The sequence below is a fragment of the Hippopotamus amphibius genome, chromosome 13 (assembly GCF_030028045.1).
Source record: "Hippopotamus amphibius kiboko isolate mHipAmp2 chromosome 13, mHipAmp2.hap2, whole genome shotgun sequence".
NCBI classification, from domain to species: Eukaryota; Metazoa; Chordata; class Mammalia; order Artiodactyla; family Hippopotamidae; genus Hippopotamus; species Hippopotamus amphibius.
Genome location: NC_080198.1, coordinates 79,022,857 through 79,094,945, shown reverse-complemented (window position 1 = coordinate 79,094,945; position 72,089 = coordinate 79,022,857).

The window sequence follows — 72,089 nt, the reverse complement described above, 5'->3', positions numbered from 1 at the left end:
ATGCTCAGTGTATATTGCTTACTGATTGACAACAGTTAGGCCAATTAACTAAACTAGCCACTGTCAAAAGGTGAGAAACATTGGAGATGCTATTTGAAATCAGGCGTTTGATCTCCAGTAACAGATACAATTAACCATGCTCTTTTAAATCTCTCAAAAATATATTATTGGTAAAGAAGGTCATAATTTTTTTAAAGACAATAAGCAAACATAGGGAAAATGTTTATACAACTTTATCAAAATATTGTATTCAGAATATATTAATATTTTCTGCAAATTAGAAAAATAGAAACTTGCCCATACAGATTAGTTCTGCAAAAACTAGTTTCCACAAAGTTGAAAGTATTTGCCCTGTATCTCTTAAAGATTTCTCAAACTTTAGTAACCCTTGATAAACACATCCAAAGTTATACCCCAAACTGAAGTGTCAAGTGTATCTTAGAAATAAGCATGTTCAAAAAATAAAATGTTTGTTGAATAAATTTTGGTTGAGATTCATTAGCAAGTGTTAAAATGGAAAATATTATCTTTATAACACATTAGATGGAATTATCAATACTATCACTATTTCCATTAGTACCATCTATATGAGTAAAGATATATATTTGAGCTCAAGGGTAAATTAATTTATATTTGGCACCATATTTGAGTGATGGCATACTCCATATCACTACCATAGGTGGATGTGAGACACAATATACTTTAAAAAAAGGTTACTGGGCGAGTCAGGCCACTTGAGTCCTGTCCCTCATTTTAACCATGTGAATTTAGGTGATTAATAAGGCACATATTGGCTATTGTTTGTTAACAGTTTACAAATTACTTTAACATATATGAACTTATTGTTTACCATACTGTGAATTAGGTGCCATTATTCTTTCTGTGTCGTTAGTTTGAAATCTTAAGCTTACAGAACTTCAATACTTTTACCAAGATCTTACATATCAAGAAAAGGCAAACCCTGAAATAATTCAGAATTTTGGTCCCAGACACTGTTTTTGTTTTTGTTTTTGTTTTTTGTTTTTTAAGCTCTTTATTGAAATATCATTGCTTTACATTCTTGTACCAGCTTTTGAGGTACACCAAAGTGAATCAGCTGTATTTGTACACATATCCCCATATCCCCTCTCTCCCACGACTCCCTCCTGCTCTCCCTGTCCTGGCCCTCTAAGGCATCACCCATCATCGAATTGATCTCCCTTTGTCATACAGCAACTTCCCACTACCTATCTATTTTACAGTTGGTAGTGTATACATGTCGATGCTACTCTCTCACTTCATCCCAGATTCCCCTTTGCCCCCTGCCCCCCCAACCTCATGTCCTCCAGTCCGTTCTCTGCATCTGCATCTTTATTCTTGCCCTGTCACTGGGTTCATCAGTACCACTTTTTTAGATTCCATATGTATGAGTTAGCATATGATATTTGTTTTCTTCTTTCTGGCTTACTTCACTCTGTATGACAGACTCTAGGTCCATCCACCTCACTACAAATAATTCAATTTCATTCCTTTTTATGGCTGAGTAATATTCCATTGTATATATGTGCCACATCTTCTTTATCCATTCATCTGTTGATGGGCATTTAGGTTGCTTCCATGTCCTGCCTATTGTAAATAGTGCTGCAATGAACATTGGAGTGCATGTGTCTTTTTGAATGACGGTTTTCTCTGGGTATATGTCCCATAGTGCGATGACTGGATCATATGGTAGTTCTGTTTTTAGTTTTTTTAAGAAACCTCCATACTGTTTTCCATAGTGGCTGTACCAACTTACATTCCCACCAACCATGCAGGAGAGTTCCCTTTCCTCCACACCCTCTCCAGCATTTATTGTTTCTATATTTTTTGAAGATGGCCATTCTGACCAGTGTGAGGTGATACCTCATTGTGGCTTTGACTTGCATTTCTCCAGTGATTAGTGATGTTGAGCATCTTTTCATGTGTTTGTTAGCCATCTGCATGTCTTCTTTGGAGAAATGTCTATTTAGGTCTTCTGCCTATTTGTGGATTGGGTTATTTGCTTTTTTGGTATTAAGCTGCATGAGCTGCTTGTATATTTTGGAGGTTAATCCTTTGTCTGTTGCTTCGTTGGCAAATATTTTCTCCCGTTCTGAGGGTTGTCTTCTTGTCTTGTTTATGGTTTCTTTTGCTGTGCAAAAGCTTTTAAGTTTCATGAGGTCCCATTTGTTTATTTTTGAATTTATTTCCATGATTCTAGGAGGTGGTTCAAAAAGGATCTTGCTTTCATGTTTGTCAAAGAGTGTTCTGCCTATGTTTTCCTCTAGGAGTTTTATAGTGTCTGGCCTTCCATTTAGGTCTTTAATCCACCAGACACTGTTTTTTAACACAGCACAGTAGTTCTCATTCTCATGTTAGATTTGAGAATCAAATGAGGTACTAAAACTAGAGCCATATGTAAAACTATTAAGAAGTATGAAAAACGGACTCAATTATTTTCCCAAATTATTTCTAAAACTCCATCTTATTTTTTAAAAAGGGAGATTATATATATATATACACATATATATCCATTATAAATATAAAAGAAGATAATTAATAAAATAATAGGTGAACTAGTACAGTAAAAAAGAAATAGGAAAGTCCTGTTTCCCTATACCCTGCTCCCTCCCCACTCTGCAGAGAAGCTACTGTTCATCTGCAGTCACACACTTATATTGGCTATTGTTTGGTCTATAAGGACCTAGTTATTGAAAATATTAGCTGTAGAAAACTATCTAATAAGTAGCAATTGCACATTAATATGTGTTGGCAGAAAATGAGTCAGGGTCTGAGGGAAATATACATGATAACATATATTGTCCAGCAAAACAAGCAGGGAGCAATTAAAAAAATATTACATATTTTTCGGTAATAGTTACCATACTATTTGAAATGAATTTCTGTGTTAAAAAATCTAAAAATTTACAAAGATCTAAACTGTTTTAAATCCTGGCTTTTCCTTTGAGTTTTCACATCATACTGGCATTTTTATTTTTAGTAGAAGTTTCCCTTTTTTAAGATAGAAGAAAAAAATGAACTATAAAGATTTATAGACTATGTCATAGGATTCTTAGAGATTTCTGTTTCCTTTAGATTGCTCTTTTATGAAAACATTTTTCTTCCATGCACCAATAAAGTTATTTTTCCTCACTATGAGTACATTTTTTTTTCTTTTTTGTATGGTATTTTGAATTACTTTTTTAACCTTGACTTTAAACCTAGGAATAATACTGCAATGCTACACACACACACACACACACACACACACACACACACACACACACACATAATATTTCCTAGCTTTATAAGCCTGGCAACAATTTTGACCATCTTCTCCTGGAGATAGACATAGTTAAAATAAAAATTTTGAAACTTATCAGATGTAATAAACTTAATACAAATAGTTTTACTTCTTGAATTTTATTATTCTTTATTGATTGTACTGATTTTTAAGAACTGAATTCTACTATGGCAAAACAATTGTAAAATAACTCATTTTAAGTTTTTGATAATATACCAATCTATTTATGTGAAATGCACATTGGTGATGTGCTATACAAATATATTTATTAGAAAAAATATATATATTATATAATAAATATATATTTTATAGCAGACATGCTATAAAAGTATATATGGAATGTACATTGCAAAGAACCTATACATATAGTAACATTATTATATTCAATTATACATGCATGTTTTCTAGAATTACAATTATCATAAGGGAACAAAAATATTTGTCATGATAATGGGGACAAAAATATATATTTGTGTTCTTGTTATTTTTTCTTTTTAGGTGACAGGCCTGAATCTTTTCTGCTAAAGTTGCCCTTTTCTCTTCTTTTCTTCTAAAGACTAAATCTGTGCTGGTTTCACATATAATTCTGGGCATATAAGATATTACAGCCAGTTGCAAATGAGAAGCATTTAGTTCAGTAGTATGTAAACTTGTATGTGATAACTTTGGCTGCTTCTTTAGATATCATGTACTTAATAAGTAACAAGACTAGTCAGGGCAAGTTTTATTTCTACTCAACATTAAGTCCCATGTCTTATCCAGTTTGGTAAACTGCCTATCATCTTGCAACCACTTAGCAAACTCTAATTGACTTGAATGGCAGAGTCAGAATAAGTTAAACTTTTGAAGCTGGATTTCATTGCCATAACATGAATGTATAATTTAATAACCTTAATCAGTAACAGACTATATTAGATATCTATTAGATTCAGTACAGCATCCTAATGCCCTAACACATTTTCATAACATTATTTTAAATAGAAACTTCTTAGTGACATGAATCTATATATTAACTGTTGGAAAATCATTTTTTTTTCTTATCTGGATAGTTATTTATTCACTATCCATTCTATGTGTGCTACTCTGGTAAACCAACATACATGATCTGGTCAGAACTGGAGAAGAATGAGCAGAGACTTTGCAATCGGATGGCATTAATGACACTCTAGCTTTACCACTACCAACCTCATGTTCTCTGACAGGTTATTTCTATGTGCTTCATTTTATTTTCAATTTTTAAAAATAGAATAAGTGTTATTTTGTGTAGAAAAGTAAAACAATATGAAATTAAAATTGTTAGAACTGAAAGGAGAATAAATAAACCCATAATTATATAACCAAAGATTTCAACATCCCTTACTCAAAAACTGATAAAAATTAGAAAATTAGCAAGGATATAGAGAACTGAACAATACCATCAACCAATAAGATCCAGTTGACATTTACAAGAACAATCACCCAACAATAGCAGAATACTCATTCTTTCCAAATAATCATGGAACATATACAAAGATACACCATATCCTGGGTCATAAAGCAACCTCAACAAATGTAACAAATTTGAAATCATATTTTGTTCTCCAGCTGCAGTGATGGAAAGTAGGAATCAGTAACAACAGCAACGACAAAAACAAAAACAGGAAAATAACCAACACATGGAAACTGAACAACATGCTTCTACATAATTTATGGACCATAAAGGAAGTCTCAGAGAAAATAAAAAGAGAAAAGTTGAACTAAGTTAAGATGCTGTGCAACATATAAAACTTTGATACAGCTAAGAGTGCTAAGGGCGAAATTTATAACATTAAATATTAATGTTAGAAAAGAGGAAATATCTCATGTCAACAATCTAAGCTCTCACCTAATAAACAGAAAAACAGCAAAATAAATTTAAAGAAAGTAGAAGGAAAATATGGGCAAAAGTTGATGAAATTGAAAAGGAAAAGTAAATAGAAAAAAAATCAGTAACACAGAAGTTGTTCCTTTGAAACTATCAATAAAATTGACAGACCTCTAGAAAAATTGACAAAGAGAAGACACAAATGAAATGAGCTAATGCTGTGAGCCTTGAAGATATCAAAGGACAATTATGAAGAACTCTAGGCACATAAATTTCAAAATTTGTATGAAATTGACTAATTTTGAAAATCATAAGATGCCACAACTTAGCCATTTCAATATAAAAGAGATAATTGGAATAGCCTTGTAACTATTAAGGAAATTAACTGTATATATCTTAAATAAATTACCCCAAAGGAAATCTTTAATCCCAGGTGGTTTTGAAAGATAATTTTACCAAATGTTTAAAGAAATAATACCAATTATACATAGTCTCTTCCAGAAAATACACGTAGTGGCAATGCTTCCAAATTCATTTTATGAAGCTATTGTTAACTTGATACCAAAAACAGGCAATGATAATGAAAGAAACAAAAAGAAAGAAAATAAAAGAAAGGATGGGAAAGGAAGGGTAAGGAAAGGAAAGGAAATACAGAAACCATGTACCAATATCTCTCATGAATATCAATTCAAAATTCTGTGACTAAAATATTAGCAAATAGAATTCAGTACTATAAAGCATGACTAGCTGGGATTTCTTCCAAGAATGTAAATTAGGTAGTTCAACATTTGAAAATTTAGTCAATATAACCCACAACTTAAACAGGCTAAATAAGAAAAATCATATGGTCGTATAGATTGATACAGTAAAAATGCATGGAAAATCCCCATACAAATTAGCTTTTGCTATGTAGCGAAGGAACTGAATAGAGGAGATGGGATAAAAGCTAGGTTCTCTAAATACAACTTGTGTTTTAGGATACAAACATAGTAATATGTTTTTTATAAATATAAAATTAAATTAAAAAATCAATTCCTAGGGACTTCCCTGGTGGTGCAGTGGTTAAGAATCTTCCTGCCAATGCAGGGGACACAGGTTCGATCCCTGGTCCAGGAAGATCTGACATGCCACAGAGCAACTAAGCCCATGTGCCACAACTACTGAGCCTGCACTCTAGAGCCTGTGAACCACAACTATTGAGCCCACATGCCACAGCTACTGAAGCCCATGTGCCTAGAGCCTATGCTCTGCAACAAGAGAAACCGCCACAAGAAGCCCAAGCACCGCAATGAAGAGCAGCCCCTGCTCACTGCAACTAGAGAAAGCCCGTGTGCAGCAATGAAGACCCAATGCAGCCAATAAATATTAAAAAATAAATAAATAAATATGTTAAAAAAAATTGGAACTATAGATGACTTAAAAAACATCAATTCCTACATGTAAAAAGCAGAATGATACAAATTAATCTACCTGAATTTACTCTGTTAAAATTACAGAGGTATTAAAACAAAGCAATTTGACTTTATATCTTAGTGAAACAAAGATTTCTTTTAAAGAAGTATAATAATTTTTTAGTAATCTTATTGGTATTGTTCTGATGAATTACACTTAAATGATATGCTAATATTAAGAACCAATATTTTCAGCATTAGAAAAAAATGTATGTATAATTTCAGAGACTGTAACAATCTTAGTTCAAAATTATGGTGAATTAAATATTTGTTTGATCTTATGATTGATTACAATGTCAATATGTCTCCCTACTAAAAGTCCTTTAAAAAATGACCAATGTAGTTTCAATCAGCATCAGAATTTTCTTAAACTAATTCAGTGAAGGGCACAAGACAGTGTATAGGGGTATAAATTCAAAGGATTGGCCAAGATTAAATGCAATTTAAAATTTAATAATGAGTGTTTTTTTTTAACTAGCCACTCAACTTCTGTGTATTTGCATTTTTCTGCATTGGAAACCTAAATGCAACTTGCAAAATCCTGAGAAAGGAAGGAATGATATGCTTGACTCTGGACACACATTAGAGATACATTAATTAGAGGCACATTGTACATGTACATGTACACATGTTAGAGGAACATTGCCAAAGTATCCATATTATGATATTAATTACCCATCATCTGGATTATAGAAAATATATTTCAATTATTTAAATGAAAAATAACAATTTCCATAAAAGCTCCGAAGGTGATCATGCTACCACAAATCGTAAATTCAGTGTTGAGCTGCTCGCATCAAATATGGAAGTTTAGATAAGTAAGTAGGGCTTAAGAAAGAATAATAATGCAAAAGCATCACTATGTTGGGCTGAATTTTATGTTTTTTAAATAAATATATTTTTCATACTCATTTCTAAATCCCGGGTGGAAAAAATAGATATCATTAAGAAGAATAAAAATATTTATAAATGTATATAAGTTTAAAATTATCAATTCTGTTTTGAAAATAAGTTGCATTATATTAGGAAACACAAAATATTATTTTTACAAATGACTACATTGTGCTAATATATAAAACAATAATTCTCAGCCAAGGATAAACTTTTTTGAAATGCTATGCTTGAAATATATGAACTTTATTTTTGCGTGATTTGGCTTCTGTACTTTATTTTTAAAGTGCATAGGTGTTTGTGGATGTTCACTTTGAGGATAATATGATTTCTGAGATTTTTTAAAGCAATTTGTTATTAAAATGTGAACTTTTTACTCAAGCTACTTATCAAGAAGTAATTATTTTATATAATAAAAGTTTATAAAATTTTTTGCATTATTCACAGAATATCAGTTTATTCAGTTTGAAAATTTTGCATCATATATATGCAGCATATAAATCTAAGCATATTCTAAATGCACACCAGAAGAATATATTTTCACATTATTATGAGTAGTCTTATTGACAGAGTAAACGTTTCTAACATGATGCAAAAATTGCATTGGCCACATCATTTTCACACTTCCAGTAACTTTATACTTCTTTTTGAAATAAGACTGCCCTCACATTCTACTGAATTGCCTGCAGAACTATATTAAATTTTTCTCTTGAAACTTATAGTTTCCAGTATTACCATCAATTTTTTCATAATAGCATGAACATCCTTATTTTATCATATTTCTTATTGAAAGTGTCATACGATGAAAAAAATGTTATACTGTACCTTTGACAGTATACCAAATCTTCATTTCATAGTAAAGATTTTTATAGATTAAATTTGGAGAAAACATTAACAGAAAGTAGCTTCAATTTTATGTGCAAATGTACAGATATTAAAGAGTACATATTCCTATTTCATTTATATATTATGTATTTTCATTTTAATAAGACAATATTCTTAAATACAGTATTTTTTCAATCAGTAGGTGGCACATGTAAGGCTGTAATGTGAACAAGAAATAGACATTTTGTTTTGCTAAGCCCCTGAGATTCAAGGTTGTTAGAGCATCTAACCCCATATATCTTAATACATTAGGTATTATGAATGTGGTAAAAATTTTGTGTTTGTTTTAAGCATGTGCAATCTTTTACTATCAATATTAATTTTCCTACATAAATGTAATATCTTTTTCCAACAACAGGCTTTCAAAGTGTAAAATATAAAACTTAGAAATGAAAGTGTTCACTAAAGAAGGAGATATAGAACAACCTGAATTCGTGAAGGTCCATAGCAAGACATGATTACCCATGAGAAGGTTAGGAACCATACTCAGTGCAATTCATGAATAAGTGGTAGGCAACAGTATTTTTCACCCATGCTTTATCTCTCTCTCTCTGTGCGTGTGTGTATACAGAGAGAATCTATTATGTGTGTGGTTATATAGGTATACGTGCAGTTTGTATCCTATTCATAGAAAGACAAATAAAAGATGCAAGCAAAACTACATCATATCACTTTAAAAATGTATATTTCAGTTACAATAAACCGTATGAGATACAAAGACTGACTTAACTGAATACTTACAGTATTTAAAGTACTAATAGAATACAATAGATGATAAAGAATTGCTACATTCTTGAGAAAATAAAGCTTATTATTTTTAGCATTTGCATCCTTGTTATTTAACCTGCTCTCCTAAGACAATCTGCATGAAACTAAGGCTTTCTTGGGGGAAGATAAATCAATTCAACAGTTCTCTTTTAATTATACACTTCTATTTTTCCCTTTCGGAGGCAGACACCTACTAGATAGGACAGATATTTCCAGAAGCAGGTGTGATAGCTGTCATGAGTAGGCTCATTACTTTTGTCATGGGAGCTGTACCACTACACTGCCAACATCGTGGTTCTGCATTTTTGCCCCTTGGGGACAAGATGCCCTTCAAACTGATGGAAGTGGATCAGAAAAATTAAATGCCCACACTTCTGGAGAGCAGTCAAGTCTACCTATACATGTGAATGATTTATGCATGTGCCATGACTAGACAGACTTGTTGGTTATATATGAAAGAGAGAAACCCTATGACTTTTAATTCCATGCAAATTATTCTCATTATTTTATCCAACTTATTTTTTATTCAACTAGAAATAAAATTTTTATTAATATGTGGATACCAAAGGGAATTAAAATACTAAAAATGGAATGAAAAAAGGAAAAATCCAGTATAATAAAATTGTTCAGAAAATGAAACATTTTTTTGTTTTTGAAAGATTTTTTCTGCAAAAAATTAATTTCTATACATCTGTTACTGTATTAAACTAAAATTTTAAGTTAAAATGCTTTGTTATAGAACTTTATTTTTTTAAGCTTTTAATTGCTTTACACTGCTGTGCCAATTTTTGCTGTACAACAAAGTGAATCAGTTATATTTATACATATATCCCCATATCTCCTCCCTGCCACGACTCCTTACCACCTTCCCTATCCCAGCCCTCTAAGTCATCACCCATCATTGAGTTGATCTCCCTGTGTTATGCAGCAGCTTCACACTACCTATTTTACAGTTGGTAGTATATATATATCAATGCTACTCTCTCACTTCATCCCAGCTTCCCCTTCATGCCCAGCCCAACCCCGCCTCCATGTCCTCAAGTCCCTTCTCTAAAACTGTATCTTTATTCTTGCCCTGTGACTGGGTTCATCAGTACCACTTTTTTAGATTCCATATATATGAGTTAGCATACAGTATTTGTTTTTCTCTTTCTGGCTTACTTCACTCTGCATGACAGACTCTAGGTCCATCCACCTCACTACAAATAACTCAATTTCATTCCTTTTTATGGCTGAGTAATATTCCATTGTATATATGTCCCACATCTTCTTTATCCATTCATCTGTTGGTGGGCATTTACGTTGCTTCCATGTCCTGCCTATTGTAAATTGTGCTGCAGTGAACATTATGGTACGTGTTTCTTTTTGGATTATGTTTTTCTCAGGGTATATGCCCCATAGTGGGATTGCTGGATCATATGGTAGTTCTATTTTTAGTATTTTAAGGAACCTCCATACTGTTTTCCATAGTGACTGTACCAATTTACATTCCCACCAACAGTGCAGGAGAGTTCCCTTTTCTCCACACCCTCTCCAGCATTTATTGTTTCTAGATTTTTTGATGATGGCGATTCTGACCGATGTGAGGTGATACCTCATTGCGGCTTTGACTTGCATTTCTCTAGTGATTAGTGATGTTGAGCATCTTTTCATGTGTTTGTTGGCCATCTGCATGCCTGCTTTGGAGAAATGTCTATTTAGGTCTTCCACCTATTTGTGGATTGGGTTATTTGCTTTTTTGGTATGAAGCTGCATGAGCTGCTTGTATATTTTGGAGATTAATCCTTTGTCCATTGCTTCATTGGCAAATATTTTCTCCCATTCTGAGGGTTGTCTTCTTGTCTTGTTTATGGTTTCTTTTGCTGTGCAAAAGCTTTTAAGTTTCATGAGGTCCCATTTGTTTATTTTTGAATTTATTTCCATGATTCTAGGAGGTGGTTCAAAAAGGATCTTGCTTTGATGTATGTCAAAGAGTGTTCTGCCTGTGTTTTCCTCTAGGAGTTTTATAGTGTCTGGCCTTCCATTTAGGTCTTTAATCCATTTTGAGTTTATTTTTGTGTATGGTGTTAAGAAGTGTTGTAGTTTCATTCTTTTACATGTAGCTGTCCAGTTTTCCCAGCACCACTTATTGAACTTTAAAGCTAAATACAACCATTTCATCTCATTATCACTAATCAGTGAAGTAACATCTGTTTTGCTGTTCAGTGTAGCTTCTGAGATTCAGCTCTGGAGTTGCTTTGTAAAACAAAATTATCCTATAGCTATGCTGTGCATTTATGCATAAGGAAAGCCTCTGAACTTGCAATTTTTTGGTAATAATACTTTAATTTGATATTTTTTCTAAATAAATGATCCACCTAAACTGATCCACACAAACACCATTTCTTAATCTGAAATCCTGAGCTGGCCTTATAAATGTGTATTCAAGATGGCATTTACCTCGGTAATGAAAGGCAATTCTTGTTCCCTTCCCTATTTAGGATTCTTTTAATATTGTTATACTTTTAGATCATTTGCAATTTGTTATACAAGCACTTTGCATATTTCTCACCCCCATTACTTAGTACAACTGTTGTAAAGAAAATGAGTTCCAGGAAATATAAAAGCTAATCTGAAATTCCATTTTCTAAAGTTTCAGGCATATGTGTCTGTTTATAACCTGTAGACTGAGAAGCATTTGGCCCCTGAGCAGAGAAATAAAGGAGATTATTCAGATTATTGAAAAAGCATTAGTGGTAAAATTAGGCAGGGGTATGGATCTACTTGATTATTCTGTACTTGTGACTGCCTGAATTATAAAGATAACAGGCTTCATGAAGCCATTTAGAAACTCAGTATTTTCTTATTTTTACGATAAATGAAGTGAATAAGTGTAAGATGGTCTTATGGACTTTACTCACTGGGACAATAAAATCGATTTCAAAAGAATTTATTTATATGTAACACTGTTTTCAGTGTTGCTTTTTATAAAAATTATCTTATTGGTACGCTTATTTCTAAAATTAAAAAATAGCATTGACATTTTACACATTTGCTGATAATTCCTGAATAATTACTACCAAAACCAAGCCTTTTTAAAATGAATTGGTTAGATAATAATAAGCTGGGTAAAAAGGAGGGGAAAATGTGTTGCAATATAAATAGAATATAGACAGAGCACAAGTATCTTGTTCTCTTGATTTTAAATACAGGTCACCTTAAACTTATTTTAGCTAGAGTAATTTCTACCAGTCATGAAGGCTGAAATGCATGTCAGTTTTGCCAAAAACTTCTGCATACATAGAAGGCCTAGCAGGGAAGTTGTATCAAGAAACATATCACAAGTATTTTGAGTTAGAGGAACTGAAGTTAACTCATGCTTATGTATGTGTGTGTGTGTGCGTGTGTGTGTGTGTGTGTGTGTGAATGAGCATAAAGAAAAATTAAACACTTATAAGAACTGATTGACCCACAAGTATACAACTATACATTGCACACAGTACAATTTCATATAGCATGTGCCTGCGAAAATAAATGAGCTCTAATATAGATCATTAGATTCTATTTGCTTATGCTGTCAATTAGCATGTTATTAGTTATTGACAAATACAGCTTCTACTTGGAATTATTTTTTTCACATGCCTGTTTTCCCTCTTTCAAGATGAAACATTTAATTTTCTACAGTATCATACAAATCATTTCTATCACTTTTTTCTTATTTATTTTTAGATTTTTCCTTCAGTGGCATTTTATTAATTTTTACAATATTTTTATCAAAGTATATTTGATTTATATTTGTTTCAGTGTGCAACACAGTGATTAAATACTTTTATAAATTATATTCCATTTAAAGTTATTTTAAAATATTGGCTACATTTCCTGTGCTGTGCAATATATCCTTGTAGCTTATTCATTTTATACATAGTCTTTTGTACTTCTTAGTCCCCTCCCCCTACCTTGCCCCTCCCTCCCTTCCTTCTCCCCACTGGTAACCACTAGTTTGTTCTCTACATCTGTGAGTTTGTTTCTGTTTTGTTATAGTCATTCATTTGTTTCTTTTTTGGCTTCCACCTATAAGTGAAATCACACAGTATTTGTCATTCTCTGTCTGACTTATTTCACTAAACATAATGCTGTCTGGGTCCTTCCATTTTGTTGCAAATGGCAAAATTTCACTCTTATTTATGGCTGAGTAATATTTCACTGTATGTATGTGAGTATGTACATATGTATGTATGTATATACACCACATTTTCATTATCCATTCATCTGTGGATGGGCACATAGGTTGCTTTCATATATTGGCTATTATGAATAATGTTATGAACATTGGGGTGCATGTATCTTTTTGAATTAGTGTTTTCATTTTATCTGATATATATCCAGATGTGGAATTAATGGATCATGTGGTAGTTCAATTTTCAGTTTTTTGAGGAATCTTCATAATGTTTTCCATAGTAGTTGCACGAATTTATGTACCCATCAATAGTGTACTAGGGTTCCCTTTTCTCCATATCCTTGCTAACATTTTTTATTTGTGGTCTTTTGATGATAAGCATTCTGACAAGTGTGTGGTGATATCTCATTGTGGTTTTGATTTGCATTTTACTGATAATTAGGGATGTTGAGCATCTTTTCATGTGCTTGTTGGTCATCTGTATGTCTTCTTTGGAAAAATGTCTATTAAGAACTTGTGCCTTTTTTTGAATTGGGTTGTTTGTTTTGCTTTTTTGATCCTGAGTCATATGAGCTGTTGATATATTTCGGATATTGACCCCTTATAGGTCATATAATTTGAAAATATATTTTCCCATTGAGTAGATTATCTTTATGTTCTGTTGATGCTTTCCTTTGCTGTGCAAAAGCTTTTAAGTTTAATTAGGTCCTATTTGTTTATTTTTGCTTTTGTTTCCTTTGGCTGAGGAGACAAATCCAAAAAATATATTGCTAGATTTATGTTAAAGTATATTTTGCTTATCTTTTCTTCCAGGAATTTTATCATTTCCAGTCTTAATATTTAGGTCTTCAATTTTATTTTGAGTTTATTTTTGTATGTGGTGTGAAAAAAAAGTTCTAATGTCATTCCTTTACATGTAGCCATCCAGTTTTCTCAACATCAGTTATTGAAGGACTGTCTTTTCCCCATTGTATAGTCTTGCCTCCTTTGTTTTAGATTAATTAACTAAGTGCATGGGTTCTTTTCTGGGCTCACTATTCTGTTCCGTTGATCTGTATGTCTGCTTTCGTGCTAGTATGATACTGTTTGGACTACTGTAGCTTTGTAATACAGTCTGAAATCAGGAAGTGTGAAAATTCCATCTTTTTCTGAAGAATTCTCTGGCTATTCAAGGTCTTTCACAGATCCATCTAAATTTCAGAATTATTTGTCGTAGTTCTGTGAAAAATGTCCCTGAGTATATTGAGAGGTGTTGTATTAACTCTGTAGATTGCTTAGGGGAATATGGACATTTTAACAACATTAATTCTTCCAAATAATGAACATGGGATATCTTTCCATTTCTTTGTATCATCTTCAACTTCCTTCATAAATATTTTATCGTTTTCACAGTAAGGGACTTTCATCTCCTAGGTTAATTTTATTCCTAGGTATTTTATTCTTTTGACGTTATTTTAAATGGGGTTGTCTACTTGCATTCTCTTTCTGATAGTTCATTATTAGATTAATATATGGATTTCTATATATTAATTAGATTAATATACAGATTTCTATATATTAATCTTGTATCCTGAAACCTTGCTGAATTAATTTGTTAGTTCTAATAATTTTGGGGTGGAGACTTTATTTTTTATTTCTTTTTTTATTGAAGTATAGTTAATTTACAATGTTGTGTTAGTTGTTTCAAGTGTATAGCAAAGTGATTCAGTATATATGTTCAGTTATATACATATACATTAAAAACTGTATATATGTATATATATATTCATATATATATACTTTTTCAGATTCTTTTCCATTATATATTATTACATGATATTGAGTATAGTTCCCTGTGCTATATAGTAGGTCCTTGTTGTTTACCCATTTTATATGTAGTAGTGTGTTTATGTTAATCCCAAACTCTTAATTTGTCTCCTCCTCCCACCCACTATCTCCTTTGAACCATGTTTGTTCTCTATGTCTGTAAGTCTCCTTCTGTTTTGTAAGTTAGTTCATTTGTATCTTTTTTTTAGGTTCCACATATAAGTGATATCATATGATATACATCTTTCTTTGTCTGACAGACTTCACTTAATATGATAATCTCTAGGTCCATCCATGTTGCTGCAAATGGCATGATTTCATTCATTTTTTTATGGCTAGGTAATATTTTATTGTGTGTATATATATATATATATATACACACACACACCATATACAATATTATATGTGTATATACCATAGCTTCTTTATCCCTTCATCTGTCAATGGACATTTAGGTTGCTTCCGTGTCTTGGCTATGTGAATAGTGCTGCTATGAACATTGAGGTGCATGTATCTTTTTGAATTATGATTTCCTCTGGATGTATGCCCAGGATTGAGATTCCTAGGTCATATGGTAACTCTATTTTTAGTTTTTTAAGGAACCTCCATACTGTTCTCCATAGTGGCTGCACAAATTTACATTCAATTTATTAGTTCTAATAATTAGTTCTAATTAGTTCTTGCTGAATTCATTTACTAGCTCTAATAATTTTGGGATGGAGACTTTAGGGTTCTCTGTATAGAGTATCATGTTATCTGAAAATAGTGACAGTTTTACCTCTTCCCTTCCAATTTGGATACATTTTATTTCTTTTTCTTTTCAGATTGCTGTGGCTAAGACTTCCAATACTATGTTAAATAGAAGTGGCAAGACTAGGAATCCTTGTCTTTTTCCTGATTTTAAAGGAAAGGCTTTCAAGTTTTCACCATTGAGTACAATGTTAGCTATGGGTTTGTCATAAATGGACTTTATTTGTTGAGATATGTTCCTTCTGTATCTACTTTGATGATAATTTTTAATCATGAATGGATGTTGAATTTTTTAAAATTCTTTTTCTGTATCTATTGAGATGATCATTTGATTTTTATTCTTCCTTTTGTTAATATGGCCTATCACATTGATTGATTTGCAGACTAGAATAAATCCCACTTCATTACATCTTTTTATTGGAGCATTTAGTTTATTGACATTTAAACTGATTATTGATAGGTATGTACTTATTGCTGTTTTATTACTTGTTCTCTGGTTGTTTTTGTAGTTCTCTGTTCTTTTCTTGCTCTTTTCATTTATTCCCATGTGGTTTGATGATTTTCTTAAGTGGCTGGTTTAACTTCCTTTCTTTTTGGTTTTTGTGTTTCTGTTGTAGGTTTTTGATTTGCAGACACCAGAGGGTTCATGTATGTTGACCATAACTATATAGGTTTATATACCTGTTTTTTACTGAAAGTCATTTAAGTTCAAATACATTCTAAAAGATCTACATTTTTTTTACTCTGCTCCCCCACATTTTGTGTTTTTGATGTTATATTTACATCTTCATGTTTATCCCTTAACTGTTCATTGTAGTTGTAGTTGATTTTTCAATTTTTTCTTTTAATTTTTGTAGTAGTTTAGTTAAGTGGTTGATTCACAGCCTTCACTATGTATTTACCTTACTAGTTGGATTTTTCTTTTCCTATAACTTCTTACCTCTTCTTGTAGCCTTTTCTTTTCCGCTTAGATAAGACCTTAACATTTCTTTTAGGGTAAATTTAGTATTGATGAATCCTATAGAACTTTGTCTGTCTGAAAAATTCTTTATCTCTCCTTCAATTCTGAATGATAATCTTCCTGGGTAGGTTGTAGTTTTTGTAGTTTTTGTTTTGTTTTTCTTTTTCTTTTTTTTTCTCTCTCTCAGTACTTTTTAGGTATATCAAAGTTTCTACAAAAAAAAATCAGCTGATAGCCTTATGTGGGCTTCCTTTTATGTGACTCTTTGTTTTTCTCTTGCTTCCTTTAGATCTCTTTTTTTAGTTTTTGCTACTTTAATTATGATATGCCTTGGTGTGTATTGTGGGAAGACATTCAGGAGTCTTTCTGAAACCTTGAAAATGTTAAAGTATATGGGCCGAGCGATGGAATTCAGAATGTCCAGCTTGAGCAGTGGAGGAGCTGAGGGTGTGGGGCGTGGAGACTATGGGGGCATAGGCAGAGAATTGGCCCTCTCTGGGGGTGCAGCCTCTTTCTCACTTGCACACCTCATATCACCCTGTTTGGCCCTGGAGGATGGCTGGTTAGCCAGAGACGGGTAAGATTCCTCAGGGGAGGAACAACCTAAGACAGGCACAGTCGCAGAGGGGCCAACAGGGGTGGGGCACAGACCCTTAATCCTACTGAGAGAGGTCTCCTACCCTCAGGGCTGCTTTGCTGTCCACGCCCAGCTCAAATCCACACCTGTTCAACTCGGACCCAGGAGGCAAACAAAGATCATTGCCCCAGTCATGTGAGGCCTTTGATTGTTTATGGGATTAACCTGGGAGTGTTAGCCAAGAAACCAATAAAAGCAACATGGGATGAATCAGCAAGGCTCTTGATCCTAGAGGTCTTGAGTCCCCCGGTCCCATCTTTCTCTTCAGTCTGTGTCTGTGTTTTCTTCAGTATGTGTCTGTGTTTTCTTCAAGCTTGCGGCACCCGTCACTCACCTCGAGTTGCGGAGCTGGTCTCGGCAGTGTATCTTTTTGCGTTCATCTTATTTGAGACTCTCTGTGATTCCCATACCTGGATATCTGCTTCCTTCTTTATGTTTGGAAAGTTTTCAACTATGATTTAGTCATTCATTTTGGACTCCTGTCTCCCTGTCTTCTTCTAGGCCACCTGTTATCACAAAAGTATGCCATGTTTTTAAATGGGGATAGGAAACCAATGAAAACTACATGGCAGCTGGGTCTGCCTTTCTTCTGGAACATTTTAGAGGTATTCCCACACAATGACTTCTGTTTCAAACTGCTTTGTTGACAAGAACTCTGTCACATGGTTACCCTTGTCTACAAAGGAGGCTGGAAGTTGTAGTTTTTATCTAGGCATGACAAAGTTGGGAATCTTTTAAGAAGGATTAAAGGGGAATATAAATCTGCAGTGAACGTCTAGCATTATGCAACACATATATTTTGGCTCATTCAATTGTCAGATCAACCCTATAAAGTAAGTACTATCATAGTAAAAACTGAACTGATTTTTTAAAAAATGGCGGGAAGAACTCAAGTTATACACAATCAAGTTATACTAATAAATTCCATAAACAAGATCCCAATCAATGTGGTTTGATTCCTAAGAACCAAAGCAATAAGCCATGTTGTGGGAATTATTTCCTAATTAAAAACTTCCAGAGAGGTCACAGTTTGTTATTAAACCTTTATAAACAAAAATACAGTGTTACTGCTTTGTATTTCCAAACAAACAAACCTCCCTTCTGTCCAAAAGATCTCATTCCTACTTAGCACTTATTGTTTTTGCAAGATTGTTTTATATTTCTACTTTTCCATTGCCTCCAGCATCTATCTTATATTGCATTCTCTCATCTCATTTATATTTCCACTATTAACTCCTTTTATCCTTGAATAGGCACTCTCTGGTAAGTTGTTGTTGTTATTGTTCATGGAAAATATTTTCCTCAGCTTGTATTTATTTACTTAGTTATGAGTGTGAGAAATGTGTATGTGATGAGTCTGTGTTAACTCACATAAATTAAAAACAGATAAAAATGTTTTATGTTATATGGCCACTCATATGAATCTGTTTATAATTATTTTCTTATAAAGGAAGATTTTATTTTTAGATTAAAACAGAAAAGTAAGTTTTTATAAACTCATTGTACAATATTTATTGAACAGAGAATTCATTTCACTGTTCTAAAAACAATTATGTTTTGAATGGTGGCACAAAACAGTTTGTTTTTGTCTTTGAGGAGTTTACTATCAGTCTTTTATAAAATTCATAGGGATATGTAGCTTCCCTTTTGCAAGAAGAACACTATATTATTATTTTTCTAATTCTAGAATTAAATATTTACAGTAGTGAAAATTATTGGTATAATATAATAATGGAGATATGTCGTTATGTATTTGTCCAACCCGGTAAAATTTAGAACACCGAGACTGAGCACTAAAGTAACCTATGGACTTTGAGTGATTATTATGTGTCAGTAGATTCATCCATGGTAAAAAATGTACTATTATGGTGAATGATGTTGATGATAGGAGAAATTATGCATGTGCAGAGGCAAGGGGTATATGGGAAATCTCTGTACCTTCCTCTCAAATTTGTAAACTGCTCTAAAAATTGTTTTTAAAAAGGAAAAAAAAAGTAGAAACACTTATTAAAAGAATATATTGCAAATTAGAAGAATAAAATGTCATGGCAGTAATCAAAAAGCATGCACATGAATAATTAATAAGCTGTCATAAAAGTAGGTGAGCATAATGTTATAAAAAATCTACAATGGACATTTATCCTTAAAATGGATAGAGAATTAATTCCTGAAAAAGAAAATCTATTAAAATAAGTTATACTCCATAATTCATATCTCATGAACCTGTCTTCTTTGATTGAGCCTAAAACTTCTCTCAAATTAACTTGCTCCTACAACTTGAAGAGCTAATCAAAGTCATCTGGTATAGAATCCCACATTTATCCTTCTCTAGTTTAAGTTGTACTTTTTTAAGTTAGGTTTATTGATGCATGTTTTACATGTGGTAAGATTCATCCTTTATGTGTATAGTTACATAACACTACAACGGTCAGGATATAAAATCATTTATAAAGTTTCTTCATAGCTCATTTATTCAATACTCCCTCTATCCAAAGTTTTTGGCAACCACTGATACATTTTCTGCCCTTTATATTTTTGCCTTTTTCAGAATGAATAAATAATGAATGAAATCATGCAGTATATAGCTCACATGTATGGTGAGAACACAAAGATATATCCATGTTGTTGCATGTATTAGTAGCTCTGTTCCTCATTTCTGAGTAGTTTTCCATCATATGGATGTTCCTATATTGTTTGTGCATTCACGACTGATAAACATTTGAGTGATTTCCACTTTACTGCTGTTGAGAATCAAGGTACTGTATATATATTCTTGTATAGCTTCTTATGTGGGCATATGTTTGTATTTCTCTTGGTAAATACTAGGAGTGTGTAAAATAGAAAAATAAGTTCCTAGCTGAACCATTAAAAGAGGAGTTGACAAACTTTGACTCGTGGGCTAAATCTAGCCTACCACTTGTTTTCATAAACACATTTTTTGGGAGCAGAGCCATACTGTGGCAGGCTGAATAACAGCTCCCCCCACTCCCAAATTAATTTTTAAACAACAACTACAACAACAACAAAAAACATGTCCACATCCTACTCTCTGGATCCTATGGATAATTTTCCTTGCCTAGTACAATCTTTAAAGTTAATATTAAGGTTTTTTGAGATGGGGAGATTTTCCTAAATTTAATGTCATCACAAGAGTCCTTACAAGAGTGAGGTAAGGAGGATCAGAGTCAATAGTAGGAAATGTGATGATGGAAACAAGAGGTTGGGGTGATATGAGGAAGGGGTCTTGAGTGCAGAAATGCAGCAGACTCTAGAAACTGAAAATATAAGGAAACAGATTCTCCCTTGAAGCCTTTTATAAGAATGCAACCCTGCTGACACTTTGATTGTAGACTTCAGAAATCTAAGAACATAAAGTTGTGTTGTCTTAAGCCACTAAGTTTGCAGTTATTTATTACAAAAGCAGTAGGGAACTAATACACACACATTCATTTACATATTGTCTGTGGTTGCTTTTGTCTCAGTGGCTGAGACCTTTGCAAAATCTAAAATATATAGTTTCTGCCCCTTTATAGAAAGAAAATCTTCAAATTCCTACCTTAAAATAAGAAGGACTCGCTCCACTCCAATTTTAGAAAATTTTTTTTCAAATATCTGTTATGATGTCTCGTACTTAGTTAAAATAGCTATTGGTGTATATGTGTATGTGCTTAATTCTGTGATGAATTTTTTGAATGCAGCAAAGCTTGTTTGCATGCTTTTCTTCTTTACACTAGTAGCATAGTTTCTTGCATGCATTTGGTCTTCTGGAAGTACTTATAGAGTGAGAAAACTTACAAAAGAAATATTTGGAACAAAATCCTATTTATGGGTTTTTGTATAGTTGTGATTGACTCATCAGTTTTTTTATTAGTTCATTATCTAGATATTAATTAGACCCTACAATGATATATATTTGAATTTCCTTGTGTTGACAAGACAAACACCAATGATACTGTAACATAATCTCACCTTGAATCTTTTTATTTAAAAGTCTGTTTCTGTTCATAATTATTAAAAAGCAGAGAAAGCCAACTAGAGAAGACGATATTTGAAAAAAGGACTAAGGACGTGAAGGAGAAACATGAAAATATCTAGGGGATAAAACCCCAGGCTGAGAAAACAAAGTCTTTCAACCAAGAATCTCCTTGAAATGTGACATTAAAGCATAATGCTCAGAGTAGCTGAGGTGTGCTGAATTCAGCTGTGGCCACTGGGATAGTTTGTTGGTTATAACTCTAATTCTAAAGAACTATTCAGTGCCAAACTGGTAATTAATAATATGCCATAATTCATGGTTATAGATGGGCTCTTTTTCATCTTTCATTTTTATGGGAACAACACAGTAATGTCTAAGAAATAATCAATATTATCTTCACTATATAATACTATTCAATGAAACAATAAGCAGCTATTATTAAAACTCTCCAGAGGTAGGGCTAAAAATTTTATTGGGGATCATTATCACACAGGTGAAGTCAAACAGTAAGAATAGAAGAGGGCCAGAGATGGAACCTAGGGAAACACTAACCTTTAGAGAGTTAAGGAAATAGAAATAAAGCAGTCATAGGCTATTAGAAGGAGCTGCCAGAGATATGGAGACAAATCAGAAGAGAGTGACATCTTTAGTCATTTGAGGGTTGACCAATACTCAGGATTCAATGGAGAAAGTGTAAGTAGTAAATTCTTAAAAAAAAAAAAAAAAAAAAAAAAGTGTAGAATTGAAAGTCTTATGACAAGTTTTGAGATAAACTTTTGAAAATAAGTAAAGATACAAAACTAATTTTATTTTCAAAAATAGGGACATCATTAGGATCAATAGCCTTTTGTAGAATTATTCTATTAGAGTCTCTCTTACTAATTCACTTTTCAGATTATAATCTGTAAGATAAGCAGCTTCTCACGTACTTGTTTATAGAATGGACCTTAAAGGCACTTAGAATGAAGGATATATATTATACCAAGAGAGAGAGAGGTTATGTCCTTTATAATGGATAAATATGTTAGCCTTCTGTTCCTATGGAAAAGAAACATTAAGCAGGTAGTTCTAATTTTCTTTGTATCTTCTAGATATGTTTCTATGACAGAAACATTAAGAAAACTACGTTACTTCATGGGTAAAACAGCACCTGGAATGATTATAAATTTTAAAAGGATTGTAATTTTTGTGCTGAGATTCTAAAACCAAATTTCAGATAATGAGAAAAAGATAAAAGCTTCCCAAGAAGAGAAACCCATCAATCAAAAACACTCTAAGCTCAAAACACCTTATAAAGTTAATAATATTCAGAGTATTCATGCAAGGTATTAATTGGGTCACTTCAGCTAGGTTAAAAAAAAAAAAAGCCCCTTAGCTTCTAGCAAGGTGATAATTATGTTCATTCTTATAAAATGAAATGACTATACGTGGGTAGAAAATTCTTTGCACCTAGCTAGACAAATACTGAGTGGAAATCAGTGAAGTAAATGAGAGAGAATAGAATTAGGACAATGAAATGTATAACTATACATAATTAGCATTATAACAACCTCTTATTTGTGCATAATTGGTAGTTTTGTGGTAGGCTGATTATTAAGTTTTAATCATAGAGTTGCTTTGGCTTTATTCTCCATTAACAAGAATTTTGATTGCTGTGTTAATTGTCTTTTCTTATGAAAGTATTCATTTGATTTTTTCTGACCATTTAATTTAAATCTTTCTATGAAATAAAGTGCCTTTCTAAAGTTTTAAATTATTTTCTAAATATGGGATTTTCTGTGATTTGTACTGTCTTTTTCAGCAAATGGCTTTTATAATTCAATCTTAGGTATTTTATTTTGCTAATTCCAGTCATTAACCTTTTCTTTGGTGCCTTACTATCAATCATATTTTAATATCCATTTTTCCCTTCATTTTGCACTACACTTCCTGTTTTACCATTGGACACAAGCAGTTGTAAAAATGCAGGACACATTGTTTTCAGCAGCAACAACCTGTACATTTGTCACCTACAGATATTGCAGTGAATGGGGCTTTTCCAGGCTATTGTGAGATGGGTCAGAGAGTGAGTGTTTTAGAGATGGAATTTCTAGAGGAACTCTGCTCTTAGTCTTCCTCCCGTGCTTGCAAGGCTTCTGACCTTAGCAACAACTATGATCATGAGACTGCTGGCTCTCCAGGCTGTGGCAGACCTGAGAAGAGGATGGAAGTATGCTGCAACCCCAGATGTGCTTTCCAGATTTCAGCGAGATTCTTGGATAAACACTACTTAGATGATTGAGGATGTGGTGGAATTAGCAAGAGAACCAGAATTAGAAGTGGAGCCTGAAATGTGACTGAACTGCTGCAATTTCTTGATAAAACTTTAATGGATAAGGGGTTACTTATGGAGGAGCAAAGCAAGTGGTTTCTTGAGATGGAATCAACTCCTGGTGAAGATTTTGTGAGAATTGTTGAAATGACAACAAAGGATTTAGAATATTACATAAACTTAGTTGATAAAGCATGGCAGTTTAAGATTATTGACTCCAGTTTTGAAAGAAGTTCTTCTGTGGTTGAAATGCTATCAAACAGCATTGCATGCTACAGAGATATCATTCATGGAAGGAAGAGTCACTTGATGTGGCAAATTCCATTGTCTTATTTTAAGAAATTGCCACAGTCACCCAGTGACCATCTCACTGATCAGCCAGTAGCCATCAACATCAAGGCGAAAACTTCTATCAGCAAAAATATTATACCTCGCTGAAGGCTCAGATGATGCTTAGCTTTTTTTTAGCAACAAAGTGTCTTTAATTTTTAAGACATAATGCTATTTTGCACTTAATAGACATTACAGTGTGAACATAACTTTTATATACAGTGGGAAATCAAAAAATTGTGTTACTTTATTTTGATATTAGCTTTATTGTGGTGGTCAGGAGCTAAACAGGCAATATCTCTGAAATATGCCTATATGCCCAATAATTTGCCATTACTTTATCTCTCCTGAGAGTGGAAAAAGAGGGTTTAGAAAATGTCAAAAATCTCCTTATAAAATTTATTTGCCTCATCATTTCCTTTTAAATAATACTGATCTCATCCTCAGCTTTAAAAGATCTGATATTTTAGCTATTCTGTATATAGAATATACTCCTGAGAAATATGTACTCTTGAGAATTAGCACTCTAGCAATGATTTGAATTCACACCCAATTAATATGGCATTATCAGTGTGGTGGGCACAGGTTTTTATTTCATCCTTCATCCAAACACTTTGAATATCAACTCAAGAACTCAGATGTTACTCTGAATCTTCCAAGCAGAGACGGATTTAATCCAGAGAATTGGTTATCAAAAGTAGTTGAAGGACTGGAAGAGCAAAAGACTGAAGAGTGTGTTAACCAGAAATCCAAAACTCACGTAGTAGATATCACCTTGAAGGAGCCCTTTGACCAGCATTACAGGGGTCACTGCCTCAAGCACATGTCTTCTACCTAATTTTATGTCCTCTAATCTCATATTATTGTCTCCCCTTTACAGACCTCAAGGGAACATACACTGGCAAACAAGCCTGGCAGATACATTTGATGGGAAAGGGCGAAGCAGAATTCCTAGCATATGTATCAATGACACAAGGCCCTATGATTGTTATGCTATATGTATTTGCCTCCGAAAAACCAAAGCAAGAATAAAAAACTACATAGATTTTATTTATATGTGATAGAAGTATGCAAAATGCCCTCAAAGATAAATGAATTTTTGAAAAGAAAGATCCAACAGTTTCAGTTGTCTGAATAAACTGGGCTGTTATGTGATAAAAATTTCTTTCACTAGAAGTGTTCAAGCAGGATATGGTAGTAGATCCAAACCTAGAAATATCCCTTACCCTAGCATTTAAGCCTATGATTCCAAAAAGTCACATGCTGCCAAATGTCCTCAAGATTCATGTAATTTCTCTCTGCCCAACCACACTCACTATCCTTCCAGTCTTGCCTTCAGTTAACTGCAACTAATACTACTGGACCAGGTATCTTCAGGTATCACAAAACCAAATATATAATATTCAAAGTAAAACCACGGTCTTCCCTATTCCATGTTCCAAAGCTTGCTGGTTTTGTTATTGATTTTTCTTTCCTAAAAATTAGCACCATAACATACTCAGTTATTCAAGAGAGAACTCTATAAATTAAGCTTATGTATTCCCTTCCCATACCCCTATATCCACTGCCTCAGTGAGTCTTGCTGATTGCAACAGCAAACTATATATTGAATTCTTCCTTTCTCTTCATTTCTATGGCCACTAACCCCGTAAAAGCCTCATAATTACTCACATAGACTGTGGAATAGTGTTCCAAATAATTTAACTGCTATTTTTATTTATTCTCCCCAATAATTTTATAGAAACATTTAATATATGATTGTCTCTAACATGTATAAAAGTATTCCATTGTATATCAGTAAGCTATTGATATGTGACAAAGCACCACATAATTTAACAGCTTAAAAGAACAAAAATTGTTTATTTCTTATGTTTGCTCATGCAGGCTCAGCTCAGAAGTCTCACTTAGGCATTTCTGGTCAGCACCGGTCTGGCTAATGGCTTTGTGAATCTTGATTGAGGTCTGTCAGCCAAGATGCTCAGAGCCTCAGCTGCAACGACTGAGCTGTCTTGGCTATGATCCCTGTGTCTTATCATGCAGACTACTAGCTCAGGCATATTACCATGACAAAAGCAGAAGAGCAAGAGAGTGTCACAAGGCTCCTGAGACCCAGGCTTATAATTTGCCCAAGGCCATTCCAGGTTTGAACCATGATAAATGACTCTACTTTTTGATAGGAGGAAAGGCAAAATCATATCCAAAAAAGGTACAGCTATTGAAGGAATAAATAATTAGGGACTTTTTTTGCAACTTGCCAGACATAGGTTCCCAAATCACTCAAGATCAATTCCAAACACCTTAATATTACCTACCAGCCCCTGTATTATCTGGTTTCTGCCTATCTCTTCAACTTTATCTCCTGTTACTCCCCCAACACACATTATGGTACATCCAATCTACTCTTCTTTCATTTTCTCAGAAGGTCAACATCTTCCCAAATCAGGAACTATATACATATTGTGCCTGCTCCTTGGAGTGGTCTTTTTCTGTTTCATATGACTGGAAATGGATTTGCTTTAGGATTCGTCATGATAATTGTAATTACCCTAAAAGTTTTTTCTGTCCACTTATGAAAACAAATGTCAAATGCATGTATACACAACAGTTATTTTTATTCCAAGACATTTTTGCCATTTACCACATTTATTATAATATATAATTTTTAAATTAAGCTCATTTAGTATCTATTTTCTCTACTAAAATAAACATCACAATGAAGACATTGAAGATTTCTTTTTCTCCTCCTTTTCTCCTCCCTTATTTTTTCTATTTCTTGCTTACCTCTTCTTCTTGCATCTTTTTCTAATTATATTCTCAGATCCAAAGAAAAGTGTCTTTGACATTGACAATATTGAATAAACACTGATTAAGTGAACAGTGTTGTTTATCATAAATAAGTGATAGGGCCATCAGTAGTAAATGAGGTGTCTACATTTAAAACAAACATTCAGATGTTATAATTTTTAAATAAAATGCTTAGAAGACTTATTCCAGTTTTTGCATCTTTACAGTTATGATCAAGAATAACTATTTCAGTGTATCTCTTAATAATTTGTTTTTCTTCTTATAAGGTATTTCTTCATGTATTTAAGAAGATGTTAATGTTGAAGTTTCAACTAGTGATCATCTGAAGGTAAGGTTTCTTTTTGTTCTAGCAGTGTTACCATTTTCCCCTTCGCATTGGTTTTCACCACACATACCTTAGTATGCCTCCATGTAATTTTCTTTGTATATATTCTGTTTGGGATCTACAGAACTTCTTGAAAATGTTCATTGGAATTTTTCTTCAGTTTTGAAAATAGTCTTTATCTGTATTAATATTCTCACCCTTTTCTTCTTTGGGGACTACAATTACACAACTATTCACCATTGTTGCTGAATCCTCTTTGTAGCTCTAGCTGTTTGGGATATTCCATCATTTTTATCCCTTTCTGTTCTGCAAGTGTTGTATTTGTATTGACCTAATATTCCAGTTCACTAACCCTGTATTTTTCAGTATTCAGTTTGCTCTTAAAATCATAAAATATATCCTTAAATTTAGGTTTATATTTTTATTTCTAGAAAGAATATTTGTTTCATGTTCAGATGTTTTATTTTCTAGTGCAATTCTTTATATTTTAATATATGTCTTCATATTTTTCTATATTTACTTGAATAGTATAGTGATAATCTTTGTGTCCTTGATGGCCAAACTGATACTAGATCACCTATGAAATGGTTTTTATTCTCTGTGCTTTCTCTGTGGTTTTGCTCATATTCTTAATGTGTATAATATTTTTTTTTTCAAATGCCAAAGATTTTGTATGAAAAACTTGCACAAGTTCCGGATAATCTCTTTCCCTAGCAGAGTTAACGCTTTACTTCCTTGGTCAAGTTAGGATATGGCTGGTAACTTTCCCAACCAGAAACTGGGATTTGAGACTGATTTGCAGTTCCAGGGAAGCCCAGTCTACCTAAGACTTGGCACCTGACTTCCAGACTTTTAAACTAAAATTGTGATTTCTTCTGAAGGTAACTACTCCCTAGGAAGCTCTTAACTATATTCCAAGTGAGACTGATGAAAAATTTCATTCAGTTTTTCAGAGATTTTTATGTTTGGGCTTTTGGTTTAATACTGCACTGTGTTCTATTATTCAGCAAATGTCCTAAGGGGAAAAACTGATCTGTGCTTGAGACCTCCTGGTCTCCACCATTAGCTCTTCTGGTTTCCCACATGCATCATCTGCTGAACTTTACACCCAGCTTTGCTTAGGACTTTCAGTCCATTGCCAGTGCCCAGGAAGGCCAAAAATTCCAGGGAAAAATCAGTGGCAGAATCTTCCCTTACTGTTATCTTGTCTACTATAATTTTCATTGCCTCATCAATGTCCAACTTCTCTGCTGGGAGCTATACTTCCTGTTGGTACCTACATTTATATTTACATTAACATCTAAAAGTTTTAGGAAATTAGCTTTATTAATTTTATTACAGGGAATAATACCAGCTCTTCCACTAAATCATAGGCAGACAATGTGCAATATATCTTGAAGGAAGAGTGAGCAGTGTTGGCCACAGGGTGGCATTGAGGGAATCAAAAAAGGTATTTCTTCAAATGAAATGCATGAATTACAGTATTATTTTGTTTTCATTAATAACAAGCAAAATATTATAATGTTTAAATTACACAAATCATATTATTCATCAAAACTAATGAAATTTAACATTTTTATAACAAATTTTAACTAAAATATTTTTGGAATTCAAAGTGATGGATACGTAATAACGTAAAATAGGCACCTGTATTTCATTGAAACAGCACATTTAATGGCATTTTTTTAAAGCTCTTTATTGGAATATAATTGCTTTATACTCTTGTGCCAATTTTTGAGGTACACCAAAGTGAATCAGCTGTATTTATACATATATCCCCATATCCCTACCCTCCCTCAACTCCCTCCCACCCTCCCTATCCTGGCCCTCTAAGGCATCACCCATCATCAAGTTTATCTCCTTATGTTATGCAGGAAATTCCCACGAGCTATCTGTTTTACATTTGGTAGTGTATATATGTCAGTGCTCCTCTCTCACTTTGTCCCAGCTTCCCCTTTCTACCCCCACCCCTCGGCCATGTCTTCAAATCCATTCTCTACATCTGCATCTTTATTCTTGCCCTGTCACTGGGTTCATCAGTATCATTTTTTTTTAGATTCCATATATATGAGTTAGCATACGGTATTTGTTTTTCTCTTTCTGGCTTACTTCACTCTGTATGACAGACTCTAAGTCTCTCCACCTCGTTACAAGTAACTCAACTTCATTCTTTTTAATGCTTACCAGCTCAAATATAGTTTCTATTAAAGTGTTCACAAATTGTATTTATTTTGTAACATATTAACACTAAAAAAACTATAATGTTACTTTTAAGAAACTACTTAGTCCACTGGCAACTGGCATAAACAAAGTTTAAATATAATCTATGAGTTGCATGTTATTCAGAAAAGTGTCTAATTGAGTATTCCTGCAACTACATAGGTATTCTTCATTGGGAATCATGTTAAATTTTTCTTGGTTGTAATATTAAAATTTTTCATATTTATAACAATGGGGGAAAGAAACCACACAAAAGGATAAATACTATATAATTATTTGTGAATAATATCCAAAACCAGGAAAAGTAATTTATGTTGTTGAAGTCAGGATACTGGTTTCTATTATGGGGATCGTGACTTGGAGGAAACATCAAAGAGCTTCTGGATCCTGGGGCTATCAGTGGTATGTTTACTTTATGAAACTCTGTCAAGTATAATGTTTGTAATTTGTGTACTGTTTTCTACATTTGTTGAACTTTAATTCATTTTTTCCTAAAAAATAGCAAGGAAAGAAAGTTTTGATGTCAAAAGATTAACTTGTTCAAACATTTTCCCCTGGAATTAGAACCTGAAATAGAACCAAAATATGAAATAAAAATTACTTAAAATGTATTCTAGGAAGGAAATATTTAGAAAATCGATAAACAAATGAGAGGACTCCATAGTTCATAATAATAACACCAATGCCATGTTTGAAGGGTTGATGACTTATTAATTCTCTAATAGATAGTGACATTGGTATGAATAAGATTTATTATGTTAGTCAAGTTAAAACTGCCTGTGATAAATACAGAATTTAACTGTCAGTACCTGCATAACTTGCCTTATTAAATGGTATGTCACTGAAGATGACTTAAATGAGAAGATAATGAAGCCAATCTCTTGGAATGTGTTTATCAACATTAATTCTGAAGAGTTTGGGTGTTCATTAAAGCTAAGAATATAGTTTTCCACTTTAATAAACATAATTTAAACTCTACAATTTAAAACTGTATTCAAATGCATAAAGCAATCATCAACTAAACTTATGGTATTTACTATTTTATTTTGCACTAGAGCATAATGTATAGACCAGTTTCCCAAAATGTCTTCAATAAATCAATAAGGTAATATCGCTTTCTGAATTAAGTGGCAGTTACAATCTGATAATAATAATTATAATTTGTTATAATAATCTACAGTGTGAAAATATTGGAATTTGAGGATTATATTCTAAGGCTAAAATCACACACTTTGGTACACGTGGGGGTAAAATAGCAAAAACTCTGAATTCTGGCTCTTATTGATAATTACTTTAACTTCATGTGTCTCAATCTTTTGATTTGTAAAAGAGAGATAAGAGTATACCCCAGGGGCTTCCCTGGTAGCACAGTGGTTAAGAATCCACCTGCCAATGCAGGGGACACGGGTTCAATCCCTGGTCCGGGAAAATCCCACATGCTGCGGAGCAACTAAGCCCATGGGCCGCAACTACTGAGCCTGCGTGCCACAACTACTGAAGCCCACGCACCTAGAGCCCATGCTCCGCGGCAAGAGAATCTACTGCAGCGTGAAGCCCGTGCACCACAACAAAGAGTAGCCCCTGCTCGCCGCAACTACAGAAAGCCTGCGTGCAGCAACAAAGACCCAACACAGCCAATAAATTAATAAATAAATATATTAAAAAAAAACAAAAACAGAGACCCCAAACCTCCCTCGACCCCTCGGCCCTGTAAATATCATCTCAGGTGGAGAGAAAACCTTGCTAAAAATTATTTAAAAAAAAAAAGTATATCCCAGACTACAGGGTTCTTTTGAGAATGTAATGAAATGTTACTTATTATTTTTATCATTGTTTTGCACCATAACATACATTCCCAATCAAAAGGCATGAGACAAAATAAATTGACAAAGCACACAAAAATTAATATAATTTATAGAATCAATCACAAAAGAAATTATTACATTAAATAAGAACTGGAGAAAGATGTTTAGCAATAAAGATAGAAATAATAGATATAAAAGACATAAAACACATAATAAAAACTTAAGAAACCAAGGCACTATAATAGCATTTTGAATATATGCAGCCTCTATTCTAGAAATCTATACCAACACTCTAAAAAAAAAAAAAAATGTGATGGAACTTATAAATCCAAACCTATTATATGGTCAATTATTGAAACACTGAGTTTATTTTTTTTATAAAAAATAAAATGAATATTAGTATTGTATAGATAAGAATGCACAGTTGATTGTTATTACATATCCATTTTTGACAAGCTTAGTGTAATCTCAGATTTATTCAAAGAACATATTTATTGTATTATTTTTTCATAGTGCCAACAAGGGTCAAATTCTATCAAATCCTGTTTGAGGAGGCTTTAATCATTATTCTTTAAGATGCTATTCCAAGAAATAATATGTTGCATATTGATTATTTCATTCCAATATTAAAGACATATTTATTTAATTCAAGTTTTATGACCAGGAACCTTTGCTGCAAAATACAAACTTTCTAGAATATATTGAAATTAATTTAGACAACTCTCAACTAGCATATAGATTAAATTTTGTTTTACAACCTTTGTTTCTGTTGCTCAACACTAAGATTCAATAGACGAGTCTGACAACTTTTTATTGCATTGAAATAGTGAAAACCTGTTTGGGAATCAAACAACTTTCCTCCCAAGCAGCTCTTCTGCTTTTCATTTTTCACCATGGTGTCTGCACTGTGAAGCAGGCATGTAGCTGTAAAGGGGCTCTCTCTCTCCAGACTCCATCTTACAAGTACTTCATTGTCCAAGACAATCACTTATATGTGAAGAAGGCCTTTATTGGTTCTGTAGTTTGCAATTTTGTTGTCCCTCAAACAAAGAAGACTTGCCAATAGTCCATAGATAGCTTAGATGTAATTAGCTCTTCAGTAGAAAGTAGATATGTTCTCCTGGTTAATATTTCATAATTTAAGATTCACTTTTAAAGTTTTTAGTTTTTCTTAAGTATCAGTGCTGTGATATGTTTTACTTTTATCTAAATTATGAGTTTATTTTTCTCAAGCTCTAACTTAGCTTTTTGGAAAACCGTATTGGAATTGTAAAAACAACCAAACAAAAAGATTAAAAAAATCCTTTTAAATTTTCTTTGAAGAATATAAAAGTCATAGAGAGCACAGATCCTACAAGTCACAAATCCTCTTAAATCATTAATCAAAGTAAGCACTCATGTAAACAGTCACTTTATTGAAACCAGATGCAGTTCATATCTTCTCAAATAGGAAAAGCTCAAAGAAACTAAGAAAAAAATAACACAAAAATGTATTCTTTTTCTTGAATTTGAATAATAGTTCCCAAAGGCACACATATTTGATGTTTTATATATGACTGATACTTTATCATTAAAAGCAATAACATCATCTTCTGAATAATGCTGATATAAAATTTTTTGGTTATTGCCTGTTTGTTGTTTCTACTTATGATTGATTTATAATTCATTTAAACCAGATATTCTTGTATCTCTAATAAAGCACCTAATACCATGCATACCTTTAGAGTGAATGCCATAATATATCACCCCTAAATCTAATATAATATGGGAATACAATTTGTATGTTAGAGAAAAGATTATTTTTCACGATCTCAAATTTTTTAACAGCACAATGTTAATGTTAGCATCCATGCTCTGAATCATTGGGATTTATCTTGAATCATTTACATGAAATATGCACATAAGGCACTCATCTCATAATTTGACAATAAATTGGTTGTTTTCCAGTATATGACAAAAGCATGACTGAGATAATTACTATTTGAAAGAGACAGTCTAAAGGGCTTGCTAATTATACATTCTTTCAGATCAGTGGTTCTCAAGTGCTAGTGTGCATAAAAATCATCTGTTAATATTCAAATCTCCTTTCCTATGATTTAATGAATGTTGATTAGAAGGATAACATTTATACTCCCTTTCTTTTCTTTTTCCTGTGGCCGGTATTCCACTACTAGTCTTCATCCTCAAGCTCCTTTTTTTCATCCAGCTACTTTAATTCAGGAGAGTCTGAGAGACCCATTGTTTTATGAATGGTTGTGGTTGCTGTTTCTTAGCTGCAGATCAGAGTTTTACCTTCTTTTATTCACTTGTTGTGCCAAGGTCAGAAGAATTCTTTTATTTCTTGCTTGTTTCTAATTACAAGGTCCATATAATTGTCAGCAAAGTGGGTCTAGCTATTCAGGACTGGGGATAGAGTAGATTTTATGAATGTTTGATGTTTTTGCATGTGTCTATCATCAGGACAGAAAGAAAGGTATTCCTATATGATAGTCTGTCCCAGAAATAGTGCTCAAGCTTGTTTTCTAAGTTCTAAGAGGTTTGTAAAAATGGAAAAGTAAAATCAATGATATTAATAGTGGATAGAGTGTTGACTGGAAAGATCTCAATGTGGAGTTGACGACCCAGTCAACCTTCTGAACCTTGTTCAGAATCTTCATTACAACCGATTTTGAGGCTAAGTGATATTTAGTGGAAATCTTAGCAGCAGTAAGCAGCTTGGGGACAGGTATACTATAAAGATATTTAAAAAGCCTTTGGAAAAAACAGAGAAATTGAAAAATGGCAATTTGGCAGATGTTAATAAAATTGGAAATTATTTTAAACTATGGGATTCTTAAAGGACAAGGCAGAAATTTGAGCTATTCATCTATAAATATTGTTGTTTCAATAAGCATCACCAACCATGTTCATCTGAATATAAAAAATTACCACTAGAATTAAAATATCCCATGGATTTTGCACACACATACACAAATTCACACAGAAATAAGTAAAATAACAAAGTGTACTTTGATACCAGTTTGCCTGTAGAGAAATATTCTTCAAGCTGATCTTTTTAACAGTCTTAACTGGTTCTGGTTAGAGTATTGAGTTGAGTATCCAAAACTTTGTCATGTACTAACTTGGTAAAATATCCTTAAAATTATAGATTCTTGTTTATGCTCTGAAAAAGGAAGCACATCTGTGAAACCTTTTCCAATACTGTAATGTATTTTCTCTGGATTCAAAGGATTTGAAGCAATTGGCATCTTCCAAAACTATGTCTAATAACTCACAATCAAATTATTCTTTTCCATCTCGTTGACTGTGAATTAATTGCCTCCATTAAGGAATACAGCAAAGTTTGTATTAGTTTAGGAGCTAAAAGTACTCTCTGGCCATTGGGGTATTCATAGTGACCAAAACAATGTATTTTGGAATTGGTTAGGGTGTTCACCTTGACCCTTATAAGGAAATGGAAGAAGCATGGATTGCAAGGTGATTCTTGGAGTACCTCCAATATTGCCATTGTTCACCATTAAAAGTAATAAAAGCTAATGAAAACCTATACAGGAAGGAGCTCCAAGTAATCAGGACCTTCAGGAATGACCGTTTGAGTCATGTATCAAGTAAAGAACTCTGACCAGTGAAGTGCCAACAGAATGCAAAAGGCACACGAATTGTTATAGATAAGGAAAGCCATAGTCACCAAATACAGCTTTGGGACAGAATTTCTTTTCATATTCGTTTATTTGCTGTTTCATTTTAAATAAGGTATTCCCCCTCCTTTTCATACTGTTTCAAAAGGGGAACATGAAAAAGCTAAGGAAGAACTGACTATCATCAAATATTTTGATCTTGAAATTGTTGAAGGATTTTTGATTCACTGCCTTGTGAGAATGAGTTGGGTTTTATTGATTATATAATAGATTCATTGTGCTGAATGTTTTCAGGAGTTAAGGTAAATTTGTGTATGGTAGAAGCATTTTTTTTTTTTTTTATAGTTGTGGCACATGGGCTTAGTTGCTCCATGGCATGTGGAATCTTCCCAGGGCAGGGCTCGAACCCGTGTCCCCTGCATTGGCAGGTGGATTCTTTACCACTGCGCCACCTAGGAAGTCCGAAGCATATATTTTTGACAGAAAACACGGTGGCTTGTACTGAACATTTATGATTGTGTGTGGAAGGTGTGTAGCATCTGAATCCCTTTTCTTCATTTGGAGAATTGACCCTTCTGTGGATCTCAGTGGGAAGTACATGTAGCCTCCCGTTAACAAAGCAGAAACTGCAAATATTCACTTTCCAAGTTTTCCTTGCAAGAGGGCAATGGTACCTAACTTAGACTCCACTAATTTGATTTTGTTAAAAATAAGCAGGAAACATGGAGTAATCTCTCTGGAGCCAAAATTATTAAGGCATGTTCAGACCCCTTGTGAAGCAAAGTAGCAGCGAGAGCTCATTTATTTCTTGGCAAATGCAAAGGAGGTTTCTTCACTGAATCAGTAACTCACTGGCTCAGTACGAGACATTTTTCTCAACGCCATGCCAGTGCTTTTCTATCTAGAACAAAGGTCAGGGGTCTCCTCTATCTGATAACTTACTCAATATCTCGGTTTGATCATATACAGGTATATTTAAACTAATACACCCCAAACTGAGTGTTTGATTCCTACCCCTAAACCTGCTGTGTCCCCACCCTTATTTCTTCCTTATCTTGAAAAATGTCTCCACCAAGCTCTCAGTGGCCAAGCCAGAAATCTAGTTCTTGATTTTCCCCTTGATTTTAATCCATACATGATTTACCTCCAAAATATATTTCAAATTCTATCCATTTCCATAGAGGCTATGTGGGTCTAGTCAGCAAATTTTCACTTGCATTCTTTTTTGGGGGGTGGCTGCATTAGTTCTTCGTTGCTGCTCACAGGCTTTCTCTAGTTGCGGCGAGCGGGGCTACTCTTTGCTGCAATGTGTGGGCTTCTCAGTGCTGTGGCTTCTCTTGTAGCAGAGCACAGGCTCTAGGCATGCGGGCTTCAGTAGTTGCGGCCCACAGGCTTAGCTGCTCCACAGCATGTGGGATCTTACCAGAACAGGGATCAAACCTGTGTCCCCTTCATTGTCAGGTGAATTCTTAACCACTGCACCACCAGGGAAGTCCCTCACTTGAATTCTTTATTGATATGGTCTCCTAACTGTCCTTTCTTCTTTTCTCCCTAAATTGTGGGTACTTTGTGCTGTAACCAGTCATGGTACAAATTAAATGCAATTACATAACTGCTCACCTAAAACCTTTCAAAGACTTCAAGTGCCCTTGCCCCTAATCTCGCACCCTCAATGTGCATACGCCCTATGTGCTGCACACACCTCTACTCATTTATGTCAATTCCTGGCATGTATTGAGCTCTTTCCTACTCCAAACACAGCAAATGTTGTGAGCCCTGATTTCACCTTTACAGACAATAATTCATCACTGTTCTTCAAATCACAGCTTCAGTCTTACCTCCTAGTAGATGCTTTCTGGCTAATATCCAAAAAATAGGTCAGTTCAACCATATACCTGTTTTGCTTTGATTTTAATTTTCAGCGTTGTTTGCTTCCTTCATAGTGTTCTGCAGAATTCATTAACATTTATAATGTATTTGTTTAACTTATTTATATAATGTCTTTACTACACCACAGGCTTCTTGAAGGGATAATATCTGAAATATTTTTCATTTCACACCTAAAGTCTAACACTGCCTCAGGAACGTTATTTACTTATAAGAAAATTTGGGCAATAGAAAGATGAATGAACTCTGACAAATACATCTCCTTATTTCCATTTAAGCTAATGGAAAGACTCACCTGAATATTATGCTTCTTTCTACAAAGTATGCATTATAAGTTAATTAAGCCTTAACAATGTTTTATTAATCACTCTGAAATTCCCATTTAAATATTATGAACATTTTGCATTCCCCTAACTAGGCAACCTCATCATTACCCTCCACTTGCTGTAAACAAATGAAGATTTTGAAGTTACAATGTAATCTGAGATCATCTGATATAAATTTTTAAAAAAAATTTTTTAACTTTTTATTTTATATTGGAGCATAGCTGATTAACAATGCTGTGACAGTTTCAGGTGCACAGCAAAGGGGCTCAGCCATACATCTGATATAAATTTCTTTAACTCATGTTTTCTGAATCTCAATATGTTTGGTTTGTACTTTGTTTCTTTTTACAAATACTGTTTAAAATGAATACTCTCTATTTTTCTCCTCTCACTATCATAAATCATTCCTTTTGAATCTCTTTGCTTTTCTTTATACCTTAGGCAGACTCCCAAACCCTAAATGTAATAAAATCAGCCCACTTAAACCTTCAGTCACATACATAATTTAACACAGCCTTTCGCAAGCATTAAACCCAAGTTGAATAGGGAAGGGGCCAAACCTACTTCAGTCTTCCATTTACAGATGACTTTCTTCCAGTTTGGGGAATGCATTGGGGAGACTGCAGAAAAGGAAGAAATTAACACATTTCATTAGTGCTGCTCTGTCATCTATGGGTTCCCCTAAGATTGATTCTTGTTATCTATGAAGTAGTCTTCCAAATTGCTGATATGCAATAACGGTGTATCAAAACAAAAGGGAGATGTTTAAGAGGGTTTGCAGGGTGAAGATTCACTTCAGGTGGAACCCTCCCAAGACACCCTGCTTAACTCTTGCCTGTAGTAGTACAGCTAAGTTTTTTGGGAGTTTGTTTTTGTTTTTGTTTTCTGATGCCAGCCTCTTTGGGAAGAATATTAAAAAGAGGGCTCATGCCTGGCCACCTTCCACATAGTCTACTTGACATACAGGAAACCCAAGGTTGCTTATTTTGCCAACTTCTTCTTCTTCAAAAAAGAGATACGGAATAAGAAATCTTACAGAAATGCAGATGCCATCTGCGAAAAACAGATGCACAATTCACCTTCTTGCCATGACTTCTGATCACCATAATTGAGTCTTTTGGAGTCCTCTCACATGACATTGTAAATAGAGAAATATCCTGCCTTTCCGCAAAGACAGTGGAAATAAAATATATTCCCAATGGCAACAGGATAATGACTTCAATAGTTTCATGAAATACCTCTCAAAGGAGGGAGTAGACTGATGCTGATGACAGTTGTTATTGGCTTCCTATTAATAAATTCTGGTTATTTACCTATCTTTAAAAGTTTCGATTCTCTTTGGAAATAGGCAGCTGTTTACACGTTTTTGATTTCTCCTGTATACTGGCCACAGATTCAAAAAAAAAAACATGAAAGTAGTTTTTCTCTTATGAAAATTGTTCCAGTTTTTTTTGTTTTGAATATTATCTTTTAAAAATAACAGCTTTATTAATATATAATTTTCATAACATAGAATTTGCCCACTTAAAGTACACAAATCAGTGAGTGATGTCTATAACCATAATTGCAATTCATTTTAAAACATTTTATCACCAAAAAAGAAATTCTGTACACATTAGTAATAATTTCCTTTTGTGACTGACTTCTTTCACTTACAATGTTTTAAGGTTTATCCTTTGCTTAGCATGTATTAGTACTTCATTCCTTTTTGTTGCCTAATAATATTCCATTGCATGTACATGTAGTCCGTGTATTTAATTTATGCATTCCTTTGTTTATGGATGTTTTGGCTGTTTCTACATTTTCTATTATGAATGTATTGTAATGTACATTAGTGCACAATTCGTTATGTAGATACACACTTTCATTTATCTTGGTTATATATCTAGGGGAAGAATTTCTGGAATATATGATAATTTAAACTTTTCCTTTTGAGGAATTATAGACTGTTGTCAAAACCAGCATTTCTACTAGTAGTGTATAAGAGTTCCAATTTTTTATGTTTTTGGCGACACCTATTTCTGTTTTCTTGATTATAGCCATCCTAGTGGTGAGCAGTGATGTCTCATAGTTTAAATTTGCATTTCCTTGATCATTAATAATATTGACAATCTTTTCATATACCTTTTGCTCAGTTGAAGAAATGTCCAATAAGATCCTTTGCCCATTTTAAAAATTGTATTATTCATTCTTTTATTATTTCCTTGTCAGAGGTCTTTTACATATATACTAAATATGTCTTTTATCATATATGATTTATAAATATTTCTTTCCATTCTCTGGGTTGTTCTCTCACCTTATTGATGGAGTCCTTTGAAGCAAAAAATCATTCATTCTGATGAAGTTCTGTGTATGTATATATCTGTTTATTTCCTTTTATAACTTGTGTTTTTGGTGTCATATCTAAGAAGTCTTTTTTGAACAATGGTCACAAAGACATACTCCTACATTTTCACCTGGAGTTTTATAATTTTAGCTCTTACATTATATCTGTGGTACATTTTGAGTTAAATTTTTACTGCCCAGTTGTCCCGGCATTGTTTATTGAAGACCCTATTCTTTCTTCCTTTGAATTGTCTTGGCACTCTTATCAAAAATCAATTAACCTTAAATGAAAGGGTTCATTTCTGGACTCTCATATCTATTCCAGTGATCAATATTTCTGTTATTATGCCAGTCTCATGTTGTCTTGGCTACTATGGCTTTCTCAGGAGTTTTGAAATCTGAAGTGTGAGTCTTCCAAATTTGTTTTGTTCTAAGTAGTTTTGCTTATTCTGGGCCCCTTAAAATTCCACATGAATATTAGCATCCACTTTTTGATTTCTGCAAAAAAGAAATAGGCCGGTGGTACTTTGATAGGAATTACACTGAATCTGTAAATCAGTTTAGGAGGTATTTCTATCTTAATCACAATAAGTCATAATTTATAAACATAAGATATATTTTCATTTATTTAAGCCTTCTTTAACTTCTTTCAACAATGTTTTGAAGTTGTCAGAGTATACTTAGCACTTATTTTATTTTTCCTAAGTATTTTATTCTTCTTAATGCTATTGTAAATATTTTTTAAAATTTCATTTTTGAAATGTACATTGCTGGTATAGAGAACACAACTGATTTTTGGAGATTGATCCGTAACCTCGATGAACTTGTTTATTAGTTTGAGTAGTTTTTTATGTGGATTCCATAGGATTTTCTATATATAAGGTCATTTCATCTCAAATATAGTTTTACTTCTTTTCTAATTTGGATGCCTTTTATTTCTTTTTCTTTCCTAGTTGGCCTGGCTCAAATGTCCAGTACAATGTTGAATACAAGTGATAAGAGAAGGTTTCATTGTTTTGTTCCTAACTTAGGGGGAAAACATTGAGTCCTTCACCATCAAGTAAGATGTTAGTTGTGGGGTTTTCATTACTCATTTGTCAGATTGAAAAAGTTCCCTTCAAATCTCAGTTTGTTGACTTTTTAACACGAAGGAGTATTGGATTTTGTCAAGTACTTCTACATCTGTTGAAATGAATAAAAAACAAACTGTGTAATTAATGGGAAAATAAAATAGAGTTGTCCCACTCTCAAAATGTAATTTGCATTAAATCTGAAACCAGACATTGGCCTAATGCAAGACAGGAAGGGCCTTTTATAAGGAGTCATGTGTAACAGGATCATCAGAGTTTCCCAAAGAATCATTTACCTCTGTGTTGTAAGCCTGCAGTTCTTGAATCACTAGTTTAAATGATGGCCTGTGAGAGTCATGTGAATGTGATTTGATGATTTGACACATTGTCTTCACATATAATACAAACCAAATATTTTCTTGACAAAAGAAAATTACTGTTACTTGCTACCTTCTGTAATTTTAATAACCAAGAAAGGTTAAGATAAATCAGAAATGGACACAACACAATATATTTTAAAACATTTTCTCTCACAAAGATTTTTGATATTTTGTCTGTCTCTATCACACATGGGTTGCAAATGCACACACTCACACACACACACACAAAGCCAGACACCATCACAACTTATTTTTATATACTTTGTTATTTTTATATACTTTGTTCCTACCTATCACATCATAAGAGCTGATATTTGTTTGGAAGGATGATGAAATTTTAGTTATTTCATTATACTACCCTGAGGGAAATTATTTTTTCTGCCTCTTTTACAAAATATTCTGGGCATGACAAAACATTTTTCTTTCAACAGGGACTCACCATATTATTCAACATTTTTATAATTAAAAAACTGCAATATATTCCCAAGAAAGCTATGTTGCATTGCTGGCCCTTCAATTTTTTTTAATAGTAAATAAAGACAGATCATTTTCCTCCCTACCATTTAACAAAATCATAATGAGAAAAATCCAATAGTGACATTAAGTGATACAAGTTTGATGCCTTCTGTAGATGTCCTAAATCAGTCCCATTATTTTACAAACATAATAAATGCCTATTAACATCACATCTTAAAATGTTCAATAATTCCTATAATGGTTATGTCATGAAAGGCTTAAATATGTTTAATTAGTTCAATAAAAAAAGTAAACTTAAGGAAAATATCTCTCAAAATTTATATCTCCTTTTCAAGTTAGGGGCACAGACACAAAAAACCTAATATATGCGTTCCCTTTGCATGCCTCCTGCCCCTGAACTGTCATTCAAATAATTGTAAATTACCACATGTACACATATACGCATATGTATATGATATTATAGATCATATCTACGTATATCTATATAAAATAGGTGCGTACATCAGAAATAGAAGCAAGACAGTGCATTTAATGCATAAGCTACCAACTCTGAATATCTTGCTGAGATGCAGTCAGGGTATTTTTTATATTTTAGGTTTAGTTTTAGAGTCTACATTATTTGTTGAATGTTTTAGAAAATGACCACTTTTCTTTTCTAGTTTTTCCCCATTTCAGCTTATTCAATAGAGAAACATTTAATTATAGCAATTTTTTTTTTTTATCCAAGTCAACCTATACTTTTTTTTCTGGAGAAAATTGGAAATTTAAACTGTAAATAAGTTAAAAACATTTTTTATTTTTCCACTGATAGAGTAAAAGAAATCCATGGTTCTGACAGAGTTGCATAAAAAGAGCAAATGAATGTCTTTTCCTAGGTTTAAAAAGAAATGGGCTATAAAATTTTACAGGGAATTCCCTGGCAGTCCAGTGGTTAGAACTCAGTGCTTCCACTGTTGGGGGTCCAGGTTCAATCCCTGGTTGGGAAACTAAGATCCTGCAAGCTACACAGTGCAGCCAAAAAAATTTTTTTACAAAGTAATTAATTTTAAGTTTTTACTATGTCATTTGTTTATCACTTATTTCTTTGCATTTAGGTAAAAGGAAATATATTCAAAGAAGTATCATATCACATTATTACATGCCTTGAGATATAGATTTATAATAGCCATGTTTAATTTATCTGGAAAAATGCATGTATCACTTTACAGTTCCAAAATTTGCATTGTGATAATGGTTCTATGTGAAATTTTTAATCAACTTTTCACTGCAAAACCATGTAGCTCTCCAATTGTCCCAGTAAAGTCACATGTGCTTTATCTTTCAACTCAAAATATGTGAATAACAGCTTAACTGTTTAGTTGGCATTTTGCATGTACAACACATAATTTTGATGAAAGAATATATTCCCTGTAGCATAATGAATAATTTGAGCATAGTTGTAGATTATTTGCCTCTAATATATTAATAAATTATAGCGGAATTGATCCCAGGCCAAAATCCTACCTGGGATCTTTCAGGGCTGACCACAGAAAATTATGAAGGCTTTTTCTGACATGCTTCTTGGGGAAAGCTGCCCTCCCTACACCAGAAATGGTGCAGACAATGCATTGTAGTCTCTGAAGAGAGCTGGGCTCAGGTCCACATTGATGGCCATTCTCTTGTGCCATTGATTCCTAGCTCTGACATCTCCACTCAGAGGCCTCTATTAATGGCCCTCCCCGGCAGGGTTCCTCAGACACTTCTGCTTATAGAGGGAGAGGAAGGGAACTCGAGATACCTTTTTCCATTCTGAGGCATTACTCATCACTTCTCTATTCCCAGCTCTTCTCCTTGCCCCTGTCCCTAAAATGCAGGAATCTTTTGTTCGGAACTCCCTCAGCCATGAGATCGTGCCACCCACCCCCATCTGTTTCGATATATTTGACCCATACCCAGCACTCTTCCATGGGGAAGAATGGAACACTGGGGGAGTTGGCACTTTCTCTATTTAGTCTCTTGCTATAAGTGATGAAAGGCTTGACTGTTACATTCATTTGGTTTGTCTTAATCACCACTCTGACACCTGTCAGATGAGCTCTCTCCAGTTCAGTCCAGCTTTTGACATGTTTATTCTGTCTCTATTTACATTGAGCAGAACAGACCTATTTAATATACCTAGAATGCAAAATTTCTCAGGCTTCTTCATACAGGCAAAAAAAAAAAGTGCCATTCATAAATCAAACCCTGAGCCCAGTCTTTCACATGTAAATTAGGTCAGATTTATCAATTCTCTGAGTCAGTTGCTCCCAGGCTTAGGTTTTCTATGTTAAAATGGTCAAGGAAATTAAAGTGATTTCAAAATTAAATAATAACCCATGTGAGAAAATTGAATATACTTTCTAGAGTAAGAGTTCCAAGTAGCAGTTAGTTGAGTCATCGCAGGCAGGTTGCTCTCTTTAGGAGTCCAGTTGATCAATAAAACAAAGATCTATGAATTACATCTCATGAATTAACTGGAAATTTAAAACTCACAATCTGTAAAATGTAATTATCTTACTGCCTGGTGCATAATTGGTGTTTATTGAATTTAGCTATTTTTATCAAAATAGTTATATTAAAGTGAGACAAATTGCATTCTTTTGCTTTGTTCTTGCTGTCATATATTTGAGTAGGTTCCTTGTGTCTTCATAACATTGAGATCATTATTTCTTTTTCTCTGTATTCATTCATTCAGTGACATACTTTATTAAATGATTTTTGAGCTCTTTCTATACACCAGATGCTAAATAAGGCACTGTGCATACAAAGATACACTCAGCTTTGTGGCAGACAAAGACACAGACACACCATTGCAATATAATATTTTAATTTAGTAATGCATACATGTGTGGATGCACCTAATCTAACACTATTTGAGCCTTTATCAGGTGTATTATATTGTGCAACATACTCTGGGGAAAGTAGCTGATAGATAGCAGCAACTATCAGGTGCCCTTTTTCTTTTATCTTTGAGAAAAGAAAAATTGGAGTAGAAAGTCCAGTTCTGTTCATAGAAAGGCAGCTTGTATTAGACTTACCACTCATCCAAAAACAATAATAAAAATATAAACAATATGAAAGCAATTATTTTAAGGGACTGGAAAGCAACCAAAGGCAGAATCATGGCAAGAAATGAAGCAGGCTAGCTGTAAAGGGTTGAATAATGTCCCCCCAAAATTCATATCTACCCAGAATGTCAGAATATGACCTTAGTTGAAAATACTGTATCACTACATTAATCACCATAAAGATCTTCATATTGTTCTTTTATAGTCACACACATTTCTCTCTACCCTATCCCCTTCCTTAACCCCTGGGAAATCCTAGATTTTTAATAATCTCCTAATACACTTTAACATACCCCCAATCTAAACAAATGATGGAATGAGATTTTTTTTAAGAAGTTTTATTGAGATACAGTTAACAGACAATAAACAGCATATATTTAGAGTGTACAATTTGGTATTCCAATCTCCCAATTCATTCCCCCCCAACCCTCCCTGCTTTGCCCACTTGGTGTCCACATGTTTGTTCTCTACACCTGTGTCTCTATTTCTGCCTTGCATTTCCTCTTTCATAGTTGTTAGCATTTGCCTTATGTATTGAGGTGTTCCTATATTGGGTGCATATATATTTATAATTGTTATCTCCTCTTCTTGGATGGATCCCTTGATCTTTATGTAATGTCCTTTCTTGTCTCTTGTAACACTTTTTATTTTAAAGTCTATTTTATCCTTTATGAGTATTGCTACACCAGCTTTCCTTTGATTTCCATTTGCATGGAATATCTTTTTCCATCCCCTCACTTTCAGTCTGTATGTGTGCCTAGGTCTGAAGTGGGTCTCTTGTAGACAGCATATACATGGGTCTTGTTTTAGTATCCATTCAGCCAGTCTGTGTCTTTTGGTTGGAGCATTTAGTCCATTTACATTCAAAGTAATTATCGATAGGTATGTTCCTATTACCATTTTCTTAATTGTTTTGTCATTGTTTCTGTAGGTCCTTTCTTTTCTTATGTTTCCCACTTAGGGAAGTTCCTTTAGCATTTGTTGTAGGGCTGGTTTGGTGGTGCGGAATTCTCTTAGCTGTTGCTTGTTTGTAAAGGTTTTGATTTCTCCATCGAATCTGAATGAGATCCTTGCTGGGTAAAGTATTCTTGGTTGTAGGTTCTTCCCTTTCATCACTTTAAATATATCATGCCAATCCCCTCTGGCTGACAGAGTTTCTGCTGAGAAATCAGCTGTTACCCTTATGGGAGTTCCCTTGTATGTCATTTGTCATTTTTCCCTTGTTGCTTTTAATAACATTTCTCTGTCTTTAATTTTTGTCAATTTGACTACTATATGTCTTGGCGTGTTTCTCTTTGGGTTTATCCTGCCTGGGACTCTCTGTGCTTCCTGGACTTGGGTAGCTATTTCCTTTCCCATGTTAGGGAAGTTTTCAACTATAATCTCTTTCAATATTTTCTCGGGTCCTTTATCTCTCTCTTCTCCTTCAGGGACCCTTATAATGCAAATGTTGGTGCGTTTAACGTTGGTCCAGAGGTCTCTTAGGCTGTCTTCAGTTCTTTTCATTCTTTTTTCCTTATTCTTTTCCACATCAGTGATTTTCACCATTCTGTCTTCCAGGTCACTTATTCGTCCTTCTGCCTCAGTTAATCTGCTATTGGTTCCTTCTAGTGTATTTTTCATTTCAGTTATTGTGTTGCATATCTCTGTTTGTTTGCTCTTTAATTTTTCTAGGTCTTTGGTAAACTTTTCAATCTTTGCATTCAGTCATTTTTCAAAGTCCTGGATTGTCTTCACCACCATTATTCTGAATTCTTTTTCTGGAAAGGTGCCTATCTCCTCTTCATTTAGCTGTTTTCCTGGGTTTTTATCCTGTCCCTTCATCTGGTACAAAGTCCTCTGCTTTTTCATTTTCTCTATCTTTCTGTGGCTGTGGTTTTCAGTTCCACAAGACGAAATACTGCTGATACTGCTTGATGTTGCTGTCTGCCCTCTTGTGGAGGAAGCTATCTAGGAGGCTGGTGCATGCTTCCTGATGGGAGGGACTGATAGTGGCTAGGGCTGGGTAGGCGGAGCTCAATAAGACTTTAATCCAATTTGGTGGGCAGAGCTCAGTAAAACTTTAATCTGTTTGTCTGCTAATGGGTGGGGCTGTGTTCACACCTTGTTGGTTGTTTGGCCTGAGGCTACCTAGCACTGGAGCTTACAGGCTCTTTGGTAGGGCTAATGGCAGACTCTGGGAGGGCTCACACCAATGAGCACTTCCCAGAACCCCTGCCACCAGTGTCCCTGTCCCCCTGGTGAGCCACAGCTACCCCCACCTCCACAGGCAACCCCCCAACACCAGCAGGTTGGTCTGTTTCAGTCTCCTATGGGGTCACTGCTCCTTCCCCCTGGGTCCTGGTGAGCACATTTTTTTGTGTGCCCTCCAAGAGTGGAGTCTCTGTTTCCCCCAGTCCTGTGGAGGTCCTGCAATCAAATCCTGCTGGCTTTCAGAGTTCTCTGGGGATTCCTCCTCCCATTGATGGACTCCCAGGTTGGGAAGCCTGACGTGGGGCTCAGAACCCTCACTTTAGTGGGTGGAGTTTTGTGGTATAACTGTTCTCCAGTTTGTGAGTCACCCACCCAGCATTTATGGGATTTGATTTTAACACGACTGTGCCCCTCCTACTGTTTCATTGCGGCTTCTCCTTTGTCTCTGGATGTGGGGTGTCTTTTTTGGTGAGTTCCAGTGTCTTTCTGTTAATGATTGTTCAGCATTTAGTTGTAATTCTGGTGCTCGTCTGGAATGAGATTTTGAAGATATTCACTGTAAGAGGCAAAGAGTAGCCTAGTCATACTGTGTTTGTGTCCAGAACTCGTATTTCAGACAAGGTATAGTATTCCTATTTGGATGAGTCACCAATTAAGATGTGAAAACTAATCAGCATATATTAACATTAGTGGAAATTGGGAATTTTCGGGCCATCCAGTGGTTAGGACTGCATGCTTTCACTGCCAAGGGCCCAGGTTCAATCCCTGGTCGGAGAACTAAAATCCTGCAAGCCAGTGGCGCAGCTCCAAAAAATTTTTTTTAAATGGTGGAAATAGTATAATTTTCTGGAAGACAGCATAGCATTGTGAATAAGATTATTTATGTGTGATCCGAAAGTTATGCTACTTTGTTCTTAAGTCATAATTAGATGATATATCTAGAAATACCCTTTCATCATGTTCATTAACAAGTGATAGATAAGAATAAAAATCAAGATAATCCTAAGCACATGTAAAAAGAAGGTCAGATAAGTTCTATTCTTGAAGACTGACTATGTAACTTGGATAATAATAATGGTAATATCTAATAACCTAAATGAATATTATATTATTTAGAGGTGTAATGAGCTGGTATTGAATTGTGGCTCAACAAATTATTAATACGTTGACACAGTTTCTCCAAACTTCAATTTTATTTTCTCTGAAAGATGAATAATAATAATAGGTCCTATGAGTTGTTTGTGTATTAATTAAATTTGTAAAGAATTTAATGCATTTTCTGATATATATTAACTGTGCATTACATGTTGCTTATTATTATCTGTTCTCTTCAGAAGATGATGATGTTTCACTAGATTGCATGTGTGCGTGTGTGTATGTATGCGTGTGTGTGGTTGTGTCATCTGAGAGAAAGAAATGGACAGGCAGGAACAGAGATAATAATGATATATGCCAAAAAATAACCATGTTTAATTTTAGGCTATGAATTTAACTAGTATTACATTAATTCTTTTTTCAAAATTTTGTTTATTTGCCAAGGTTTTTGAAAATTTGCCTGTTTACTTTGTAATTAGAATAAAACTTTATTTAAAAATAAAGTATGTACTGTATGTTTTCTAGGATGTATGTTTGATGAAATTGTAGTAAGGTTACATATGAGGAAAACAAACTTTTTATCTGCTGTTCACCCAAAAGAAGAAAGGCCAGAGTTCACAAGTTCTTTCAGGGATGGCAGCCTTCTTAAAACCTTGAACACAGAGACCTTTTACTGGGATATTTATTGAATGTCAAAGAGAAAGTCACAGCTTTTAACCGTGTTTCCTAAAGGCTCTCTGGTGGATTACATCAAAGTTACCTAACTTCTTTTTTGTCTTTCACAAAGAAGATAAAAAAAAATTTCATGTAATCTATTTAAATCTCTGCTTCAAGAAATCTTGAATCAATTTGTTCCAATTCTGTGTGGAAACAAATTTTCATACCAAGAATACCAGGAACTAATGCACTGCCTACAAGAAAAAATTGTGAAGGTTTCCGGCCTACCTGATTTTTAGTTTATAAAAATTAATTTGTTTTTTAAATCTTCATGACTAGATATGACTCCAGATATTCTTTCCATTCCTCCATAATATAGGTTCATTTGGGAGCTTGGTTGGAGTCAGAAATTTCTAAGTGTAGAAGTCTGGATATCCAAATGTATCAAAGAGATAAATGAACAAAACATAATGGTGTTCCAGTATACTGACTAAGCAGCTGTTAAAATTCATTTTTATTTCTTGGATTGAACACTTAGCCTAGAGATTGTCTGAATGGGAAAACATGGAAAACAAATATTAAGATGGTACAGTTAAATCTATGTTGATAACTATGTTAAAAATCAGAGTTAATCAATGCATCAAAATTAAGAAACATGACCCCAAACTCGCTTGAATATCAAGGAAGCAAATATAAAAATATAATAGTGGAAAAAGATTTACCATGCTAACACTAAGGAAAAAACTGGAGTAGTAATATCAATACTAAAAATCTAGATTTTAGACAAAGACTATTACCAGGGATAAAACAATATATGACGTTATGATGAAGGGATCAGTTCATCAAGAAGGCATAGTGTTCTTAAATGTGTATACCTGACAACAGAACTTCAAAAAAGAAGCAAAAATATGGTAGAACTTAAAGAAAAACAGGAAACATTCTCAACTACAGTTGTAGAGCTTACATTCCTTTCTCAGTAACTGATAAATCCAATAGATAGAAAAGTGCTCTGTTTTTTCAAATGGTCAAACTTTTAATTCTTTTAAAATACTATGAAAATATATTCAAACTACCCAGATATGTACAAAATTTCACTTTTGAAAATAATCTGTAAAAGTACATGATTTAAAAAAATAAAAAACATCTGACACAGTACTATGAAATTGGTTTTCTCAAAGTAAAGTAATAGTAGTTTACAATTGCTGGTTATAGTCGATTTTCTTGGTTTATTTATACCTGTTGTGGGCAGATACATAAATGAGTTTCTTTTGTTTTAGAGTTATCTTCAGTTTTATTCATTTCATCAAATAATCTTGATTTTTTTCCTTTTACGAATCTTTCAACGTGAGGACATGGCATATTAAGTTCAAAATCAACTTTGATGTTATTCTTCCTACTGAGTCACAGGCTGGAAAGGCAACATAGCTTATCCTTTTCCAGGAACAGATATTCAAAAAAATTCAGATCAGTTTACCTGAAGGAAATGAATTCATGCTTTGAGGAACATGCAGAAATTAATTGTCTAAAACATGAGCAGTTTTGCATCAGCCAGTATTATATCCATTGCTTTTCTCTTATTAACCCTATCATGTAGAAGCAAATTGATCCGGGCATCTGAAAGGAAATTCATCATAGAAATGGACCCAGAGAAAGAATAAAGCAAACCATGGACAAAGACCATTTACCTCCATGTAAGACCGCCATGCCATTGAAAGCAGCATTTTCCCTTTTTCAGGCTGATCTTACAAAGATTTCATTTTTATGGTCAAAATAAATTTTTTCTCAATAGGCCAAACTGGTAGTTATGATTACCAGTGGGGACAGGGAAGGGGAGAGGGCAAGATAGAAATAGAGGATTAAGAGATACAAACTAATATGTATAAAATAATAATAAGGATATACTATAGAGCACAGAGAAATATAGCCATTAGTTTGTAATAACTTTAAATGGAGCATAATCTATAAAAATACTGAATCAGTATGTTGTACAACAGAAACTAATATAATATTGTTAGTCAACTACACTTCATTTTTTTAAGTTAATAATTAAAAATAAAGTATCCAATGTTCTTTTTGTTTCTCTTCATGACATTACTTCCCTTATTTTGTGTTATCCACTTCAGCATCAGCACAGTTTAATTTATGCTTGAGTGCATTGACTACCTCTGGTAGCTTCTTTAGTTTCAACTTAATTGCATCATACTTGTCTTCTGCTTCTATTTTCAGACATGTGAGATGCTCCATATTTCTTTTTATTGCTCCATATTTTTGTCAACCAATTTCATTTTGAATATATACTCTTATATTTTGCTCTTTTTATAGACTCAAACAGCATTAGCAAACAACTTGACCTAATTGATTTTTTTATATACACCAATAAACAATAGCAGAAGACAGCTTATTTGGAGGGGGTTGTTTAGAAATATAGCCATTTTATTTACTTTAACAATTCATTTGGAGATATTTGTGACATATGAAAGCTGTATGTATATAAGGTGTACACCTTGGTATTTTGATATATGTATATATTGTGAAAAGATCATCTCAATCATCTTCAATAATTTATCCATCACCTCCATAGTTCCCATTGTATGTTGAATTTAATTGAAGATTTATTCTCTTAGCAAATATCAAGTATACAATTCAGTATTGTTAACTGTCATCACCATGCTGTATAGTATTAGATCTCCAGAATTCATTCATTTTGCATAACTGAAACTTTTCACCATTTGACCAACATCTTTGCATTTCCACCTTCCCTCCTCCCCTACCCCACCCCTACCATTCTACTCTCTACTTCTATGTGCTTTATTATTTTAGATTCTACATAGGAGTTAATTTGTATTTCTGTGTCTGGCATATTTCACTTAGCATAATGTCCTCTGGGTTCACTCATGTTGTCACAAATGGCAAGATTTCCTTCTTTTTATGGCCAAATAATATACCATTGCATTTATACACTATGATTTCTTTTTTCGTTATTTTTTGACAGACACTTAGGTTGTTTCCATATCTTGGACATTACAAATAATGCTACAATGAATATGAGAATGCAGATATCTCCTTGAGATACTGACTTTATTTCCTTTGACTACATATCTAGAAGTGGGATTATTGGATCATATGATAGTTCTATTTGTAATTTTTTGAGGAACCTCCATACTGTTTTCTAAAATGGTTATACCAATTTATGTTCCCATCAGCAGTGTACCAGGTTCCTTTTTCTGCATTTCTCACCATGCTTGTTGTCTTTTGTGTTTTTAATAATAGCCATTCTAACAAGCATGAGGTGATATCTCACTATGGCTTTGATTTGCATTTCCCTGATGGTTAGTGACTTTGAATTACTTTTTCATTCATCTGTTGGCCACATGTATATCTTCTTTGAATAAATGTCTATTCAAATGCCCAAATTTTTAATCAGGTTTTTAATTTTTTTGTAGGAGTTCCTTGTATATTTCGGATATTAACCCCTTATGAGATATCTGGGTTGCAAATATTTTCTCCCATACTGTAGATTGCCTTTCATTTTGTTGAGTGTTTCTTTTGTTGTGCATAAACTTTTTAGATGCAGTCCCACTTGTTGCTGTTGTTTTGTTTTGTTGCCTGTGCTTTTGGTGTCATATCACAAGAACTATTGCTCAACGCGAGTGTCAAGAGGCTTACCCCTTTGCTTTCTTCTAGTAGTATACAGTTTCAAGTTATATGTTTGTCTTTCATGCATTTTGAGTTAATTTTTACATATGGTGTGGAATAATGGTCTAATTTCATTTTTTTTTTTGCATGGGTTATCCAGTTTTCTCAACACTAATTATTGAAGAGATGTCATTTTTCATTGTGTGTTCTTGGCGGCCTTGTTGAAGATCAGTTGACCATAAATGTGTAGGTTTATGTTGAGGTTCTCTAATCTGTTCCATTGATGTAGATATGTGTTTTTATGCCAGTATCACACTGTTTTGATTAGTAATATAGATTTATAATATATTTTGAAATGAGAGAATATGATGTCTCCAGCTTTGTTCTTCTTATCAAAGTTTGCTTTGGCTCTTCAGGGTTTTTGTGGTTCCATATAAATTTTAGATAGATTTGTTTTATTTCTGTAAAGAATGCCATTGGGATATTGATAGGAATTTCATTGAATCTATATGTCACTTTGGGTAGTATGGACTTTTTAGCAATGTTAATTTTTTCAATCAGTGAACACAGGATGTTTTTCCATTTATGTCTCTTCTATAACTTCCTTCATCAATGTATTATAATTTTCAGTGTATAGAGATTACTTTTAAAATGCACATGGAAAATTCACCAAAATTGACCATGTATTGGGCCATAATACAGTATTAATAAATTTATAGATATAAAATCAGTAAGCATATACAAAAATTAAACATTATCAACCAACTTTACGATTCACTTTCATGAAATAGTTCAACTCACAATAACAGAATGCATAATCTTTTCAAGTTCAAATGGTAGGAAAACTATATGATGGTACATGATAAAAGTCTCAATACATTTAAATGGATTGAAATCACACAAATTAAAATAAGCTGAAATTAAATAAAAGAAAGCTACATGAAAATCACCAAATATATGGAAGTTTAAAGTAATGATTTTGGAGCTTCCCTGCTGGTGCAGTGGTTAAAAATCCACCTGTCAGTGCAGGGGACACAGGTTCCATCCCTGGGCTGGGAAGATCCCATATGCCACAGAGCAACTAAGCCTGTGCACCACAACTACTGAGCCCATGTGCCTAGGGCCACCGCAATGAGAAAGCCATGCACTGCAACAAAGGGTAGCCCCCACTCACCACAACTAGAGAAAGCCCAGGCACAGCAACAAAGACCCAATGTAGCCAAAAATAAAGTATATAAATAAATAATAAAATAAATCTTTTAAAAAAATTTAAAAAAATAAATAAAATCAAGATTTTGAGTAACTAAGGGGTCAGATAATACATCACAAGGTAAATTAGAAAATAATTAGAAATAAGTGAAAAAATGAGTACAAAATGTATTCAGATTTATGGGATACAGCTAAAGCAGTGCTTAGATGAAATTTTACAAAATTAAATGCTTATATTGGACTTCCCTGCTGGCGCAGTGGTTAAGAATCCACCTGCCAACGCAGGAGACATGCGTTTGATCCCTGGTCCCAGAAGATTCCACATGCCTCAGAGCAGCTAAGCCCATGCACCACAACTACTGAGCCTGCACTCTAGAGCCCATGAGCCACAATTATTGAGCCCATGTGCCACAACTACTGAAGCCCATGTGCCTAGAGCCTGTGCTCTGCAACTAGAGAAGCCACCACAATGAGAAGCCCACACACTGCAATGAAGAATAGTACCCACTTGCCACAACTAGAGAAAGCCCACATGCAGCAACGAAGACCTAACAAATCAATCAATAAATAAATTTTTAAAAATGAAATGCTTATATCATATAAGAAGAAAAGCTGTAATCAATTATATAAGCACACACCTTAATATCTAGAGAAATAAAAGCTTTCTAGATAGGTTAAAATTTTGAGAAGAAAAAATTTATCATTGCTATGTCATTATCACTACAGACATTAAAAGGATAATAGCGAAATATTAAGAACATCCATATGTCAGTAAGTACAACAACTTAAATGAATGAATAGATTCCTGAAAAGGCACACATTATACTCACTGACTCAAGAAGAAACAGAAATGCTCACTATTTTTAAATCTAACAAAGAAATTTATAACTAGATATTTTACCACAAAGAAAAATCCATGTTCTAATGGCTTCACTAGCGAATTCTATCAAACATTTAAGAAATAAATCATACCAATCCTCCCCAAATTTTTCATAAAATATAGGAGAAAAAGATCTTCCCAATATTTTCAGTGAGGCCAATGTTACCCTGATAGTAAAGTCAGAAGAAAAGGAAGATCACAAGAAAAAAAAAAACTTTACCCCAACATTCCTTATAAACATAATATTAGCTAATAAAATTCTGTAACAAAAGAAAATGATAATACACCAAGTAGGGTTTATTTTAGAAAAGAAATACAGCAACAGAAAAAGAAATATAATTTAAGAAACAGAACATAGACTAGTGATTGCTAGGGGCTAGAGTCAGGGGGAAATGGGGAGGCGTTATTCCATGGGTGTAGTTTCAGTTGTGCAGATGAGTAAGTTATGAGGCATGCTCTTCAACAGGGGCCCCCAGGCCATGGGCTGGTACCAATCCGTGGCCTGTTAGGAACTGAGCTGCACAGCGGGAGGTGAGCGGCAGGTGAGAAAGCAAAGTTTCATCCGTATTTACAGCTGCTCCCCATCTCTCACATTACCCCCTGAGCTCTGACTCCTGTCAGATCAGCAGCAGCCTTAAATTCTCATAGGAGCATGAACCCTACTGTCAACTGCACATGCAAGGGATCCAGATTGCATGCTCCTTATGAGAATCTAATGCCTGATGATCTGAGGTGGGGCTGAGGCAGTGATGCTAGCACTGGGGAGTGGCTGCAAATACAAATTATCATTCGCAGAGAGATTTGACTGCACAGAGACCATAATAAACCAAGCGCTTGCAGACTCATATCAAAAGCCTATCAGTGAGTGGTAAGTGACAATTAAGCTGCATCTAGTGTCAGGCTTTATGTCAGAATCCGACACTTATTTTAGTCTGTGAGTGGCCCACCCATGCCCATTATTTTATTTACCACTCTTTCCATACCTCTCTCCCACACTGTGCACTTGTCCCAGTCACAGTGTTTGGGAAGCCCACAAGCTAACCCTAGCCAAAATGAGTGAAAAACAAACATCACTGGAGGGCTTCTTTGAAAAGGGGGAAAGACGCAATGATGAGAAAGCAGAAGACTCTAAGACTATCAACAGAAAGAAAGCTGCACTTAAAAGAAAATACCAAGAGTCCTGCTTAAAATACGGGTTCGTTGCAACAGGTGATTCACATTCTCCAAGCCGGCTTTGTATAATGTGTGGCAACTGGCTATCCAATGAAACCATGAAACTTTCAAAACTGCGTTGCTACATGGAGACCAAGCACCCTGCATTAAAAGACAAGCCTTTGGAGTTTTTCAAAAGAAAAAAAACATGAACACGAAGAACAGAAGCAGTTATTGAAGGCCACCATGTCATCAAATGTGTCTGCACTGAGAGCGTCATTCTTAGCGGCTAACCACATCGCTAAAGCTAAGAAGCCCTTTACTGTTGGTGAAGAGTTGAGCCTGCCTGTTGCTAAGGACGTTTGTTGTGAACTTTTTGGAGAGGCTACAGTTCAAAAGGTGACACGTGTTCTGCTTTCAGCTAGCACCATAACTAGACTGATGAGATAGCAGAGGATATTGAGGCATAGCTGTTAAAGAGGATTAGTGAGTCACTGTGGTACACAATCCAGGTTGACAAGTCTACCAATGTTGACAACAAGGCAGCAATGCTTGTTTTTGTGTGATATATTTTTCGGGAGGATGTGCATGAAGATATGTTATATGCACTTTTGTTGCCAACCAACACCACAGCTGCAGAACTATTCAAGTCTTTGAGTGATTACACATCAGGAAAACTGGATTGGTCATTTTGTGTCAGTATATGCACAGATACAGCAGCTGCCATGACTGGACGGCTTTCTGGTTTCACTACTCAGGTCAAAGAGGTTGCTTCTGGATGTGAGTCTACGCACTGTGTCATCCATAGAGAAATGCTGGCTGACCGAAAAACGTCACCTGAACTTAACAACATTTTGCAGGATGTGATTAAAATTATCAACAACATTAAAGTACATGACCTTAGCTCACATCTCTTCATGCAGCTCTGTGAGGAGAGGGACACAGCACACACGTCTTCTCTTATACACAGAAGGGAGATGGCTTCCTAAAGGTAGATCACTGGCCAGAGTTTTTGAGTTATGAGAGCCACTCGAGAGATTTCTTTTAGAAAAACAGTCACCACTGGCAGCACATTTCAGTGACATAGAATGGGTCGCAAAACTTGCTTATTGTGTGATATACTCACCCCACCCCCCCCCCCCCCCCGCTCAACGAACTCAATCTGTCACTTTAGGGGAAAACGACAACTGTGTTTAAGTTGGCAGATAAATGAGCTGCATTCAAAGCCAAACTGGAATTATGGGGGCGACAAATAAACATTGGGATTTTGACATGTTTTAAGCAGTAGCAGAGATTTTTGAAAGAGACTGAGCCAGGGCCTTCTTTCTCCCAGCTGGTGCATAATCACCTATCTCAGCTTTCAAAAGAGTTTGAGCATTACTTCCCAACCACGAAAGACCCCTGAACTGGGAAGGAATGGATCTGCACCCCATTTGTGAATAAGCCAGGTGAATCAGCTTTGTCCATGCTAGGAGAGAATCAATTGCTTGAGATCGCAAATGACAGTGGCCTTAAAAGCATGTTTGATACAACTTCAAATCTCCATACGTTCTGGATTAAATTCAAGGTGGAATATCCTGATTGCCACAAAAGCACTGAAAAGCCTGCTTCCATTACTAACATCCTATCTTTGTAAAGCAGGGTTTTCTGCAGTGACAGCAACCAAAATGAGATTATGGAGTAGACTGGACATAAGCAACACACTTTGGGTGTCACTGTTTCCCATCACCCCCAGATGGGAGCATCTAGTTGCAGGAAAACAAGCTCAGGGCTCCCAGTAATTCTGCATTATGGTGAGTTGTATAATTATTTCATTATATATTATAATGTAATAATAATAGAAAGTGCACAATAAATGTAATGCACTTGAATCATCCTGAAACCATCCCCTCAACCAGTCTGTGGAAAAATTGTCATCCACGAAACCAACCCCTGTTGTCAAAAAGGTTGGAGACCACTGCTCTACAACATACAGCCTGTAGTTACCAATGTCCTATTGAGTACTTAAAACACGTGTTAAGAAGATAGATTTCATTTTGTGTTGTTACCACACAAACATGTAAACCACACAAATAAACAAACAAAAGCTAAAGGGGCACTAGGAAACTTTGGAGATTATGGATTTTTTTTACAATGATCGTAGTGATGGTTTCACAGGTGTATGCATATGTCCACACTCAATGCATTGTATACATTAAATATGTGCAGATTTTTATACTCATTTGTACTTCAATAAAGCTGTTTTTTAAAAAAAAGAAAAAAAAAGTGAGTGATGACTTGTCTAAATTACATGCTTAAAAGTTTTTTAAAAATCCTGAGAAATTAAGGTAATAAATTCACAGAGATAAATTTCCAAGTCTTTGGGTTGAATGTCGAGCCTCCACATTGGATATCTATACTGATTGGGGGATGCAGTGAACCAACAGTCCTGCTGGGAAAAGGAAGAAAAAGACATGATGGTTGAATCAAGGGGATGCTCAAATGATAGATACAATAATTAAAGCAGCCTCATGAAAATTATATGCTCTGGGATGTTATTTTACTTAGGAATAATATTTTTGTCATCACAGACTCTAAACATATACATGATTATGATTATAGAATTGCAATTAATGGTTCTTGTCACATTACTTTATATTAAGATTTCACAGTTCACTGGGCAGTTGTCCTAATAACAGTAAATAATTTTTCAATCAAAATGTTTGCTTAAAAAATCAAAAGGAAAATACCTGATATAACTTCATTTAGTTAATGCATGATTTTTACCTTTCTATCCTCCCTTAAAAATACACCAATAGCGGAAATTAAATGATTGTAGTGCATCTTCAGTTTCACTCTTTCAGTGCAATAATTATTAACAGACTAGCTGGCAGGAACATATTTGCTATCTTCTCCATTGCAGACTGTCTTTGATGCTTACTGCTTTCCTGAAGAAAGGGTTGCCATGTGTTTAATGAACTTCTTTCTAGTAATCTTACCCCTCCTTTGTTTACAATTATTTTTCATGCTTTCATTTGTCACTGTTAATCATAACTTTCGAACCACAAAAAGGATTGTGTACTACCCCTTTATTTTTTGCCTGTTATTTTGATATGGGTTATTAGGTCTGTCACTTAGACAATGAGAAAAATAACAGCTGTGAAGTTTATTGAACTCGGAATCATTTTTTATATTACTTTCAGCAATGTGTATTAAAAGTCTGTCCAATGTCTGTTGGGAAGAAATAATAAATTCTCATGGAAAAATAATTGAACTACTACAGAGAGGACACAATTATGAAATACATGACCATTAATCCCTTTCTCATTTCCAAAGTTCACAATCATTTGGGAGATACTTGTTAAAATGATGTATGTGTTTAATTTCATCCAAATTAGCCTAAAAGAAGTTTGAAATCATTACAGTATAGTGACATTTTAATTCTGCAGAGTAGTGATATACAGTAAAACCTCATGCTTTATAAAATGAACATACTTTTAATTATTAGATTTGTGTTATTGATGTGGAGCTGAGTATATCTTCATTATGTCATTGAAAACACTGAGTACCTTGCTTCTCCATCTCTTTGGCAGTTCCATCAGCATCCTGTAATGTCCCTCTCTAGTTGGGCAGCCATAGGAGATCAATGTGTGAAATAATAAGAACTTCTTAGGATTGTAAACCAGCTCTCTTGAGCACCATTACTGCATTTTTCTCCTGTAACAAGGAAATTATGAATACCACTGTTATGACTAGATTAGCCAGGCAAACCTATATTTCAAGTCTTAAACCGAACAATTTACACAACTTCTGCATTGCCAAATTCTATGTCCTGCAAATATTTTGTCTTTTGTCCAGAGGCCTGTGCCAAACCAATCTAGTATATTTTAATTATAAGCATGCTTATATCACTTTCTTTGATTTATTACTCATTTGCTTAAGGAAGTCTAGGTATCAAAAATTTCATACATACACTCTCAAATCGCAACATTCTCCTTGTGTCAGAGGTAACTAGATGTTTGGAAAAGATCTGTGTCCCCTTCCATGGTTTAGAGTTTTGCCTCAAACTACTGAATCAACCAAGGGCTATATTTCTTATTCCTTGTTTCTAAGTAGGGTGACTTGTTCTCACAGTGAAGAGTAAGCATCAGGAATGTCTACTTTCTATCTGAAGATGGTAAGGTGTGGATTTGTCTTCTCTTTATTCCCTTCTATGCCCACTGGATGTTGATGAAAAATCTGGAAGCCACATATTTAAAAGATCGTAAATTCTGAAATCCCATCCCCAAATAACTGTGTGAAATAGAGCTCATTAGTTTTCAGCCACTCCTGCTACAGAACAGGAGCACCTGCTCTTGACTTTAGTTAAGGGTAAAATAAATTTTCTTTGTATTAAGTCACAAAAAGTTGGGGATTATCAATATCTTGTTTTAAATTAGCTAATACAGTAAAAAAGCTATTTATCACTACTATATCTGTATTATTATTATTGATACTATTATCATTATTATTGTTTCATTCAGTAGAAAGTAACTTAGGGTTACTGTCATATCTTTGATGATCCAGTAAAGAAACAATTAATTCTTGTCTCTAAATGCTAATCTCAGTAGAGAACATATCATTAAATCAGATTCCATTAATGCAAAGATCTAGTTATTTGGAAAGTTTGTGCTGGCATTTAATTTTTGAAAAATTGAAAAATAAGGCTTTTCAAAGAAAGAGTTTGCTGGGCAAATATTGTAAAATAGCATAGGTGTATGTTAACCTCACTGCAAAAGCAAGATATTTGGAGAACTTTAGCAATATATCATACAAAGTATAGAAAAGCCAAATTCCAATATTAGCTGGGACTAGTTTTGAGTTTTAACTTCTATTATTGGATGAGTTACAAGAACAAGTCACTTCATTTCTGTCTTTTTTTATTTGATAAAGAAATATATTAACTGTGCCTTCCTATGAAATGCAGTTATGAAAATTCATAGGGATAACTTGTTTAAAGTGTTTAGCAAAGTGGCCAGCACATATTAATAGTCTATAAATATCATTGTTAACATTTTATTAATAATAATAATTTATATGCAAATAGGTAATGTAATTTAAAAGTAATTTGTGTATCCACTTACAGTGGTCAACTTAGAAATATTTCATTAGTAATTCAAATTGCTGTAAGCATTTGGAAGTAGTAAGCCTTTATCTCTTTAAATTTTCCTAAAGCAAAACAATTTTCCTAATTACTACTTTACTAAAATCCAACTCTTTTGTGAATGTATGTGTATCTATAAATACATATATAAAAACACATATATATATTTTTGAATTTTAGTTCCATTTAAAATCACTTCTTTGAAGGAGGTAGCAAATGACAGAGAGCATATACAAAAGTTGATGAAATATGGTATTTGCTGTTATGTGCCAAAGGATATAGTGATAACATTAATTATTGTATTAGGTAAGTGATTAATCTTGAAAAGATGTATGAAGAAATTATAGTAGAGGTAAAAATTCCTTTGGGAAATGTGTGTCACATGTAGTAAATAGAGTAAACAGAGATCTAAATTTATGTATATGTAAGTGTAGATTTGTCATATTTTATATGATATTTTAAGAAATAAAAGTAAACTAAGCAACACATTTATTACCATCCAGAAATAACAATTTTAACATTGCAAATATATCTGCAACATATTCAGTAAAAAAACTGCTTTAAAGATGTTGTATCTTTGGAAGTATTTATTAAAACTTGTCTCCTTGTTCTCACCTTAATTTCTACATCAAGTTCCATAAGTAATGAAAAAATCTGTCAACACTAATCAATGTATTTTCTTCTTGTAGGCATCTTTTTAGAATATTTCTAGTACCATTTATCAGAAACACTTTCTTTTCCCCAATAAATTTGCCTTAGAATCTATGTTGAAATACATTGATCATATGTGTGTGGGTCCATTTTTCTCCCTCTCATTCCAGTCTATATTGAATATTTTATTGGCTTGTTGGTTATACACTTTTTATTATTGTCAAAGTTTATGTTAGTAATGGAAGTATTCTTGACTCACCAATAATAATTCAAGGCCTCTCTAACATTTTACTTCCGCTTTCCATTTATCCAACTAGCATGCTATTGTTTCCTGGTATTTGAATACAGTGTGTATATTAAATTCCATAAGATATCATTGTTTTATATGTCAGTATTTATCTATATTTACCCTCATATTTAGTCATTGTATTTTTCTTAATTCCTTCCTCCAAGATGAGTTTCCTTTTCAGTTCATTTTCCATTTCTTCTGAAGGATGCTTTGATATTTTGTAATTTTGGTGCAGTTCTGTTAAAATTTTTTCAGTATTTGTTTCATTCTTGAAAGAATACTATCAAAGGACACAAAATTATAGATCAGCAGGATTTTTCTTTCAGCTGTTTGAAAGGTTATACTCCTTTGCCTTTTGGTCTGCATTGTTTTCATAGAGAAATAATCTCTTTTTTATCTGTTGCTTCTCTGAAGGTAACCTACCTTTTTCTGTTGGCTGCCTTAAAGTTTTTCTCTTTACTTTGATTTTTTTACAGTTGTACAATGATGTACCTCAATGTGATTTTATTCTATTGCTGTGGTTCATAGGGCTTCTTCCTTGTAGCTCAATCATTAATATCAGAAAATTCTCAGTCATTATCCTTTTAAACATTTCTCTACCCCAGTCATTCCCTCATCTCTTTCTGAAAACTCAATGAAGAATATCTTAGACTTTCTCATTTTATTTTGTCTCTTATCAGAATCATATGCTGTATTTAGTTGGCACATTTCTAACTTCTAATTTAATCTAGAAACTTGACCTGTCTGGCACAAAGGTGCTCCTGAATTCTTCGCTAAGCTTTTTAACATCACATCTCTTGCTTTCCCCTATGTTTCTTAGAGTCTCAGCCTACACATGAACAAGTTTTGGGGTCAGTTATTGTTTTAAGGAGAATTTGTGCAGGGATTTCAGGATTCACTCCTTTAATTCTCCCTCCCCAGTTTCCTGCCATTCTGATAGTTCAAATACCAATCCATCTCTCCTTAGTTCATTATCTTTACTTTTACTGTATCAGTATCCTAGTTAGGACATTGAACCAAAATTTGCAAGATGTTGCCAATCTGGGAAATGGATTAAAGGTATACAAGTTCTCACTGTATCATTTCTTACAACTGCGTATAGATCTACAAGGGTCTCAAAATAAAAAATAACAACAAAGTTTAATTTAAAAGAAAATCTAAAGGAGAGTGTCCAGGCCAGAATATTCTCAGGCTGAGTTCAATTATTTTTGTTAAAAAGAAAAATTCCCAGATTATTCTGATATATAACAAAATTTATGAACCACTGAATAATGTTGATGAAAAATTATTTTAAACTTAACCAAATTTCAACAGGCATATAATATAATCATTTATTAACTAGAAAACTCCTTACATACTTTTGTTTTTTTTTCTCTATGCAAAATGCACATATATGTAAACCCAGTAGCCACGTGATCCATGAAGGATTTACGTACAGCTCAAAATACTCGTGGTTGATCTTGCTCAAAATGAAGCCAATGTGAATAAAGATTTCTGAGATGTGGAGGGGAGGAGAGGAGATATTAAACCCTTCTTTTATTGTGTAAATTCTGCAGAGAGCCTTGGCTAAACACCAAATACATCAGGGAAGGGTAGAGATATACCAGGGTGTGTTATTTTACTTTAAAAAAAGAAAGAAAAAATAAAAAAGGAAAGGAAGAGAAGGAAAAGAAGCTGGATTTGGAACCAGTTATCTCTGAAGAATTTAGTGTTTATTTTATTGGTTTTGGGCAAGAAAAGAGCTCCATCCTATTATGTCAGAATAAATTATATATTTTTTTAATTTTTATTTTATATTGGAGTATAGTTTATTTACAATTTTGTGTTAGTTTCAGGTGTATAGCAAAGTGATTCAATTGTACGTATATATATATATATATATATATATCCATTCTTTTTCAGATTTTTTCCCCATATAGGTATTACAGAATATTGAGTAGAGTTCCCTGTGCTATACAGTAGGTCCTTGTGGGTCAATTATTTCATATACAGTAGTGTGTATATGTTAATGCCAAGCTCCTGATTCATCCCTCCCCCAAACTTTCCCCTTTGGTAACCATAAATTTGTTTTCTAAGTCTTTGAGTCTGTTTCTGTTTTGTAAATAGGCTCATTTGTATCATTTTTTTAGATTCCACGTATAAGCAATATCATATTATATGTCTTTCTCTGTCTGACTTCACTTAGTATGATAGTTTCTAGGTCCATCCAAGTTACTGCAAATGGCATTATTTCATTCTTTTTTATGACTGAGTGATATCCCATTGTATATATGTACCACATCTTCTTTATCCATTCTTCTGTTGTTCGACATTTAGGTTGCTTCTATGTCTTGACAATGTAAATAGTGCTGCAATGAACATTGGGGTGTATATATCTTTTAGAATTATGGTTCTCTCCAGATATATACCCAGGAGTAGGATTGCTGTATCTTATGGTAGACCTATTTTTAGTTTTTAAAAGAACCTCCATACTGTTCTCCATAGTGGCTATACCAATTTACAGAATAAACAATATTTACCTATTCAAAACCATAAGTAAAGGAGACACTGAGAACATAGTCTCCCTCTGCAGGACATCTAAATAAAATTCAATTAGAGTGCAAATTAACTGGAAGGCACTAAATTGGTGTATAACATTTAGGCATGTGTTAAAATGTTTGAGAATAAGACTCTAACAGAATTCATGTAGAAGATGCTTAATCAGAAAGGTTGACATTTAAAAAGAGGGATGGGAAGGGGAACACGAAGATAATCAGGTTTTAAAATATAAATAACAGATAAAAATTTGTTGTAAGATAAACAGCAAAAACCAGATATTTCTATATAGGGCATAATTTTATATACAATTGAATTAACATAACATTTGCATGTTCATGAACTTCTGAACAGAACAAGAGCTGTTTGAAATTTGGTATTTGTCAAATAAATTAGATATAAAAGAATTAATGATGAAAAATAATAAATTAATAAATATTTCATTTATAAAAAATATCTCAAATGATAAATCATGCACCTAGATAATACACCTTTAAATCAAATTAGAACATGGGAAAGCATTGATCCATATTAGGTAATGATGAAAGCATCAATTAATTCCTAAAAATAAAACTTGGTAATTATTTCATACTATAATAGACATATAATTTAAAATGAAATTTTTAAAATAACCCTTTTATTAAATAATACATAGTTCAAAGGAAAAGTCAAATGTATAATAAAGTCACTTTATGGAAATTTTAAAATAACCCCTTCCCTTTATTAAATAACATTAATCCAAGAGGGAAAGTCAAGTTTGCAATAAAATAATATCATGGAAATAATTTCATTATGAAAATACTTATCAAAACTAAGAGAATTTAGTTTCTGAATATAAATACATTATCTTAAATGTCTGTTATTGAAATTTAAAGAATACTGATTGAAGTCCTTTACGTAGTTATGCATTTCAAATACACTGTTTCATTTTGTGGTGGCCATTAACAGAGGAAAGGAGAATTTTATGTTCCTTCACCTCATGCTAGACTGTGAGATGGGATATCAAGGTAAGTGGACTAATTCTGCACATCATGTTTATTGGGGTCAGTCCTAGATTCTGTATGAGAAGTGTGACTATCCAGTCTTTCATAGTCTGTGAGAGATCGTGGATACAAAAATGAGCGGGAAGGCTGTCTCAGTCACCAAGCACAACTTATTCTCAGAAGATGCTTTTAGAATTCTTAGGCCGTCAAACAAACATTTCTCCAACTTTAGCCTATGAGTATTGTTCTCCCATGTAGACTTTGCTTGATCCCAAAAAGTAACAATGGCCTTATTAAATTGAAAATTAGATTGACTGATTTCACAGTTGATAACTGTGAAAATTATACTAATTAATCACCTTCTCACCCCAAAGCACACAAATAACCAAATCTTCAGACTTTTGTCATGGCTTCTAAAGATCCAGCTGTCTTCAGCATTTTTCTCATGTGCAACCTTTAGATAACTTTCCCAATCTTTTTTGTTGTGGTACAAAGAAACATGTGACAATAAATAATTTTAGACCTTGACTATCTCACAAACATCATACGCTAAGCAGGAAGCATGTAAGATGCAAGTTGGGAAAGAGAAATGTGATGTAACAAATACTAAAGTACTCTTTACTCCCCAAAAATTTTCTTTTCTGGGACACTGCACTTCCCCAAACTAACTAGTTTCAATGCTTGAAAGACACTGGCTAGTAGCTCCTCTAATCCATTCCTCTTCTTCGTAGTCATGTAGTATAATTGATTTGCCAGGCTCTTGGCAAATTACACACAGCCACATAACTGTTCTATTTGATGTAAGGCTTGTTAAAATATGTCGCGTGTCAATCACCATGCTCTTCTTATTTTCATCCAAGTGCAGATGAGGAAAGCCAGCTTGGGATAGCTGAGCCATAAACTGGAAGGATCTAGTTCTTTGTGAATCATGATTCATAATGAATGAATTTATGGTTCTTTATAAATCACCAATTAGAGGAATACTGCCTGCTGATCAGAAACACTGTTTTGGAGTTTATGTGAGAGTATAATAAATCCTATTATTCTAATTTGTTTGAACAAACATAACTTTGTGTTTGTAGGTTACACTATTTAGCATTACCATAACTATTATACTGGGCCAACCTAATTACTATATGAAACCACTGTTTTCTTTTTTTTGTAGTGAGTTAATTGCCTCAAGTGTAAAATGTCTTTGAGATTATCAGTGTTATTGGCAATAGGTTAATATAATGTGTCTGAAAAAAATGAAGGCTAGGCCAAAAAAAATCTAAATGCCACATAAATGGTTATAGACCACGTATGTAAATGTTAATGGCTAGATATCCTACCTTGTTGAAATTTGCTGAAGCAAACTAAAAAGAATAACCATTTATGTATGTATAGGAGAAGAAATGTTTGCACATCTTATCCTGAAAATAGGAGAATATTTGCAAAAATATAGTCTTTATTATATGCTAATAAATTAGCTGTTAGAAAATTCCAGTTTAATCTGACAACAGCTTTAAAATAAGTTAAGGAAGGAACTTTTTTCCCATTTGAAACATATGCATTTTACAGCAAAATTCATGCTTTATATTTACCACATGTTAAAATAAAAACAGAAGAGAAAGCATGAAAGGCAGCAACTCAAAATTAATGATAGCATAATAGCATAGTTACACCAAATTTTTTGTCACTTTTCTACATTGTTCCTCTTTCAATTCATATAAAAATTTTGTCAGTTGTCATTGTGTTAGAAATATATTTATAAATATATGTGTATTTTCTTCTCTCTGTAATATCTTCAAAAAACAAGGAGCATAGCTAAATATCTTTATATATATAACTCTAAATAGTTCTCTACGGATCATTCACACTGATTTGTGGACCTTTCTTACCCATAATGAAATGAATAGCTCTGTTTCCAATTTCACCAATTCTGGAGAGAATAGGAAAGACATTGCCTATAAATTATCAAATGCATTTCATGCAAACTGGAAGAAATAGCAATAAGTTGAAAAATACTGAAAACACCTAAAATTGATATGTTCAAAATCCAAACTACCTGGTCAATACCTGAGCTTCTTTAAATGTTGAAATAGAATAACACATTGCAGCCAGGCAGTCACTAGCAAAATTCATATACATTTTGGCATTTTACAGTATTTATGATAACACATGCTATTTTGTCTTTCAATGAGGCTGTATGATGGCAGAAGCAGTTCATTACTATAAAAAAAAAGACAATAGAATCTGAAATGATGACACTACATTTCAGAGAATCCCCTTGCCCACGTGACTTTGAGAAAAAATAATTAAGCAAAATTTGGAGGAGGAAATTGAGCCTCAGTTATTATTCTCCTAAGGTCTTCATAGTTAGGATCCTGGAAGCAGGATGTCCAGCAAGTTCCTTTGTCCTCACTCTTCCCACTCTGCATTGAGCTCTTCTTTCCCATGGTCCCTGCTAACCAGCTGTAACTCTGGACTCACCATCATATGCTTGGAGCAAATTCATAGAAACATGCATTACAAGAGGCAATAGACTTCCAAGGCCCTCTCCTCAGGCCCACTGAAAGAGCTGGACATGGCTAGTTTCCCGAACTCTCTGCAAGTTCCAACGTGCCCACCCACACTACTGATTCAGGAGTCCAGGTGTAGGTTTTTCTCTAATTCTTCACTTTTGGGTTCTTTACTATCTAAGTTTCACTCCCAACTATGTAAGATCTTAGTCCAATGAAAAATTTTCTTATTTAAAAAGTATATGCAGTGGTAGTTCTTCTCTTGACTGATCCTGAACTGATTCAGAAGATTATGTTTTGTGACTAGTATATTCTACTTTCATATCATAATACCCAACCGCTTTAGAAGACTATACTTTATGACTATTACATTCCACCCTTATATCATTGTGCAAGATTATTATTTTTTTCCTCCAAGTGTTGCTTTGGGATATTTTTTGGAAGCAGCTCTATCTTCAGTGTAATACTGACAAATTACAAGAATAGGTAAGGAAAGTATTCTCAAAATATTTAAGCTTTTTCTGTCTTAAAACTATTCAGATTTTTTAGAGAAAGACAGAAATGGTAGCATGAATAATCAAAAGGTGTTTAATCCAGTGTTTTTAGAAAATACTTTTGCAATAACTGTAATGGATTCACTGCAGATTTACCTTCCTAGCATATTTTAGTTTTAGCCTTCTCTACAGAGAACAGGTCCTGACAAAAGAAGACCTAATCTGGGAATAATATGCATCAGGGGTCACCAAGTTTGTTTAAAAATTAGATACAACCAGGATGAAATATTAAAAAATAATAAGTAACATTTTTTGTCTTTATGAATCAAAATGAAACTGAATTCATGAGTCCATGATTAAGATACCATAATTACTTAGTCTTTCACAGGAATTTGCCAGTAAACCTATGTATGATGTGTAAGGGAACAGCTGACCTTAATGAAATAGCCTTAAAAATGTTTCGGATTTGAGTAGAGAAAGCTTTTGCTGACTGCTCCCTACTTTTCAGTTCTTTCCTGGGATTTTTAATTCTCTTTGTGAGCATCAAATTCATAAGGATGTATTACTACAAATTTTTACACAGTGAGAAATAAAAAAATTAGAGAGATTGAAACAGACTGGCTCAGACTGGCACATACATGCATATACATTTTCAAAAGTTTAAGAAATGAGATTAAGAGTAAGGGAAACCAATATGAATATTTAAAATTAAAAGCCATAAAAGTACTCTAGGATTCAATATTTATCACAGCATATTTGGAAACTTGGGGTAATTAGGTCCACCAGTTAAATGCAATCCTACATTCCTATTATCTGTGTTCCCATCTTAAAAAGCAGACTGTTTGGCATGATGGCATTGGCTTTTGGGCCTTTCCACAGGCTGTTATCTTTGTTTTGGAATGTTCTTCCCACGTATGTTATTACTATATCTATGTAGCCTTTGCTGATGCCACCTCTGCCCTATATCTTTCTAATATATAATTATATATTTATTACATATAATATATAGTTTTGAAACTATCTCCCTAATATCTACCAAAGTTCCAGATTCAAATAAGTTATTCCTATGTTTGCTGAATGAATAAACATTGCTAATTCCAAATACCAGTTTCTAGGTCTCATAAATTCTAGTAAAACCAGAAACAATGTGTTGATATTTGAAAAGCTTTGTCCCCAAATAACTACACTCAGGTTCTAGAGTGTAAATATAACTTCATAAACTTCTAGCTCATAGATCCTCATACTACAGAGACTCTTCTTATGTTCTCCATTACACAAATATCAATTTTCTCCCACTACTTTTAAAATAATTTTAAAACTTTTAAAATTCAATATTGCATCCTTTAAAAGCTCTTATCCAGTTCTGATATATTTTCTTGGGAATACATATCATAGCCTCAGAGAGAGAATGAACAGGATAAGAGGCTAGATTCTGGAGTGTGACAGGGGAAATGCATGGTCCTGACTTCTGTATTTACTTCCTGAGTAACCACAGGGAAATTATTTAGTAACCTGTGCTTTAGTTTTCTCATCTTAAAAATCCATATGATTATTGTGATTACTGAGTCGATAGATAAAATACTTTAAAAATTGCCTGGCTGAATATTTTAATATTTGTTACTAATAATCAGATGAATACTCATGAATTTAATGAATACTAATTCAAAAGCCCATTATAAGAGTGCATATTACAAAAATCCTAAATGTGAAATAATATAATATTCATGTAATGGACAAATGCAATTAATATAGGTAATGTAATTACAAACCGAACTCATAGAAACAGGTGAGGCTTTATTTCACACTCTATTACTTAATTATGTATTTAGGTGCCCAATGACATACCAGAGACTGCTGTCCAGTTAGAGAAGATAGAGGAAGAGTACAGTGGAGTGTACCCAAATAGTATTTGATCAGAAAAATTCCGTCCTCTGGAACTTGTCAGAAAGCACTGCCATTTTGAATGGCTAGTATTCTAAACTGAGTATGTTTATTAATAATTAAATTAACTTAGAGATTTAAGGGAAAAAATTGAAAAAGCTAGGGTAATATATTGAAATTTTAGGCTCGGCTTACTGACAAAGTCAGATATATTGCATGAGTAATACTACTAGAAAATATATTGATGTGTGCATTTTGATAATTGGTTTCTAATTTTTGTAGTTCTCTGACCTCCAAAAATTCCACTTGATTTCCTAACTTCGGGCTCACACTTTTCTTAGTGTGTTGAGTCATCTTAATATGCAGGAGAAATTCTATTCTGAAGAAATGGCCTCAGTTCCATTATCGTTGCTAGCAGTCTCATTCTCGAATTTTGAGTTTTACCTAGGAAATAGGTCCTTGTTTTTATCCATGTATAGGATCCATGTTTTAGTAAAGTGCCTCTAAGATTGGGAGCCTACCACTCTCTTATCTTTCTCCCTCACAAGGTTTGAAACCATTATTTGTGACCCCCAGCTGAGTTTCTAGAGAATTCTGCTTGCTAATGGGCATCTCTGATCAGATTACTACTTATTATGTGTACCTGAACAACTATCTTTATACAGCACCTGCCTATCATGACATTTATTGTTAAGGGTTGAATTGTGCCCCCAAAAGATATGTCAGAGTCCACCCTCAGTACTTGTGTAACCTTATTTGGAAATAAGGTCTTTGGAGGTGTGGTCAAGTTAAGATGAGGTCATTAGTGTAGGACTTAATATGACATGACTGTTCTGGTTAAAAGGAAAGGGAAATTTAGACACAGAGATATGTAGGAGGGTACCAGCATGGTGAACAGCAGAGACAGAGGTTGAAATAATGCAGTTGCAAGCCAAGAAACACCAGGATTGAAAGCCACTAAAGGAGCTAGGAAGAGGCAAGGGAAGATTCCAACCATAGCCCTGTCCGCAAATTAATTTCGGATTTCTCATCCCCAGAACTGTGAAAGCATAAATTTCTGTTATGTTAAGCTACCAGTTGGTTGTAATTTGTTATGGTAGATCTAGGAAATTAATATATTTATCTTACAAATTATATCAGATATAACCCCAAATGGCAACAAATTCTAATTCAGATAAGAATTGTGTCTTGTAAGAATGGTATCAAAAAGTGATGCTCATATGCATCTTATTTTGTAAGAGAAAATATTAAATAGGCTCATTATTTGATAAAAAAAAATTGTGTGGTAAGTGTGAGTTGTAAGAAAATTCATTTGGGAAGATGACAAACTGACTTTTAAAAATAATTTCATTTGCATAACTGGAAATAATTGTATCTGTACCCAGCTTAAAAAATGATGAATTAGTATAAGATAAAATCTACAAACTGATACAGTATAAGCTTAAACTATTTATTTTCACTAATTGAAAAATTATAGATCTCCTTTGGATCGGAATATGCCATTGTTTAAAGGATTTTCATTGGCCTTGGAACTTTTATGTAAACTTTTCTACTATTTTCTTAATATGTATAGTCCTAGTTTTTTCCTTGAAAAAGAATCAATTTCTAATCAGTCCATTTTGTAACACTGTCAATAATTTCGATGGCAAATAAATAAAAAAATAATAACATTAGATAACTCTGGAGTGAGCTGAGAAAACAAATATTAGGGTAGATTTCAGTTCCCCCATTCTTGTAGGCTATGACAGTACCTACTTTGTTGCCTATACAGTAGTAGAACTACCAGAAGGAATACTAATGAAGACTGTGACAAAAGTGACATTCATAGATTGATGCATTCCGTATGAAGGGATTTGTGAGAAAGGTATGTTAGAAATATTAAACCATTTTTCTTGTTCAAAATAAATGCCACATAGTCTTCTTTGTCCTTGCCAAAGGACATTTCAGTTTTTGAGATGTCTTTTATTGTCCTGCATTAAAAACAACTAAGTAATCTTTTAAAAAATTGCCAATCAGTGTATGTACTCCATAGGGTAAAGTGGAGGTCAGTGATTGATTTTTCATGGAACCATATCATCATAGAGACAACTCTTCCCCAACCCCCACTCCCACTGCCCAATCTGGCTCCAAACTCTACTTTTAGATGCAACCTACAGAAACTGCTTTTCATTCCATGTTTAACCAGGAAGCTGGAGCAGCTCCATATCGTTTACTTCCAGAATGACAGTGCTGTGAGTAAACCAATTTGAGCATCAGAAAATGGTTTGCATAATTTGCAAACAGAAATGATAAGATTACCACAATAAATGTTCACCCAGTATACAAATAAACATGAACATATCTCTATTTTAGCTTTAGAATTTTAGAAGAGTCAAATGAGCTGTCCATGGTCAGTTTTAAT